This window comes from Gordionus sp. m RMFG-2023, chromosome 2 (assembly GCF_954871325.1).
Source record: "Gordionus sp. m RMFG-2023 chromosome 2, tfGorSpeb1-WG-v2, whole genome shotgun sequence".
Classification (NCBI taxonomy): Eukaryota; Metazoa; Nematomorpha; class Gordioida; order Chordodea; family Parachordodidae; genus Gordionus; species Gordionus sp. m RMFG-2023.
The window spans coordinates 42779013-42839960 of NC_088776.1; the positions used below are offsets into that span (position 1 = coordinate 42779013).

Below are 60948 nucleotides of genomic sequence, written 5' to 3' on the forward strand. Positions count from 1 at the left end.
TTAAATACATTAGGAAGATACGAAAACGATCATGTTTTGATTAAGGAGATTATATATATTAGATAATTAATTATATTTAATTTTGAAATTTATATTTTCAATTTGTATTATAAACCTAAATCATCTGGTGTAAATTATTTAAAATGTCATCGTAAATGGATATCCAAATCGATGTGAGTCAGACAATGATGATATTAATGAAATGCAGTGTCTACATGACAGGATTTTCACTGGATGCAAACCCCCTTCAAAAAACCTTGCCTACCCCCCCCTAAAAATTTCCCACCACCTTCGGCGGCGGTGTTTCCCTATTATTATTTTTACCTTTTTAATTTATTGATACTCTTTTCAGAGAATTTATAAAGGATAACTTAAATTAATCAATCTCTACTACCAACTATCGATATTTTGTGAATATAAAGAATTTATTTTTTAGTTAATAAATTCTTTTAAAACCTCCATTATTTACAATGAATTAATTATTATGGTATTATGAGCTTGCTGAAATATCTAAACCTTTTAAATTACATTTAAACGAATAGCAGAAAGTTTTATTTGGAAAACAATGTGTATGATTGTTTGCAATATATAAATTTGGTCGATGAATTGTATTACTATTACAACAATAATTTTGTCCTATTTCATCTCAAAATTTAGTAGATAACCCCCCAAAAAATTTATCCTACCCCCATTAAAGCAGCCAACCCCCTACCCAACCCCCCCCCCTCCCCCCTCAAAAAAATAGGATGCAAATGTTCCTACCCCTCCCGCTCATGTAGACGCTGATGAAATGGAATGTACCCTGGAAGAAAATGTTCTTGATAACAATAATACACCATTTTCCATTTCCAAGATTTGAAATATTTTCAAATTAATGTTTAAACTACAAATTAATTTGTTTAAACTCAAATAAATATAGTAGTTATAACTTCAAAAAACACCTAAAGGTAATTGTCATTTTTAAATTCTAATAGTATTTATTTTATAAGAATGTGCCAATAGTTTTAAAGAGATAGAAAAACATCTCAATAATTTTAGTATAGGGGAGACTACATTCAAAAAGACCAATTCAATACAAACCAAGCTAAATGATTAATAATATTGCACATGCCAATATTTACTGGCTTATAGGGTCATGGTCGATTTTATAATTGATACAGCTCAGCCCATGTCCTTGGTTGATAATCCATCATTTACCATGTGGATTAAAACTCTATCCTCTGGTACAACACTTTTTTGTCATCAGAAACTAATGATTAAGATAGCAGATAACTTTGAAGTGATCAAAGTTGCTCTAATAGCAGAGTTGTCAGATATATCCTATATATGTACCACGGCAGATATTTGGACATATAACAAAAGGTATTATTAATATTTATAAATCGATCTGATATTAATATTTTTAGAGCTTATTTGGGAATCACAGGCCATTGGCTAGACCCTAAGACCTTAAAAAGAAGATATATTGCATTAGCTCTCAAAAGGATAATAGGATGCCAGACATATGATGTACTTGCAAATAAAATTTATGATTCATCCTAAACTTAACTGGCCATACATCAATTCCGATGATGCTAAAGATCAACATGATAGGCTCATGGAAAAGCTGAATAGTCTCATACCAAACATAGATGCCCTAGCTACAACCACAAAAACGACTTTCACTGATAAATTTTATGAAATAAAGGATAAGCGGTAGCGCGCTACGTTTAAAAGTAGGATTTAACAACTCTTATAAAATGCTACCTATATAATTTCTATTAGATCCACATATTATAGGGAAATGGTTTTATTTTTCTACTATTCAGGGCTAAACATTTAAATCTAATTTTTATTTATTTATAGCGCTTTTGCTATAATTCCACCAGAAAATTAAATTAATATTTTATAAATATTTAAAAATTATTTTTAAAAAATTCTTATCTTTCCCTAAGGCTCCCTCCTATGTTTAAAATCTCTAAGACCCATAGAATTTTTTCCTACTAGGCTTACTAGCCAGTTCAACCTCTGATTGAGGAAGAAATATTTGTGCCTCATCGGCGAAGCTCCCATAAAATCGAAGCCGTTAGAAAAATTTGCCCATAAGGCCTAAACATTGCCAGTTCCACCTTAATTTAAACAAGGTTATCTATGTTTTTATAAATTTTCTATTGAATCGCAAAACAAAACGCAAACGCTCATTTTTGAAGCGTCAATTATAAATCAATTGGGTGTTTTAATTTTTAAAATATTGTTTTGAATTATTTCAAGAATTATGTGTCTTAATTATGGCCGCGATTAGGCATTTTAGTGATTATATATAGTGAAGCAAATTCGCTTAATTTGAGCCGATTTTTAACTGTAACCTTAATATTTTAGCCAGAAAAATATTACTTAAGGCTTGAGATTTTACTAATAGACATCCAAACCTTTGTGCCATTATGAGCAAAATCTTCAGGCTTACGTAATATTTTTCGAGATAAAATACAGTTAGCCGTTTTTAAAAAAGGCTAGGATGAGACGATTTTGTATCACTAACCATACAGACGGTAGGGCTAAACTTTGTCCAAAATTTGCAGTATAACTCAGAAAAACTTTCATTCCGTAAAAAAGATCAAACTTCTTCACTCGAAAATCCTAGATTTTATAAAAAAAATTCTTATTTTTTTTTATTAGAGGTTTAGTTTAATATCAAAATATACCATATTTGATCATTATTTATATTTTATTTTTCTACAGTGAAGAAATTTAATCCGTATCTTTTATTTATTAATTCTTATTTTAAAAAACTTTCCAATCCGATTATGAATATAAGGAAATTAAGTCAATATTTAATACTTATAGCTATGAAACGTGAAAAGAGATTTGTAGAGGTTATATACATGTATAACAAAAAAAATTTATAAGTAGGGGATATATCTGACTTTTTAGCCCTAAGCTTGTCCAAGATGTTTTTTTCAGATATATAATATTTTTATCTCATAAGGGGAAAAATTATAATGAAGTAATAATGACCTAATAGCTGTTCATCATATTTTTTATATATTGTTTAAAAAAAAATAAAATGAAATAATATACTAATTTAATTATTATATGAAATTAATTTAGACGCAAATAATCCAAATATTTATACTTATATACTAAATAATTCAACAAAATTATTTATTTAAAGCTGTATTTTATAACTGGTGCGTTTTAGTGATTGGGCCTCTTCAATGCTAAATTTAAAATTCATCACTTTTCAAGCATTGCAAAGTAGCGTATATTTGAGAAGATAACTATTGAGTGATGAGCATTATAAAGTGAATTTCAAAATCGCTCGTTTTACGAGCGTATGTCTATTAGCTTCAATTTGAGCCTTAAATTCATAGAACCTCAAGATACGACACAATATATTTATAACCTCTTTTTCCACCATTGATTGTTATAGATACATGTTATATATTCATTTATTTTTTCATATATTAAATTTGCATTAATATTCAAGTGGAATGTTATATTTATAGTGATACCAAATTTTATTATAATTTTAACTCTTTTTTATATTTTGTATCGCAGTATATATATCTTTTACAAAACAATATATATATTTAAAATTCATCATATATTTAATTGTCTTTGAGGCTAATTGTTTCTATTACATCTATTCTCCTTTTTTGGGCTCTCGATTTGAAACGGTAATTGTTTTCTTATCCGTTTTGGATAACGGCTGCTTGTACTTTCGTTCTCTACCACCGTTTGCTCATTACTGTCGATTTTCATCTTATCATTTATGATGGTGTCTTTGTTTATTGAGTCTTGTATTGGGTCAATGTCTTTGGTCACCAATTCGTATAGGATCAATGTCTGTAGTCATTGAGTTTTGTATGGGCTCATTTTCATTCATTTGTGGTGTAGTTTGCATCGTTTCTTCTTCTCTTCCCTTCTCTCTATTTTTTAATTCTGAGTTGTCGAACCTATGTTTTAACTGATTAATATGTCTTCTCCATACCCCTAATTTAGTTTCAACTAAAAACGTCATTGGTCCAGTTCTTTTAACGATGATACCTGGTATCCAATTATCTTTTTTAAAATCTTTTGCATATATTTTTTCATTTATATTAAAAAAACCTGGTAACTGAGGTATATATGGATGAGGATAAATTAGTTTTATTAATTGTAAAGGTCCTATGGGTTGAAATTTAAGCATAATTGAACTTGGTGATTGTTTTGTGGTTATTTGTGGCGTATTTCAATAATTAAACAAAAAATCTTGTATTTTATTATAATCATTATGTTTTTTTAAAAAATTTTTAAAAGTTTGTACTAACCGCTCCGCTTCTCCGTTAGGGCACTATGTACATTTTTAATTGATAATTGTTTGCAAAATAAACTAAATTCTCTACTTTGAAATGGGGGGCCATTATCCGTAACAATCGTATTGGGGTAACCGAAAATAGCAAAAAGTCTTAACAACAATTTTCTTACTTCAGTAAAATTATTCGTCGTCATTTTTTGTATTTCAGGCCATTTACTAAAACTATCTATTATTACTAGATATATATCTCCGTTAATTGGTCCGGCAAAATCTAAATGAATTCTTCCCTATGGTTTATTTGCGGAGGGCCATTTCCCTATGATCGTTTTATTGCCAGGATTATTTGTTTGACATAATTCACAATTCTTACCGTGTAATTCGATATCTTCGTTAATATTCGGCCACCAAACGTTCTCTTGTGCCAATAATTTTGTTTTAGTATAACCCTGATGCCCCATATGTAAAAAAGACAAAATATTTACTTGTAATTTTTTTGGAAATATGGTTCTTAAGCCCCATAATATACACCCTGCCTCCATCGTGAGTTCATTTCGGCGCTGGAAAAACGGTTTAAGATTTTCCTCTATCATCTTTGGCCATCCAGTTGTAAGGTAACGTGAAACCTTTGATAATACCGGGTCATTTCTTGTGTGTGCTTTTATATCTAAAGCTGAAATAAATTGTAAAGCATCCGATACTATTAAATTAATATCTAACTCTTCCCAAGCAGATGGTTTACCGTCAATTGGAAACCGGGAAAGCATATCCGCATTACTATTTTTTTTGTCCCTCGAAGTTGCAATTCATAATCATAATTTGCTAGTAGTAATGACCATCTTACTAATCTTGATGACATATCTGTTATTCTTTTATGTGGATTAAGTAACGATATTAGGGGTTTATGGTCAGTAATGATAATGAAATGTCTGCCAATTAAATATTGTTTAAATTTAATTAATACAAATTCGTTCGGCAGCATTTAATGTTCGAGACGCGTATCCAATCGGTTTTTCCTCGTTGTTAATGATATGAGATATAACTGATCCTATTCCATGTTGAGACGCATCAGCAGCTATTATCGGTTTTTCCGGATTATAATGTGTTAAAATTGGTGCTTCTGATATTAATTTTTTAAATTTATTAATTACAATTGTTTCATTATTTGTCCATTTCCATGGCACATCTTTCCTTAAAAGCCTATATAATGGAGCGGCAATAGTCGAAAAATTGTTTATAAATTTTTGATAATAATTTATTATATCGATAAAATTTGTAATTCTTTAACGTTTTTAGGTAACGGTGCGTCTAAAATTGCATTGACATTCTTATTTGTTGTCGTAATTCCCTCTTCGCTAACGGTATGACCTAAGAATTCAATCTTTTCTTTAAAAAAATCACATTTTTTTAGATTTAATTTCATACCGTTTATTTCTAACGTTTTTAATACATTTATCAAATTTTTCTTATGACTCTCAATTGATTACCCCGTAATTATTATATCGTCCAAATATACCGCTACTCCAGGTAATCCCTTTAATAATGAATCCATTGCTTGTTGAAAAATCGCTGGCGCTGAGGCTACCCCAAACGGAAGTCGTGTGAAACGATACAATCCACTAGGCGTGTTGATTACTAACAGCCTTTTTGCCTCCTCACCTAGCTCTATTTGAAAATACGCAACCGTTTGTTTGAAATCACCGCAAATTCGTAAAGATCCATCTTTCTTCAATACGGGCACAATCGGAGAAGCGATATTCGAGTATTTTAGTCTTTCTAAAACTCCCATGGATTCCAGTCGTTGTAATTCCGTTTCGAGTTTTGCCTTCCACGCAAATGGTATCGGTCTACTTTTCATACATTGAAACTGAGGGTTGGATTTTACCGCTAAACTGGCCTTAAACCCTCTTAGTAAACCTAATTTTTTTAGTAAATAATAAGGAAAATTTATGTACAATATTATCCTCCCAAACCTCATTAACTATATTACATTGGTATATTTTTATTAATTTTAATTTGTTTATTAGGTTTCTACCTATCAAATTAATCCCATTGTTTACAATAATAAATTCATGATATATAACTTTATTCATATAATTACGGGTAATATACATTTACCTTTAATATTGATCATTACATTATTATAAGATTTTAAAATAATATCCGTTTTTGTTACTGGTATTTTTAAACGGTAAACGTCTTCTATATTCAAAATGGAGACTGCCGATCCTGTGACAATTAAAAATTTAATATAAATTTTATCTATCAATTTCACCTCAAATTTTTCTAGAGACTCCTCTAAAAATTCCCAATCCTCACTAATTTTCTGGAACATCTTCCCACGATTCCTTCTGCATACTTTTTGTAAATGTCCTTTTATCCCACAATTATGACAGATGGCATTCAAATTAGGGCACTTAGGTTTTATGTGATCTCCTAATCCACAACAATAGCAAATAATTTTTGATACTGGTTTGTACTTGTCATACTGCTCCCTTGTTACTGTTTTTGAGATTTTATTTATTCTCTTCCCTGCAGATAATTTTTCATACGACATCATTTCTGTAGTCTCCATTGCGGTCGCGATTTGTATTGCACTTTCCCATGTCAAGTCCAGCGTGTTAATTAATTTCATTAATATTTTTCCATTATTAATTCCTGACACTAATTTGTCCCGCAATACTGTATTATACATCTCTTTAAATTCACACGTCTTTGCCTTTATCTTTAATTTATTAATATACTCTACGATGGTTTCATCTTTTTCTTGTTCTATTTTAAAAAAATAATATCTTTCTAACATGAAATTCGTCTTCTTCATATAATAATTTTTTAAAAGTATAATTATGTCATAATATGATATTTCCTCTAATGTCTTTGGCAAACACAAATTAAATAATTTAGAATAAACCTCTAATCCATTCGCTAATAAAAATGATTTTTTGTCTTCTATTTTTGCGATTTTAAATATGAATTCCATCTTTGATAAATAAACTTCCATATTGCACTCCTTTATATTATATTTCTCCATTTGAATCGACTGCGTTATAGTGATACCAAATTTTATTATAATTTTAACTCTTTTTTATATTTTGTACCGCAGTATATATATCTTTAACAAAACAAACAATTAATCGTCGTACACAATTAATAATATATATATTTAAAATTCATCATATATTTAATTGCCTTTGAGGCTAATTGTTTCTATTACAATATTTAATTACGATTCTGTTGAATTTATATAAAATTTAGGTGCATTTTATGCGTTATATTGAATCTTTCTTCTAAAATCATTTGCTCTTTCTCACATTAGTCTTCCATAATATAGGAAAAATCTATTCCTCAATGAAAAAAATTTATAATATATTTTTAATAAATTATAAATCAATATACCTTAAATATTTTCCGTAGAATAGGCAAAAACTTTTTAGGACACGTTATTTGTTCTAGCGCGAATGTAATACCGCGAAAGTGTTATCGCGAATGTATTACCGCGATATTATTGCGAATGAACTGCAGCAAAAGCTTTACAGCGAATGCTTTATAGCAAATGAATTATCGTGAATGCATTATCGCATATATTAGCGCGAATGTATTAGGGGAATTTAATCGCGAATGCAATATCTTAAATGATTTACATCAGTTGTCGGGAATGGAGTTTGATGAAAATTACAATTTTATATTAATTGGCCTTTGAGCAGATTTAATTGAACCTGGAAATTAAGTTAAAGTCGGGGTTGGGTCTAAGAACATTTTTTTTTGAAAATAGGGTTAAGGCTTTTGATTTTTTTGACTCAAAATATGCAAAAAAGATTTTATGCAATAAAATAGATTTCTCTAGGATAAGGATAAAGGAATTAATTTTTTATATTAATTGATTGTTTAAATATGCGTTTAGTTATATTTTTCAGTTAAATTTGGGACAGGACATGCCTAAAATTTTAAATAATGGCTAGCTTAAATAAATAAAGATTTTAGATAGAGCTTTGGCTGAAATAAATTAAATTTGCGAGGCGCTAAGAAAAATCTTAAACATTGAGCCAAACAGAAAATAAGTCCTCGAAAATCATTTATATTATTATTTGACAAAACATGCTTTAATTGGTGAGGGATTTACTATTGACTTGATAAGTATATTTTGTTAATAAAGTTCTTATTGCTTAATCAAAAAGACAAGGTCAAAATCACAAGACATGAAACAATATTCAACATCATAGGTAAATTGTCGAATTGATGGCTACACATCTAAGAATTAAATTCATGAAATCTCTGATAATGAAATTGCGACTATTGTTACTCAAGAATTGGGAAAACAATAGAATAATGATTTCCTTAATTGATTCATGTTAGGTTCTTGCTTCCTGAGGAGTCTTTTTCCTTATATGATTAAAGACTTAAAATTATTCCATGAGAAGAAAAATTGGAACGAAGTTTAATTCCTGAATTCTGTAGGAAAAAGTGGAATATTCGTCCAGTTCAACAAGCTTTAATGAGAACTCAAAATACGGGTACCATATACCGAAAAATTATCAATAGACTACATCCTTTTGAATCTTACAAACTTGAAAGAAAAATTGGTAAAATGTGGCCCGCCTTAATTTTGCAAGAAATAATCAAATTGGCGGTTATTGTTAGGTGTTACAAGAAAAAAGTATAGATTAATTACATTAATAATTTTATGGATCTCAAAGTATGCTTTGTGTTTTGCATTATAATTTATAATTACGAAAAAATTTGAAAAAAGGCGAGTGTCTGTAGATCGACATAATGGTAGTGTTGTTAAACGGCTCGTTTTGAGTCCACTTTTAAAAACGGCTAACTCATTATTTCATCCAGAAAAATATTATGCAAGCCTGATGATTTTGGTTATAGAAGGAACAAAGGTCTTGACAAATATCATCGAAATCTCAAGGTTTAGGTAATATTATTCTGGTTACAATATTGAGTTAGCCGTTTTAAAAAATAGGCTCAAAATGAGCCGTTTAATAACACTACATAATGGGAACACATCTAGCCCATTTTTAAATAAATAAAATAAATGAGGGTTTAAGTTATTTTTTGTCAAATATTAGTATTACAAATTTTCGAATATAATAAGTGATATCATAAATAACAAGTGACGTGTCAGTTATAAAAATTTAAAAACGCTACGTTAAAATATAGAAACATCAATTAGGCTGGTTCTCTGATTTTTTGAAAAAGGTGTGAACTTGTTAAATGAGTTACTTATAATCAGAGAGTCTAAAGAATTTCCTAAGAAAAATAGAAATCCGGTGGAAAAATATTATCGGCCAGGAAGTTCCAAAAGGTAACAAATTTATGGTTTCCGATATATTTAAAAAATAAAAACATATTAATGATGACTTATTAGAAAGTAAGTGGATAAGTAGCAAAGAATTTTAATATTTCTATTAATTATATCAACCATTTCAAATATAAATCACTATTGCATACGTGATATTACATTCGTTGTAATGCATTCGCGATAATACATTAGTTGTAATGCATTCGCGATAATACATTCGCGATATTGCATTCATGATAAATGAACGCGTTCGTTTGAAAAAAATGATGAACGGCGTTCCTTTTATTTATGACGAACTTTAAACGTGAACGTGTTCCTTTTTTATGACGAACGCGTTCGAATTTAATGTTCGTTCAATATTAAAAATATTTTTATTTTTATTTATTTGAAAAATTTAATCGAATTTTTTTAAAAAATGTATTATTTATATTTTTAAAACGGTTGTGTATTTCCTTTTCACATTTCAATTTTTTTAACACATAGTTTATTAATTTGAATATTATTGTTTATATTTTAATTTAATAGATTAGCATTCATGGATACTGTTATTTAATCCTCATCATCTGATTCTGAAAATCCAAAATAAGATGAATTATCATTACTATGGCCAAATATGATAAATGTTATACATAACAGCCTATATTGAAGGAACTAATCCAATGCTTACCAAGTGTAAAATGTGGCCAAAAAGTATTATATTGTCAAAATCTTTTGGTTCCAATTTAAAACGACATTTGATTTTAATATTAATTATTTGATTTTATATGATATAACTAAGTTAAATCGTTAAATTTGAAGAAATAATGCATTTGGGATATTTGACCCCAACAATAATGATAGTTATTTTAAAATTAAAAAAATTAGTGACCTCAAATATGGTCAACCATTGATAGACACCGTATTAAATGGGATTAATAAAAGGTATTAAACCTATCACTATCAATTAATTACATATATTTTATTTTTTTAAAGATTTGAACATATATATAAGGATCAATCATCCAGTATTCAAACTTCAATGGCCATGGATAAAACTTCCACAGAACGAACCTATTAAAAATAAACTTAAGTGTTATTGAAAAAAATGCAACCCTAAAAACTATATTATCTTTTAACATGGCTAAAATATATTGTATTAAAAAATATAAGTTATATTTATATTAAATTTAATTTAAAAAAAAATTTATCATAAAATTTTGAACGGTTTTATCGTGAACGTGTTCCTTTTTTTGAACATGAACGTGTTCTATTTTTTTAGAAATGTTTACAGCACTAGTGATTACTAAATAAAAAATATTTTCCAATTGCTTCCCAAGTAGTAAACTTAACGCTTCGTCATTGTCATATTAATGATTAAACTTGTCTATGACTCTTGATAATTATAGCTCTCAATTTAACCAAATTTTGAGTCCCACTTAAATTACTATTAACTAAAATCTTAGTCCTCCTGGGTATATTTAAAAAAAATTAAAATACTCCAGGTCTCTGATTTATATCTCAATATTATAGTAATTTTCAAAAAAATACAATTATTTTGACTTTTCTTAAGGTAAAATAAAAAGTTCATCAATATAAATACCATTAGAAATGTTTTATTTTAAATCGTCAACAAAACGATCAATTTATGAGCACTATTCGATTTTCCAAAATAAATAAGAATCAGTGGAAACTAACAATTCTTAAATTTTTAGCGTTTCAATTTTTATTTCGGGTCAATTAGTCATTTTTTAAAAAAATGTCGTAGCGCACTTTTTAAATAAAAGAAATTTAAAATTCATAAGGGGGTATTTTTAATGATAAAATTAATTTCTATAATTTAAATGAATTGGGGGATCAACCCAAATCCACATTTTTAGGCCTATGCTATAATAAATATCAGATCTACCCTTGACTGGTTAAATAAAAATCCCCCACGTTTTTTAAAATCTCTATAGCATCAAATTGAGTATATATTTCATGCAAGTTTTTCGTTTTTATGATATTACTTATAAGATAAAATTTATGTTTGAAAAATTTTATTGATTTGGTTATTGATCCTTTTTTAATCTTAGGAGCAAAAATGGCGTTAATGCCCAATAATTATCACCTTAGTATGATTTTTTTAGGATTAAAAAATTTAACAACTAGTCTTTCATTGTTATTAAATGTGATGTTTACTAAAAGATCATTAAAATTTTGACATCCTAAGAAAAACTAGAATAAGACTCTTAGGATGTTGTGTGAATTGTGCAAACTTTTAGCTTTAAGTATACAAAAAACTATCCCTTAGGTTAAATTTCCTATTATTTTCTTCAACGTTACCACTCGAGAGTTAATTGATAATTTAATATAACTCATAATTTCCAAACTAATTGTGGTATTATTATATTTTATTCATATATACATCACACATTCTATTAAATCAAAATATAAATTATATATATACATATCATTGTAAGGAATAATAATCTAATCAACAATTATAAATAATTCAATGATTTCCGATTATATTTACATTGCATATTCATTTGTTTTTATACCTAAAACGGAAAAACAAAGCATAGTATGAAATCAATTCCAACGAGAATTTATAAATTCTTTCGATAATTTCTCTTACTTTTAGAACTATGAATATCGATTTCATTATTGATAAAGCTGTCGAATGTTTGTGAGATAGTTTGATTTGAAATAGAAGTTGATGAGGTGGAGGTATTATTTGTTACCATAGATTTATATAGGTAAGCACTTGCTTTGGCTGGGTCGATATACAGTTTCTGATGAAATTGTCTATTGGGCAGTAAAGGGGGAATAGTTGAGGAGGCGAGAAGAGGGTTTATATTAAGATTAGAGTTTAAATGTGGGAGAGGAAGACCCAAAGATTTATATTGGCCGGCTAAGATTTGTGCTTTTAGCTTGTATTCAGCCGAAGTCATAGAACTACCTATAAAAAAAATATTGATTGAATTTAAAGATGCATAAGGATATTATCCATTTTTATTGTGTAAGATAGATAACAATTCCTTTTATAAGTAAAGGTCAGTACTTTTGAATCAGGACCATGATTCAGTATGGTGTTTGAAGTGGAACTATAATTATTAATTAAATTTATATGAATCCTTTTATAAAATTAAAATAACAGAGTATAAGTGTTGATGTCTTCCTGGAATAATGACTTAATCCATAATCATCTTGCGAGAATTTAGAATTTGTTAATTCTAAATAATTTATTCAGGCCGATTTTAAAATTTAATCTGATTACTAAAAAGATTTGCAAGAATATCTATGGAGCAAAATGCACCCAAACAACACGATCAGTGGATTGGGTGAAAATTTTGATTATTTTTTATTTTCTGGTTGGGTATGGTCAGAATTAGGAAATATTCTTTTTTACAATTTTAAATTTAATCAGTGATATCAATAAATTTTGGTTTGATTGTATATACTTTTAAATTTCATTAATTTTAGATCATTTCTCATAACATACTGAAAAATAAATAAATTTTTTATTATATTTTGATTTTCAGGTTGAGAATATGGAATTAATTTCATGTTCAAGTTTGGAAATTTTTAAGATTGGGTTGGGGAAATGTTTTTTCCTACAGATCCGAGTCAAAAAATAATCTTGTGCAAGTCTCTAATACTAAAAAACAAATATAGCAAAATAATATGAAATTTATAGGAAATTGACGCAGCCTATGGGCTGGGGAAAAAGATGACATTTATAACGAATTATATTTTATAGGCTGGGGTAAATCTAATATATATAGGCCATGCCAAAAATCTGATAAAAAATTTCCACAAGCCAGTTCAGGCCGACTTCCAGTAAGAAGTCCTCTTAACATGTTGCAAATTTAAAGCCCTCATGATAATTAAAAATTGAAGAGATTCTTGGTTAGTGTTTATTCCAAAAAGATTTACCACACATATATAAAGTATAATATACAATTTAGTTTCGCATTATTAAAAAAAATGGAGATAAATATTAAACCCAGTTTTGGCATATTTCTTAATAAATAAAATGTTAAAATTAGTTTTATAACTTTAACAAAAATTCTGAATAATCTTTTAAAGTCGGCTTAGTACGTAGGTACTTAGTGACCTCTATTTATCAGAACAAGACTAGATTAGTGTGCAGAAAAATTGGCTACCAATATTCTATTAAATAAACTAGGAAAATTGTTGAACGTATGTATAGAAATTAAAATATAAATAATCAATTTAAACAAGCATACTACCGTTATCTGAATCACAAATTTCCGATTTCATGAGATTATCATATAGTTTGCCACCTGAAGGTGGTTTAGGACTATGCTTGGTTACGGCAACATGGGGTATATTTAAGGTAGATAATTCACTTTTCGCTGGGAAAGTAGGTAACAAAGCTTGGTTAACAGGGAGAGGCGATTCATTGAAAAATGGGTGATTTAAGGCTACGTCAGCTGAGATGCGCATAGTCGGGTCATAAGTTAGGAATCTTAAAAAATGATTTAACAAATTTTATATATTTATTATTTATTTTCAAGATAAAAATAAGAGTAGATTTTGTTTTTATTTCCAGATACTTTTTGAAAAAAATGTGCAAAAATTATAAATGTGATTATAGAGTTTTTGTTATTAATATCAGTTTTATGATGTTTATTATTTAAAAATACAAATTTAGGATACTTTTTAGTAAAGATTAAATTGATATAATTTGGGCATCATAGTATCAAATAAAAAATTAAAATATAATAAGAAACCGAATTCTAAGAATATATAAAAAAACAATAATTAATTAGAAAACAAAGAAATAAATCATTAGTTTTTAAATAAAATGTTGAGTAAATGATGCCAGGTAGATAAATTTGTACTTGTAGTGTTGTTAAAAACCATAATTTAAAAGATTTATTAAAAACCGGTTAATCAATAATCAAGATTGTAACCATAACGAATATTACCTAATCTTCAAGATATCGTCCAAATCTTTCTGCCGTGTTTTGGCTAAATCCAAAGTGTTAAGAAATATTTGTAAAATCCTGATTTTACTGTTTTTTTTTATAAATTACGCAAATCATTGTTTTTAACAACACTTAATACTCACCCAAACCAATAAAAAAAATGATGATTGAGTTTATAAAACTATACGCTTTGTTTGTTACCAGATATTATATGAAATTAAATTTTAATTACTTGTTTAGCAAATCAAAACCAATATCGGATAAAAGGGATGCTTTGTATCGTTTGCGTATGTTGTTGTAGGGATATGTAACGAAATTAATTTTTTTGACCATGGGCAGATTGGTATATCCAGGCCATATCGTTTCGTTAGGCGTTCCTAAATCCTAAACATTTATAAATTAAAAATTAACCAATAACCCATTTTTTGTCCTAAGAGATAAAATTATATATGAAAATGATATTAATTCAGTTTAATTAAAAACATTGGGGCATGCAATCAAACAGAATAGATGTATATATGCACATTTTTAAAAGAATCAGGCATATAAATAATTTTTAAAAACAATGTAATGCAATGGTGAAAACTTTAAATTTAAAAAGTAAGGTTTGACATTACAGCAATAGTTAAAGTATTGAAAGTTTATTTAAATAAATAACAAAAGAAACACAAAAAATTAAATTGTTCTTATTGATTACATCAGAGACTTGCAGGCCCCTCCGTGTTTTAAAAATACCCAGGATTTCGAAATAAAATATTTTAAATCGTCATTATTAGCTATAAAAATTAAAAATAAATATAATACATTATAAAAAAATCTGGGTAGGTTAGAAATTTTCTTAGGGCCAGGCATGAAATATAAAACCAGAGCTAGGCCAAAATAATTTATTTTTTAAATCCGGGTTGGGCTGTAAAAATGGTATCTCTTCAGGTCTCTGGGTTATATATTTATTAGCATTTTTAAAATTGGGAAAAAAAATGGCCAAATGTATATGTTTAGAGAAAATTTTTAAATTAATTTTAAATAACAGAATTTGAATTCCAAATAATTATAAATTTAACGAGGATTCTAATAATATATAATTAAATAATTTTTTATTCAAGTTAGACTTTATGGGGAAATATATAACATAACAAAAATTATATATTGCAATTTTTGTTATTCGTTTTTTATTGTAATCTATAATTTTTGGTTCTATTTAGAAAATAATCAAAATCAACCTTCAGATAAAACTATTATTTTACAAAATGAAATAAAAAAAACTCATACCCAAAAAATGATACAAATCATGTAAATAAATTTTTAAACTAAATCCAAACCTTATAAATCTTGTTAAGTTGATCGACTTCACTTTTACCCCTGAAGGCAGGTTCTAAGGTGAGCAGTTCAGCGAATAGACACCCCACCGACCAAGTATCTATGTGTGTCGAGTATCTACTGGCCCCTAGTAATAATTCGGGTGCTCGATACCATAAAGTTACGACGACTGGAGTGTAAGGCTTTAACGGGGATCCATACTCCCTGGCTAATCCGAAATCGCCAAGTTTCAAAGATCCACCGTGGGAAACTAAAACGTTAGATGCCTTTATATCCCTGTGTAGAATCCAATTATCGTGGAGATGGTGAACACCACGAAGGAGTTGCATGAGTAGGGTCTTCGTTTCGCCTTTATATTTGATGGTAGGAATATTTTTTTAAAATTATATTTTATAACCATAAAAAAATATGAACTGGTTCGCTAATTTGCCAATTTTTTTGCTAAAAAAGTGTTAAATTGGCCCATTTGCAGTTGCGAAATTTTCTTAAAAAAAAGTTTATTATTTATATAATTTTCCATTGTTTTCGAAAAAAGTTCGTAATAAGAATAAATAATATGTCATTTTGTGCAGATTCAATTGGAATATAAGAGATAAAAAAATAATTCCTAAATAATATCAATATCCTCATTTATACACTTTAGAACAAAGTTCACTTTAAAAAAAAAGACTAAAAAACCATCATTTTATAAAAGGAAATTTATTGATATAAAATATTAATTCTAAAATGTAAATCGTTGCATAATTAGTTAAAAGGAACACATTTTTTTTTATAAGTTATGTAATTTAAAATTTAATTAAGAAACAAATAGGTATAAACTATAAAGCCATTAAAAAATAATTCCTTATAATGTATTAAAAACATTTTAAGATATTTTTATTGGTTAAAAAAATATATAATTTTCAAAATGGTTTTAACAAATTAAATGTTTTTTTAATTAAATAAATCATTTATTTCAATTTATATAAATTGCTAATATATCATTCAATAAAAAAAGGAGGTGAGACTACAAGTTCCCAAAAAACATGAATAATTATATTTTAAAATGGTAAGTTGTTATTATGTTTTAAAAAATAAAATTCTTTGGGTTCTGATGCTCTTATTTTGCCGCCTATTTTTTTTTAAATTTTAAGGTTCTATATGACATATGTCCAAGGGAAGAGATAACGATTGGTAAAAAAAAATAAAATTTATTAATTTCGAATATTTAATTGTTTATTAATTTATTATTCATATAATAAACCATAACAATATAAAAAAATAATTTTGCGACTTTAAGTTCGAGATGAATTTTAGCAAAATTTATGTATACAAAAAAACATATTAAGAAATTTATCAATAAGAATTTTTTTGAATAAAGGATTTCATACATTTTTTTAAAAAAATAAACAATTTTTATTTATTTTAAAAAGTATATTAAAAATAACAATATATAAAATCTATATTAAAATAGTATTTAAAAACCATATAAAAAGATTGCAATTGAAATATTAAAACTTAAAAAAATTTCTATAAAAACTACATAAAACCATGGACTGATAAAGTTTGATCTGCAAATTTCTAAGACAATATAGGTGACCTTTAGACCGCCAGATAGCACTGAGAGCTATTGATTTTAAAAATGCAAGGGCCCCATGTCCGTAAATGTGGTAGTGAACGAAATGGACCTGTTTACAAAATGCATATTTCTTCTTTTGTTTTCAGCAAGAGAGGAATTTTCGTGGGTGTTGATTGGGCAAATTAAACAAGAAAAGGGTAAAAATAGAAAATATAAGTAGTATTTTAGCTATCTCCAGAAATTAAGTTAATCATGCCCCAATTCGTGTTGGTAATTCCGAGCAAAATTTTACTAAAAAAGCGCGCAAGAAAATATCCTATAATCTAATATTGTACATTCGAATATATATTCGATCTCGATATTATCAAAGATTTCAAAGAAAAATTGTAGATTTGGGTTTAATAATAAGTTATCTTATTTTATTAATTCGAGAGTTGCCATCGTTTGATTTGTTCTTTAAAAGGAACGGGGTTTATTTTATTTAATATATCAATAAGATCCATATAGAACGAGCTCAAGTTACATAAATGTCCAAATAGAATCAGAATCAGTAAACGCGCTTAAATCTCGAAATTTGAGAATGCATTGCTAGCAATTTCTAAAAAAATATTCCATTTTAAAATCTTAAATGGCGAATTTCAAATATAAAACTATTTCAAATAATTATTTGATAATCTGGCATAACCAACTGTCGATTAATGTATAATTTCATCCTTCGCTTCATTATTAAAACTCTTGTGAGAAAATGCACCCGTTTAATTGGGCGTTCAATAACGTTATGGTTCTCATATATAAGATGTGCATTTAAATAAATATAATAACGGGTCGTGACAGACAAATCTTATATAAAAATTTTCGAGCCGAGAAATTTATACCTATAAAAACTCAGGCAGGACCTGTCAAATTTCCGATTTTTCGTAAAATATGCCAGTCTGAACATTAAAATTGATATTATTTTTTTTAAATTTCGAACTGATATTTTGATTAATACTATTTGAAGATAAATTAAAATTGTATACTTCTTTGTGTTTTAAGAGCCGTCATACTAAATTACTAAATCTATTTATAATTCACAAAATAAGTTATTTATTATAACACCATACACTATCAAAAACAATTGATTTATTAAACGTTTGTTATAGATAGCCATAAATATAAGAGACTTACATAAAGGCGGGCAACTTAGGGAAAAATTTTTAACGGAGCGAGATTTACAAATCCCAATTATATATATTATTAAATCCAGCTTAGTCCAAAAAGAGCAATTTACTGTAATCCCAATATCTAACATAAAAATCCATTTAAGTTACGTCATTTATATTTATAGACATAGGAAAAATAGGATTCCCTTGAGAAGAGTAAATTTTTGTATATTTGTTGGTCTATCTTTCAAATCTAACCAAAAATCATCAATGTTTGATTTCCTGGACATCAACTTTGGCGTTGGTAATTCTTTTGTTCTATGATTACTAAATTAAAAAAAATTTGCCTGTTTCGTCATATCTTTTTAAAAGTGCAAGCAAAATTTTTTTGAACTCGTTTAAGTTTATAAGCTTTTAAAATTGCAATTATGATTTTTTTTCGAGCAAGAAAAACTTTAAAAAAATTAGTTTAAATAAAATTTTAATTCAAAAAAATATATATTCTAATAACTCATAGGCTAAACTATAATTTTTAAAATATTAGCCTCAGAGGCATTCATTTCTCAAGGATATAAGGTAAAATATTTTTATGTTCCATTTTTTAAACATTGATAAATAACGATATCTAATTTAAATTTTTTTAAAATTATTTTTAGATTCTTAATTGCCAGCAAAAAATTCTTTCGTATAAAAACAGCTTAGGAAACATTATTAGTCAGGATGAAGTAAGTTCATATTTTATCTCCAAAAATGTCGAAAAAATGTTTTTAGGAAATTAAACAATATTCATATCTGGCCAGTAATCTCGATATAGATAAATTAGGAGATTCAGAGAAAATTTAAGTCTGAGTGAACAAATGATCCAATATAATGGAACCATAAGGATTTTACTTTTGATATTTATACCGATTATTATAAAAATTAAACAAGTCCTTGTGGTGAAATAGTCCAAGAAAATTGAAAATTAACAGGTGTTATTTCTGGGGTTCAAACATACATTATTCTTAGATAATTTTTTACATTTATGCAGAATGCTAGGACAAAAAGGTTTAACAATTCACATAAATTGAAACTAAAAATATGTCTGTTGATAGTTTCTTATGAAACCTTAAATGCTAAAAAGATTGCTTTGAGTACGATAGTCGTCCAGTGATGAACAAAAATTAAGGAATATATCTTCGAAAAGACGGCAAATGACGGAGTTCTAAGCATAATGTTATATTAATATTGATCAATCAAATATGATTACTTCATAACACATGAGGAATTGAATTATTGAATAAATTTTGGGATGATTATCGTCTTTAGCTGTGCAATAAAGAAAGGCCGTGGTGCCCTTTATTAATTTATGTGTTGTAGTCATTTGGAGTAAATATTTCATTAGAAGGGAATATTAATATGTCTCACCTTCTATTCAGAATGTTTATTGGCGACCTAAGTTTGAAAATACACCTGAAAAACAATACCATTCTGGCCAATCAATATGCCCATATACAATTCGAGAGATAGAGAGCCAATCGTCTAGGTCGTTGTAAATGGAGCAAGAATCCAGGATTCGTAGATATTTTTATCGGTTAAAGAGGGGTTGACAAAAAACAGTTACGGTTTAAAAAACACCAATTTGATCCATCAAATATCAGTCGAAAGCATTTATAATTAATTTTTAAATCTTAATTAATAAACATTACAGCAACGCAAGAAGTATATTTATATTTGATTGAACTAAAATAAAATATATAAAAGAAAGAGGAAGACAATTTGTTGATAAAATATAAATGTATTGTCTATCAAATTTTAACCGCAAGGGATATAAAATTAAATGAGAAACTATATAATTTTAATTATTTTTCATTACAAATAAATACACTCTATAATTCATTTTTAAAAATAATTATCATATATATAAAATTTAATAAATTTTAATTTATTATGTTAAAAAAAATTGATATGAATCAAAACCAAACATTTTTATAAACAGGTTCAATTAGAAAATTAGCAAATAGATTCGAGTTTTAAAAATTTGCCCTATAAGCTCACAATTCTGGGTGAGTTAAAAGCCCTGCCCAAATCACTAAAAATCTTCGAAGTTGGCTGGATGTCTGGAAATATCTATAACAAAAAAATAACATATGGCACTTTTTTAAATCTACTTAAAAAAATTTACCTCTTAATTACTTTCCAAAAAATATCTATTTTAAAAAATCAAAAGAATTAAATTATATTTGGGAAAGTATACAATTTTTTATTCAATTAAAATAAATTTTATAAGTAGATATACTACCTATAATAAAAAAATTAAATTCTTAGTAAAATAATAGTGTTCAAAAAAACGGCGGAATATAGGGGCATTGACAAATTTTTTAGAACTATGCTGTTCGAAATAATTTTTTTTCCTCATAAATTTATAGGAATAATTTACAATATGATAAAAAAATTAAATAAATGAGAGAACTCAAATTATAATGTAAGCAATATGGATGATATGACCTATCAAAAAGTTTATAAGAGATTTTTAAAGAATTGATATTCTAGGAGGATAATATAAAAACAAAACATGGAAGAGTCAATTATACCTTTGTCAGAATCATTCATTATGTTTGTAGTATCATACATATAAGGTCGCCAATCTTCTCTTGGGAATATATATATGCATGTAACACTGAGAGTTCTAATATGCCGGTCAATATATAACAGAAATGGATTAAAATTTAGGTAAAAAAAATATATTTAAAATGTAATTGTGACGAGAGTTAAAACAACTACTATTGCATAGGTTATATTCCATTGTCAATACTCATAAAATACAAATATCTTTTATTTATTACATAGCTTTTTTTAAAGTAGGAAATTTTCACAAAAAGCAAAAAATAAATAAAATACTTTATCTTATCATTTACGAAAAATATATAATTTGTGTATCCTTATTTATAACTTACTTAGAGTAAATATTAATTCAATCTATTATAAAAAGGAATCTTTTTAGGCAAACATAATTACTTAAGTTAATATTAATATATAAATGGATATATATTAATTTCTTAATTAAACTTGATCACATTGACAATTGAACATACGACAATAAAATCATATTTTAATGATTTAAAAAACAAAATGTGAAATTTGTCTCATATACTCCACCCTAGATCCTTTCACATCCATATAGATGTGTTGAAAGGAACAAAATAACCCATTTGTGGCCCTATTGGAGGCGAGCCGGCCATTGATTTATTCTATTTAAAACCATTTAAATAAATCTAAACCCCTCTTTGACCCAAATCACCACTTATTTTTAACAATCCTATCATACACACTTCGATCTTCTCTCATTTTTAAAAATGACGAACCTCTTATAGGACAAGAATTTAAAATTCAAAATCCTCTTGAAACCTATTCTAAATTTAAAAATCATTCATAGCTTTAAGCCGCCCTACCTCCAATTCGGGAGGTATTAGGATTTACTCTTAATTATCATCTTCGTTATCCACTTGATTTTCTCAAGGCGAGCCATTCGAATCAATCTTGTTCACATCACAGATAATTTTCTCGGTGATCTAACTTTGGCTCTTGGGAAGGATATCAATTTTATTTCCCCTATCAGACTTCAAAGTCAAAAACATGTGATGCTCCCTTAGTAGTCCACTCTAAACATGTCAAACCTAACTTCCAAGTTTGGTCATAAATCTCAGTTTGAATTTATTTGCAGAGCAATTCAGAATAACAATAGTCCTGCCTCGGTTGTGATGTTGTAACACATACCACTTGGTTAGGTTACAATCAACCTTAAACCACTAAAGCATACTACCTTTACATTGTAGGTATTACCAGGGACACAATTCTGATCATTTCCCAAACGCCAAAAATCTTTTTGTTTTAAAACCTATTGGGCTCTTTCAAGTGATAATAAACCCCAATAGCATAATCCTTATTGGAAAATTCCCCCCCCCCTTGACATTTTAAGATTTATCAAATTTTTTTACAAAATCCAACATATTCTAGGTGCAGATATTTCAAAAAAAAACAAATACGAATTTATAGTATGTCCTGTTTATTTCAATAGTCTACTCTAATCTAAGGACATTTGAAAATTATACTCTTTCCGGAATTAAAACTCTAGGAGGAAAAACACATAAGCAGGGGCGATTTAAATTAATAGTTTTACATCAGCCAACATATACTCCATCGCTCGAAGTTTTTCAAGTTACGACGTGTTTTGGTATAAACTCTTGGTTTTTAAAAAATATGGTATAATTTTTTATATGTATTTTCTTTTATTTCTTTCGGTTATATATTTTAAATGTAGCAATAAATATTTTAATAAAAAAATAACGTTTTAATATAGATTACAAGGCCAAAATTTTCAAATTTTTAAAAACCGTTATAAAAAACTTTTAGGTTTGTCATGGAAAACAAATATAAGGTGTATGACTATTTGAATAAAAAAAATCTATTTTCCTCCCTTAATCACGTGTCGCATGATCAATTGTCACCAATCATATTCATATTTTTTAAATTGAAATTAAAATTATTTAAAATAAAATATCAAATTAAAATGATTGATTTGTCAGTCATATAACCACGGTTGAGGAATATTTTTGTCCTAATAATGTATGGAGCTAATGGATAATAGAGCATTTGACTTTCTAGGATTGGTAACTAATACAGATAAGAGATAATATCTATATATCGAATTGTAAAGTATATATGGAGTTAAGGTTATATTTAGATTAGAGTCTCAATTATGTAATGAGTCAATACGTGTATTGCCTTAATCAGCATGTGTAAGTGCAATATCTTATAAATATGTCTTAAATTTATACGATAGATTTCGCATATGCTCGAATACGTTTCAGGCAAAATTAGATTATTCCAATTTAAAAAAGGCAAAATAATTTATAAAGTTCGTAAATAGCAAACATTCATTTATTGAAGCACCTTTTTTTATATTGGAAAAATCTGATTTTGCCAAAAATATGTTCCAGCATCTGTAGAATTGTGTGTCCTATAAATTTCAGACAACTTGGTCATAAACTTTATGAGTGATTTTTAATTTATATAATAGATAATAGGGCTCGAATTGGCTAATTAAGCAAATTGACTGTAACATATATATAATGCAATGACAAGTTATAACTTTAGCTTATATTTCTATCGCATCTAATCTTATATAGTAAGTTAAAACTTAAATTGAACTTAGCACTATTCCTAATATTTCGACTAGGAATATAACCTATACTATCATTTAAGTTTTAAATAAGTATTAAAAGATACAACTGAAATTTAAATAAATTATTATAAATTAAATTTAAAAAATTATGGTTAAAAAATTTTAAATATGAAATAACAAAGAGTCTGGGCATAAATACATGGCAGAAAGCGGAAAAATGGAGTTATAACACCAATTCACGCTATATATATCCCAATTATAATTTCTGGCAACCCTATATGTATGTTTTTGTATATAAAAAATAATAGGTTATAATTTAAATATTTCAAGTATAATATATAAGATTTAAATAAATGTGACCTAATCTGACTAATATTATCTATTTCTTTTCTGGTAATATGTAATTAAAATTGGCTCATTCTCTCGATTTAAAAATAATAATTTTCCACGTATAAATTTAGAAACAAAAGAAATAAAAATTCCAAATTACCAATTAAAAAGGGTTGTTTCATAGTTTCCATCAGTGATTTCAAATCGTGCTCTACAAACTCCATCACAATATATATTTTATCCATATTACTTCCAACAACTATTTCCTGAGGGTTATTATATTATAAGATTATAATATTTAATATTTTTAAACTAAAAAAAGGACTAATATATATAAATAATATAATTTAATTAAAAAATCAGTGACTTGCAGAGGTCAAAATATTTGGCCTGGCCAGGGTTTAAAAATCATATTTCATTAATACCTAAATTTTCATTATTTTAAAATAATTTGATTTGCAAATTGTTTCAAAGATTGAAAATATGAGTGGTAAATGAACATTATATGATTTTACAAATATTTAATTAATATAAGCATTTTTTAAATGGGCCCAGACCAAATTGTGTTTTTAATTTAAGACCGGTCCAGCCCTTTAAAAATATTTTTATTTATCAGCCCGTTTTGAGTCTGCAGGTCTCTGAAATAAAAATTATATAGTAACCAAAAGCTAATCCTTCTTTATGGCCCAGTTAAGTCGCACTTTACTATGCTTAACTATTATCAAAATATTGTATCCTGGTGGAGGTTCACAGTAGAGGTCTGCATTTAATGTTTAAAAAAAATTTAACCCGCCTATAGTTTTCAAAAAATATATAACGTCCCGCCCGCCCCGCCCATTAGTCTAGATTTTTTTACCCGCCCGGCCATTATTTATAAAAAAATTTAACCCAAGTCTGCTAATAAAATTTGATTATGGCCATTCTTTCAATTTTTTAAATCTAATAAAAATATTTCAGCATTATAATTTAGGAAATTAATTTAAAGTATCAAAAAAAATATTCAGTTTAAAGACAATTTATTTGATCAAATAGAATATTTATGAAATAAATATAAAATTGATATTGTTTGTAATTATAATGCAAAAATAATAATGAATCGACATTTTCTGGATAGCAATGCTAAATCTTCGTTCAGAAGAAGCACTAGTTGCAGGAATTGCCAATATTTTTCTTGCTAATCTTGATAGCTTTGGCAAATATCTTGTCGTTTCCACCAAAGAAGGATATTTGTTTGAAGTAATATCCTCTTCCTTAAGTGAGATCTGGATGTCCCGTATGCAATATATGTAAAACTCTTTTTTGAAGTGAGTAATAAATGATAAATCTGCCATTCCAAAATAAAATACCGTGATATTTTTGTTATCGTTTTATGCTATTCTGAATAGTAACAGAACAAAATACTTTACAGTTTTATAAACCAGACCTCGAGTTAATATGAGAAACAGATGTATCTAACCAAGGATTTGGAGCTGTATTCACGTAAAAATATGATAATGGTAACGAATTTTCAATAGATTACACCTCAGAACTTTACAAGACGCTGAAAATAATTATTCTACAATAGACAAACGGTGTAGAAAAATCTCATAACTATTTGTAAGGACGAAAATTTAAAATTTGAACAGACCACAAACCTTTAATAAAGATATATGGTAATAACAGAGATTTAAGCTCATTAACAAGCCATAGATTATTACGTTGGGCTTATAAATTATCTGCATATGATTATAATATAATGTACAAGAATGGCGCTAATAATATAATTGCAGATGCTTTATCGCGAAATCCAATAGAGAAAAATGATGATAGAATAACAAGTGAAAATAAAATAGTGAAATATATAAGAAATCTTACTTATAAGATACATTAACTCTTTCAGGAAAAGAACTTAGAGATGAAACCACAAAAGATTTAATTTTAATAAGAGTAAAAATATTAACAAATAGTACAAATATACAAAATCAAGCACCAGAATTACAAGCTTTCAGAATAAGAATAGTTGCAATAGAAAATGATGATGTTATTTTATTTTAAAATGACAGATTAATCATCCTGTACTCACTTCAAAAAAGAGTTTTACATATATTGCATATCTCGGTATTACATCAATGAAATCCATTACGAAACATTATTTATGGTAGGTCGAAAAACTAGTAAACAGCTTGGATGTCAAAAACAATGCAAGATATATCAAGTGTTTCCGTATACCAGCCGAATCAATAAAGCTAGGAGATGATAAAACAGTAGAAACAATGGAACCAAGCCAAGAAGGAATTCAACCCCGATATCCAACGAGGGAACGAAAGCTAACAAAAAGATTAATAAATGGTACAAATAATACAAAATCAAGCACCAGAATTATAAGCTTTTAGAACAAGAATAGATGAAATAGAAAATGATGATGGTGTTACTCACTTCAAAAAAGAGTTTTACGTATATTGCAAAGACATTATATATGGTGGGAACAATTAGATAAAGATGTCGAAAAACTAGTAAAGTGTTCCTTACTTAAAAAAACGATTGGTACAATAAAAAAAAAAGAAATATTGTTATTGAACATTATAATAATTATAATTTTTCTTTAGTTTGTTTTTGAACAAAAATTTTAAATTTCCTTAACCTGCCCGCCCATTGTATAAATTTCTTAACCTGCCCACCCATAGTTTCAAAAAAATTTTAACCCGCCCGCCTGCTATTCTTGAAAAAAATTTTACCCGCCCATCCGCCCGCTTACTTAGGGCGAGCGGGCCGAAACCCCGTCCAATGCAGACCTCTAGTTCACAGTATCACAAAAAAATAATTGCTAATTTATAAACCTATATGTACAAAAGCTAATTTGAAAAAAAGGTACTAGTTTAAGTTTATAAACAATAAATTTAGAAATATCATAATATTTATTATTTTCGAAAAAAATCTATCTAAAACTATACCGATTAATATTTTTTTTAAATGAGAATTAAAACTAATATGTTATCTGTAAAATCAAACCAAGGAACCTAATTAAAATTGTAGTCTTATAAGCATCTTATTTCATTTTGGGTAAGTTCATAGAATAAATAATATGTAATATGTAAAACAAATTAAACTCACCAATATAGACACAACATTGGGATGATGCGCTTTCATAAGGGTATTGATTTCCCTCAGAGATGTGATAGGAAATCCTTCTTTCTCTTTCTCCATTTTCAATCTTTTAAGAGCAACTATTTCATCTTTTTTTAAATATCAAAAATATTGGTTTTTTATGATAACTTTTACCTGAGTCAAGATTAATTTTTATCTGATTTTACTCTATTTATTATTTAAATATTAGAGATACATCAGGTCCAGGACGATAGTGGTATCTGGTTGGTTTTTTCTAATAGCTGGTTCTTTTTTAATATTATGTTAATTAATGCATTTATTTAAAATAAAAATTTATAATTCTAAAAAAAATATTTTTATATATTATTTTGTTTAGAATTTAAATATAAAATTAAAGTAGAAAGTAGTTATACATAAAAAACATCCCTAGATGAATAAAATATTGAATAATATAAAATTTAAATATATTGTTTTTGATTTAAATTATACATTTTATGTATAAGGGAATTGATAAATATTTTTTCCAAGTAAATGAAAATTTTTAGAATCTGTGTTAAAAAATTGGATCCAGTATATCTCTAGTATTATATGTGAAATTTGTAGCATTTAAAATTAATATACACATCACCTTAATTACTAAAGTAGTGGGGGGAAAAATCAAATTCTTGTAAATAAAATTTACTGGTTTTCTTGTTTTTAGCCCTGTAAACGACCCCATAAGTCCCTTCCTCGATTCTATTCAAGCACTGATACTCTTCCACACTCCTGCAACCTTGAAAGGCAGGATAATAATAGGTTACGGAATTTATAGGTTTAATTTTCTTGGGATGAATATTGTAATCCGATTCTGTATATAAATTTTCTTCAAGTCTTTTGGTATCTTTTCTAATTATAAAAATATCAATGGTAGGCTAATTTATTTTTGAAATGAGTTTCTCTGGTAAATATTTAGTTGTAAAAAACGATGCCAATCAGTTATAAAATGACTATATATTAGTTTAATATAATAATAGGATTGTAAATTATGTAATAAAAAAATGTCATACTTTTTTGGTTCTGATATCGTTTTTTGGTCGTTCAAGGAATCATTGATGAGTTTATATGACTCTAATCCTTAAATAATTTAAAACAATTTGTAAAAAAATTCAATAACCTATATCGGCTCCACAGCCTCATCTAAGAAAAATAAATAGAATCGAAACGTATAAAATAATTAGGGAGAAAATTTTAAAAAAATTAATATTATATACTGTTCCTCTCAGGATTTAAATTTGATAAATAAAATTTTGGGACACATGACCATCATTATTAAGAATCTAGGAGAATAATTCCCCGGAAAAAAATCCCTGTTTTTTAAGATATTAAAAAAATCCTATAAATATATACACGAAATAAAAATCCTCAAATAAAATATTTAAAAATTTTGAGAAAATCAATTCCGGGGAATTGGGGATTTTTTTCTGGGGAATTATTTTCCGCTTATCCATTATAAAATGGCGATTTACCGATTAATTTAAGTAATTAATAGTCCTTACCGATTTGATTTAGGAAACACTTAAATTCTTCGTTTCATATGCTATGGATACACCCAGATATCTTTTCCCTCCTCATCTTTGAAGTAGGTACTAGAGACCTCAAATTTTTCGGTCCGAATGGTCAAAAACTTTATGATCTAAACCCAGCCAGATGCGATGATTTTTTTAAAAATGAAGGAATTATAATATATCTCAAAATCAAAATATATTCTATTTCTAATCACTTCTTTATTATAATATAATGTGTATGTGTTTAGAGCCATGCAAGGCTGGTGGTAACATGATAAATAAAATGATTTGGAGTCACTTTATCATGGGACACTTTATCACGACTGTACATTATCATGAGGACACTTTATCACGACGATATTTTATCATCGTACACTTTATACGCGACCACTTAAAAATTAAAAAATATTTTTTTTGTTGTAAATTTATATATTTATAGGGCAACGAAATAATTTTGCAGCATCTCTCTATAATGTAAAATTATGGAACAAACACAATTCAATGTTAGAAGGTGTCGCCCTAACAACAAATTGTGTTGAAAGGTGGCATTATGGAATTTAATCCCTATACCAATGTTCTTACCCAACGCTTTGGAAATTTTTAGATGGGATTCAAAAAGATATGCAAAAACATAAGGCCCTATATCTTCAAGCCATACTGGGAACAACACTGTACCAGATGAAGATATTAAAAAACGATTTCATATGTGTTTCGAATTATGGACTATCTGATTCTTTAAAATTGTTAAAAGCTATTGCCCATATTTTATTCAATTAAATATTTTATAAATAATTCATATTTTTTACTTGTGATATATTGATTTATAGTTACATATTAATAAAAAAATGAAATCATACTTATTGCCCATATCTCTTGTTTCTTTATTTTTAAAGAACATAAAATTTTAATTTTAAAATTTTTTGGTTAAAAACTTTAAAAATTTTGGAAAGAAAAAATAACGGAAATTGGATTTTAAATATAAAATAAATGGAATGGTGCTTTTCTATATAAAATTATAAAATAAATCTTCGTAAATAAAATGTTTTTCATTTTTTTTGTCCAAATAAATTAGTTGAATTTTAAAAATTCAAACTTTTATGAAAAAACGATGCTTAGTGTTGTTAAACGGCTCGATTTGATAATTAAGTTAAAAAAAATTATACTTATGAAAATTAAAATATGAGTTTTTCTCAATAAAAAAATGCAAAAAAATTTTAAATATCGGAATTTAAAAAAAATGAAATATTTTCAAAATTTAAATTTTTAAATATATTATATTAAAAGTTTTAAGTATATCATGATAAAGTGTCGGGGTTCAAATGTCGCATGATAGTGTCGCGTTATTAAATGACTGAGTGATAAGGTGTCGTCGTGATAAGGTGTCGTCGTGATAAAGTGTCGCGTGATAAAATGTCGCTAGGCGGTAATTTATATTTTTTAATTCACACTGAATATTAGATAATTATAAAATTATGAATTTAATAAAAGATAAATAAAAGATATTTCTCACCAATAAGATAAATAAAAGATACTTCTCACTAGTAATCTGCACCGGGCCTAATTTTTCAAACCCGGCCCAAATTTATTTAAATATAGAAATTAATTTTTATAATTACTCAAAATAAAAGACATATGTTATATGTCGTTTAGTTTCAATAAATAAAATAAAATATTTTTATTTTACATAAAAAATTTAATATAAAATGATAAATTTAGATATATTTTAAAAAAATTTCCAGGGTCCGACCCGACCGGGCCCAAATTTTTTATTATAGCCCAGCCCGAATCCGATTATTTAAAATACTTCTCAACAATAAGATAAATAAGATTCTTTCAAACACTAATCTTTCATTAAAAAATTCGGACCGGGTCGGGTGGACCTTGGAACGGGTCAAGCCTTGGAATTTTTTTTTGTACCCGGGCTGCAGGTTTCTGTAATAAATATAAGAATTAGCCCAAAAAAGTGGTCAGTCAATAATTAATATTTTATTAATTTTATGTTGAATTTTTTATGTAAAATAAAAATATTTGATTTTATTTATAGAAACCAGACACCATATATATAACATATCTTTTATTTTGAGTAATTATAAAAATTAATTTCTATATTAAAATAAATTCGGGCCGGGCCTGTAAAACTTTTCAAAAAAAATTTCGGGTTCGAGTCGAGTCGATAAAACTTTTAAAAAAAAAATCGGGCCTGGCCGGGCTTGATAAAATAGGCCCGTTGCAGATCACTAATATAGACGCTTTATGCAAAACACCCAATATAAAATGAATATCGAATATTGCGATATTTTATCTTATATGGCATTTTAATTGTATAAATTAAAATCAATAGCAAAAATCATATCTATTCTATCGCCCACCGACATTTTATCACGCGACACTCTATCACGACGACACTCTATCACGACGACACTTTATCACTCAGTCATTTGATAATGCGATACTTTATCATGCGACAGTTGAACACGCGACATTTTATCATAGGTCACTTTATCATAATATACTTAAAACATAATATAATATATTTGAAAAGTTAAATTTTGATAAAATCTCATTTTTTAAATAATAATTATCACTCTAAGTAGGCTGGTGTTGGTCTCGGGAGGGGGGGGGGGTTTGACTTTTACATTTGAATTCTGATATTTAAAAAATTTTAATTAATTTTTTTTGTATTAACTCATATTTTAATTTTCATAAGTATTATCAAATCGAGCAGTTTAACAACACTAAGTTCCATCATTTTTCTTCTTTTTCATAAAAGTTTGAATTTTTGAATTTCAACTAATATATTTGAACAAAAAAAGAACCTTTTATAATCTATTATTTTACGAAATACAATATAAATATAATTTTTCAAACGAATATTTTTAAGATTTATTTTAGAATTTTATCTAGAAAAGCACCATTTTATTTATTTTATATTTTAAATCCCATTTCCGTTTTATTTTATTTTCAAAATTTGTCAAATTTTTAGCCAAGAATATTTTTAAAATCAAAATTTTATGTCCTTTAAAAAAAAGAAACAGGTGATATAAGAAATAAGAATGATTTCAATTTTTACTTATTATTAATAAGTAACTATAAATCAATATATCACGAGTAAAAAATATAAATTATTTATAAAAACACCACACTTATTTCTTAGGCGTGATAAAGTGTGCATGATAAAGTATCGTTATAAAGTGTCGCAAGATAAAGTGTCGTCGTGATAAAGTATCGTCGTCATAAAGTGTCGTCGCGATAAAGTGTCGCCGTGATAAAATGTCGTCGTGATAAAGTGACGCGTGATAAAGCGACTCCAAATCGTATTCTATATATTATTTCTAACCATTTCGAATATATAATTTTTATTTGACCATTTCAAAAATATTGGTGTTCATCTCTATAAATATACAAAATACCTGTTATAAAATGAGTGCCCTAAAATCGAAGTTTAAAAAAAATCTTCAAAAATTTTTGAAAAGTTAATATAATTTTTTGATTAAAGATCTTTCTTATTCAAAAAAAAATCTACAATATTTTTTTTAAACTCTAAACACTGTAATATTTAAAATTAAAACAATAGATATAATTAAGTTGTTAAATTGATAAGTTACTTCATTAAAATTGATTTAAATGATATCTATAATTATATTTTATATTATTATATGTGAGGTGAGTTAAGACAACAAACTACACAAAATATTGTTATTTCTGTAAAATGTTTTGTTGAGAATATGTTCGTGAAAGAAATAAAATAGGCAAATAATATATATGTCTATGTGCGATTATTTAAGACACTATACCCGATCTATTGATTTTGGCGAAAACTTGTTCTCTAGTTTACATGTGATCAGCGTTGGGATAATTTCTTCAACAGGAAAGAAATCCCGATTTTATAAAAAAAAATTAATTATTAAATATTTTATTTTAGAGATTATTTCACCTAAATTAATTAACCAGTTATTTCAGTAATGATGGTAACATGTCCCCACATTCTATTTAAATAGCGGGATATAGCTATAAAAAAATATTTTAGAAATACTAACAATTAGCCTAACCCTATAATAAAGTAGTCAGAATTATATTTAAAAAAAAAATAATCAAAAAAATACCTTTATTTTCTTCTGAAGCATTCTCATAAATCATATCAACATCTTTATTATCCTCTCCCGTTTCTTGCAACAAATTGCCTAACACAGTTAGCCGTTCATTTTCCTCTTCAGAAGGTATCATTCTAAAATACCCATTCTCCTCAAATTCGTTTTCATTTAATTCTACATCATCTTCTATATCACTGTGACTAGGATGGCGTCGTCTTATATCCACAGACTCCTATAATATAGTTAGGATTTTTTATTAATGAAATAATACATTTTTGTTGTTAATAATCTGACAATTATTAGAATAATCATATTAGTTTGTAAGACTATTATTTATTTAATTTATAATTAGGACAATTATAATATTTCAAAATTTTATATTATATTTATCAAAGATACGCACAGCCCAGGTATGGAAAAAAATAATTACATTTTCAAGCCTGGCCCAAATTTTTTGGTGCAATCTGGATGTTAATTTTTGATATTTTATGACCCAATCCAGATTTTTAAATAAGGGTAGTTATTGGTCAATATGTTGATAAACATTTACTATGACAGAGAGAGGATACCCTTAAATGGGCCAATATAAGGATTTAAATTTGATAGATTTACAGTATATTTAATTTGCAGAGTTGTTAAAAGATACTTTTTAAATGGATCTAGATACAGATACATCGTCTAAAATAATATCTAGATACCGATATTTTAATCAAAAATCTATCTAGATACAGATACCACATTTTTATATCTAGATACTTGTATCTAGATTCTTTAACAACTCTGTTAATTTGTGACAATGGACAATATAGCGTTTTTTCGACTATATGTTTAATAATTCAAAATAGGGATTATACATTACAATAATTACACTATTTTAGAAACTTGCTTATAATTATATATCAATCATTTTTTGTTAAATTACCTGGATAAGTTAATTTTTTTATAAAATTATTATGGGTTGGGCTGGGCTTGGAAAATATTTTTATAAATTATATTGGGCTGGAAAAATTATTATGAGCTTAGACGCTTGAGAATTTTATTTATTATTAACTATGGGTAGATATTGGCCTAAAACAAATTTTTTTGCAGGCCTGGGCTCGGCCTGATCAAAAAAACTAAGCCCATGAAAATCTGATTTTGATTGTATTATAAATTCTTTATGATTATTTAAATATTTTATTTTAATTCTCAACTACCAAAATTATTATTTTCATTTAGCTTGGAAGAATTTTTTGCAATTATTATGGCTTTGTACTTTGCCTGGGAATTTTTAAAAAATTAAATATTAGGTATAAGTGATCAGTAATATTTAACAAATAATATTGGTATTATCAAGTAAAAGTTTTTAATTTATTATTACTCAAACCATAGTATTTATACTTAGTTTTAATGGATTGAATCTGGCCTAAAGTGGGGGGGGGGGGCAAAAAGAATAAAAATTGTATATTATTTTCAAATAACAGGTAACAACTATCATAAAAGTAAGAAGAAAATTCTCATTCCCCGTCATTTTTGACGGGCTATCTACTAGTTAACGGTATAAATCCTTAAATATACGGATATTACTTAATGATGATGAATAGTTTGTGCAAAAAGGCAACTTGTTAATTCTGATAACAATAGTTTGGATGAAGTTATTTTAACAAGATGATTTAGAGAAATTGTTACAAAGAAAGAGAAAATACTTAAAAGAGGGCCAACGATTGCAGAGAAAAGTAGTGGAACGATTATTATTTATTTTGATGATTTTAAAAGTTTGGATAAGAGGGAAAATATTTTGTATTTTTGGGAGTCTGCTAAGCTGCCGCACCCTGATTTATAAATTTTATCCAAAATCTTATTTGCTATTCCTTCAAGCCAAGTTAATTTATCATATATTCATATAAATATATTTAATGAAGGAGCGTTGAAAGATCTTTTTTAAATTTGAAATTAATTCTTTCACTGCATAGATCGAAGATGAGCGAACAATTCTTGGAAGATATTATGCTAATACGTCTAAATAAAATTTTTAAAATTGCTACATGATTATGCTTTGTATTTTTAAATAAAATATATTTATACTAAATTTATGATTTGGAGTCACTTTATTATGACGACATTTTATCATGAGGAAACTTTATCACCACGACACTTTATCACGATGACACTTTATCACGATGACACTTTATCACGCGTCATTTTATCTTGCGACACTTTATCACGCGACCATTAAAAATTAAAAAATATTTTTTTTGTTGTAAATTTATATATTTATAGGGCAACGAAATAATTTTGCAGCATCTCTCTATAATGTAAAATTATGGAACAAACACAATTCAACGTTAGAAGGTGTCGCCCTAACAACAAATTGTGTTGAAAGGTGGCATTATGGAATTTAATCCCTATACCAATGTTCTTACCCAACGCTTTGGAAATTTTTAGATGGGATTCAAAAAGATATGCAAAAACATAAGGCCCTATATCTTCAAGCCATACTGGGAACAACACTTGAAGATATTAAAAAACGATTTCATATGTGTTTCGAATTATGGACTATCTGATTCTTTAAAATTGTTAAAAGCTATTGCCCATATTTTATTCAATTAAATATTTTATAAATAATTTATACTTTTTACTCGTGATATATTGATATATAGTTACATATTAATAAAAAAAAGTATAAATTGAAATCATACTTATTGCCCATATCTCCTGTTCTTTATTTTTAAAGAACATAAAATTTTAATTTTAAAATTTTTTGGCTAAAACTTTAAAAATTTTGGAAAGAAAAAATAACAATTGGATTTTAAATATAAAATAAATGGAATGGTGCTTTTCTATATAAAATTATAAAATAAATCTTCGTAAATAAAAGGTTTTTCATTTTTTTTTGTCCAAATAAATTAGTTGAATTTCAAAAATTCATACTTTTATGAAAAAAAAATGATGCGTGTTGTTAAATGGCTCGATTTGATAATTAAGTTAAAAAAATTATACTTATGAAAATAAAAATATGAGTTTTTCTCAATAAAAAAAATGCAAAAAAATGAATTAAAATTTTTTAATTATCGGAATTTAAACGGAAAAGTCAAAAAATGAGATATTATCAAAATTTAACTTTTTAAATATATTATATTAAAAGTTTTAAGTATATCATGATAAAGTGTCGCGTGTTCATATGTCGCATGATGAAATTTTGCGTTATCAAATGACTGAGTGAAGTGTAGTCGTGATAAAGTGTAGTCGTGATAAAGTGTCGCGTGATAAAATGTCGCTAGGCCAAATTTATGACTAGTTTTTTAATTATGATTTAAATATAGAATTTTTTTATCAATTCAAAAATTCCTAAACCAGGACAACCCCGGGTTCAAAGATATTTCCCTGAACTAGATCCGAACCGACTTAAATATTTTTTACCATGAACTGAACCCGGCTAAAATTTTTGTCGTCACATTCCTGATTAAATCCATAATTTGTGTATTACTAAAAAAAGTATATGGCGGAAGAGATTTTTAGTTAATCAAAAAAAATCAAGGGACCATTCTCAGTTGGGCTAAACCTTGATTTATAATCTTCATTGGGACCAGGTCTGACAAATATTTTTTCCGATTCGGTTGTTTCGTGGCTTTATTTAAAAAAAATATCTGATCGATGACAAATTTTTAAAATCATAGATTCAGAGCTCTTGAGAATAGTTACAATATTATTTCGGGTTTTAAGCATCTATAAAAAAATTCCCATATCTTATTTTAAAAGAATAATTAGAAGTTATAAAAAATTTAAAAACCGTAAAAAAAATTAATCAATACCTTCAATGTATAAAGTTTATTTTCTTCCTTCTGAATCGTTTTTGATGCACGTTTGCTATCTAATGTTTGAAAATGTGCAGGCCTCTTATAAAGCTTATCTTCTCTGCTGAGAAGAGCTTGTCTCATTTCTGTTTCGGTTTTGTGCGAAACTGTTGTTTGTACATCTATTTTATTTTGTGGGATGGTGGCACTCACTTTGTCTTTTCGCCTATCTTTATCCATAGATTCTTGGCCATATTTTTCTCGATTGTGACGATGCTTTTTGTGTTTGCGTTCAGTTTTTTCCAACTTATCGCTTTTATTGTGAGTGTTTGATAATTCTTGGGGAGTTGGTATAGTAAGGTTTTGATTATTTTTTAAGCTGTCTTTGGTATTATCCGATGAAGCCAATTTATAACTACTTCTGTGATATGCTTTATGTGAAGGTGACCGATTGTCGATGATAGCAACACGGTTATTGATGGCTACTGGGGAAGAATGAGTGGACGAGCCTGATGAGTATAAATGGGCAGATGTGGTAGGGGGGTAATGCTTGTAAAACAAATTGTGTCCCCTTTCCTCTTCATTGTTTTTAAAAAAGAATATATTAATAAATTGATTAGCAAATAAATATAACCATTTTTAAGTTGCATAATTAATAAAAAGTATTTATAATTAATCCTATGTAAACGCAAACGAAGTTCGTTTTTTTTGGAAAAATGATGAACGGTTCCTTTTATTTTTGACGAACTTTAAACGTGAACGCGTTCTTTTTTTTGACAAACGCGTTCGAATTTAACGTTCGCTCAATTTTACAAATATTTTTTATTAATTTGAATATTATTGTTTATATATTAATTTAATAGATTATGGATATTTATTTCATCATCATAATCTGATTCTGAAAAATCACAATCAGATGAATTAACATTACCATGGCCCAAATATGGTAAATATTTTACAGTAACATCCTTGAAGGAACTAATTCAATACTTATCAAATGTAAAATGTGCCTTAAAAGTATTATTCAAAATCTTCAAGTTCCAATTTAAAACATTTAATTGTAATATTAATTATTTTATCTAATATAACTAAATAGCCAATTAAATATATTTTAAGTAAAAATTATTAAATTTTATATATTATGTAATTAGATAGAAAATTGTTGATATAATTTAGAATTTATTTTCAATGTCATTTTTTGAAATTATAATCTAATCACTATTATTTTAATCAAGAATTTTATATTTTAAATGTTGAACACAATTTAAAGTATAAATTTTTATATTGTAGAAATAATTAACTTTTATATGATATAAAAGTTTTAATATAAAAATTATTTCTTTGAATCTACTATACCTAGGATTTTATATTTTTATTTACAATATTAAAATGCTATAAATGACTAATTTAATATTTTTATAAAAATATTTAATATAAAACGAGGAAGTAGAGGATTGGGCGAGATGTATCTCAATTTTTTGAAGCAAAAGACAAATCAATAAATGTTTTTAATAAATGCCCCTCGTTAAAAGAGTTGTTTATTAAATATAATACCGCAATCCCCTCATCTGCCCCTGTAGAGAGCGTTTTTAATATAGCTAATTGAAAAACAATTGTAATTATAAAAATATTTATCATTTATATTTAATTTATAATAATATGAACAATTTTTTATGAATAAAAAATATCTTTTTATTCACTATATTATATTATATTTAAATTATAATGTCAAAATAAAACTATATTATTTTTTAACATGGTTAATATATTGTGTTAAAAATTTAAGACATTTATTTATATTAAATTAAATTTTAAAATTTATCATAAAATTTTGAACGAATGTGAACGCGTTCGATTTTTGTCAAACGTTGAACGCGTTCGATTTTTTTAGAAATGTTTACAGCACTAATTAATCCTAAACTAATAAACACCCATTTTGAATCTTTTTTCTTTCTAGATAAATAAAATTTTTTATCAGTAAAGAAAATTAAAAATTACTTTATATTAGAGATGAAAACATCAATCGTGTGCAATTTATTTTAGTTTCTTATAAGCATCGTGTAGATTTTTTTTAAACTAGAATTATATCTAAATCATTGTGATTTCAAATCTCTTCGCAATATCATAAAAATTGTAAAATACATTTACATTAAAATTTTTAATGAGATCTGATGTTATAAGAAACATTTTACTTTATAGTGCATAATTGAATTATTTTTTAATATTGTGTTATTATGAGTATTGAAATATATTTTTTTAAATTGTTCCATAAATGTATTTAAAGCTTTAATCTATATTTAGTGGGATCATTCAACATTCAATTTTAAAAATAGCACAAACAAGGAACGAAAATGCAGATGAATTTTTATGTATGATAGACCACTGTACATTAAGCTTCCCTTTCATATCAGTGACATCAGCACACCCTTGTAGAGACCTGCAAAGCCCGAGCGAAGCGAATATTAAAATATATACGTATTTTATATGAAGAAAAAAAATATGCAGACACGAGCTCTAAGGTAGAATAAGTCATTAACCATGGAAACGAGAAGGAAGCTCTATTATGAAAACAGAATAAACTGATCGATTCGAGTTGAAATGATTTAATCAAATTGATTGGGATTAAAATAAAAAATATTTACTTGTAATTTAAATAATTATTTTTTAACCCTTATAACACAGGTGAAAATAACATGAATGTGGTTCCCTCAGACCAAAATTTAGATACTTCATATCTTAAAATTTAATTTATTTGCAACTTTCATATTTTATACAAATACTAAATAAACTCTAATAAAATGACTTAACCTGTTATTTTAAGATTTTATTGTTATTTTAAAGGGGGTCTGCATAGTCTCATATAAGCTACGAAGGTCAAATAAATTTATTTTTTTATATTTTACAATATTCTGTATATGAGTTTAATTAATTTCTAAATATTATTAAAAATTATGGTATATACTGAGACAATCTTAAGATTAATATTTTAATATAATAAATTATAGTCAAGTAAATATATTGATGAAGCCTCCATTTCCAAGATAAAAATCCCCTTGAAGGTGGAAATTAAACCAAAATTAATATCATATATTATCAAAAATCGCCAAAGATTATCTGGCAATTCCAGCAACCTTGACTAACTCTGATAGGATGTTTTCAGAGGGGTTATGTTATAACTGCTCAACGTTGTTCACTAGGTGAACTTACTATCCAAGCATGCATCTCAAAAATATATATAATTATTTTGAACCTACTATCCAAGCATGTCTGTGACTAAAGAGTTGAATGCGCATAAAGAATCTCAAAAATTTATTAATTATTTTTCTTTGTATATTATTAATTTTTTGCAGTGTTTTTTTTTCTTATATTTTGTGTTGAAATATAATCATACTGTTTATTTTTTTATTTGATTGGCTTAGTATTGATTTGTAAAAGATTAGTGATTAAATCAAAAAAAAATTCAATTTCCTTTTTAGAATTTAGAATTATCTTTTAAAAAGTAATCAGGAAAAATATCTAGGTTCAGTTCTCTAAAACAATATTGCTTTATAGCTTTTTTCCATATATATATTTATTTAAAAATACAATTAAGGATTTTTTTAAATCAATATTCCATATTTATTTAAACAAGGTTTTTGAACCAATATCTATACAATATTTTGTTTATCTTGGATTTTTAATATAGGTTCCCAACTTGACTAATTTTAATGTTAGTAACAAAATTTAGTTATTTTTGTTGCGAGTAACAACATATTACATAAATTATAATTATGTTAAATAATGTCCAAAGGTGATATTTTAATTTCAATTTCATTTTAGGTTAGTTAAATTATTTTATAAAATATATATATTGTAATTAGAATGAAAATGTCAATGTTATTGAAATTTTAAGGACAAGAAAGGTATTTGTTTGAACTTAATAAATGAGTTATACTTTCTAATAAATGGTGGCCAAAATATTTTTATTACAAAAACCTAATATTTTTTGATCAAATTATGATTTTATTTGATGGTATTGATGTTGTCAACTACCTAAGACAATTCAATGCCCTCATAATTCTCCAAATACTCAAGGATTAAGAGATAATAAAAGTCATTTGATAGCATCCATGAACGGGTAGATATTAAGAAAGGAAATCCTTGCCCCACTGGATCCTTATAAACTTTAGCTGAAGGAATTAAAAATCTCTGCTAAAGATATTCACTCTTAAAACTGCCCCTTACAAAAACGATTTACATTTGGAAATATCATTGAAAGATGTATTATTAAATGGCTAGCTCAAAATTTTAGCATAAAATATTAGGAAAGCCTGAAAATTTTACTCCAGAAATATTTGGACATTTATTCAATCTCGAAGTATATGTATTATTATTTTTTAAAATATTAATTTAAAACTAAATTGGGCCATTTGACAACACTAGGAATCTTGTGTATAGAATCCATAGAAGGTTGATAGCAACAGCTATCAATTGTCAATTCGCCATAACCGATTCTGCAAAGGCTAGGGTATAAGATTAGTTTATCCTTGGATACAATAATAAAGACAAACAAGAATTGTACTAAAAAGGAAGATTGCACTGTACTACGCATTCAAGTTAGCAATGTATTTTGAAACGACAGAAAGATAGTTGAAACAAATACAGGCAGCATGTAACAAGTTTTATGTTGTAAATGTGTATGAAGGACTGTGGCTACTCGCCAAATAATGACAAGATTTTTTTATTTTAGCAATAAATATAAAAATAAACAATACATGTTTAAATTTTCAATACAGGTTCAACAAGATCAATGATGCCAGTCAGTCCCTATAGAAGAGGAAATTTCTAAAGGTAACATAAAAACCTTGGAAAAGATTGAAATATGGAGATGGGAGAAAAAGATATGTATGCGATGCGTGGGTTAGGATACAGGTATGACATAGGGTAGTGTTACCTATGAGAATGGCCCATCTTTATTTGATACAAATTTAATAAATGTGTTTTGTGAAATGGTTTGGGATAGAGTGAAATGAGAAGATTTTAAGAGCATATGTGAGTCTAGTTATAGCATAAATTATATATAAGCAAACAAGGATAAAAATAGCAGGGAACACTCTGTAGACACACAGGGAATAAAAAACTCTGACCAGGTTTGAAGTAGAACACATAAATGGGATTATGGGATTGAGGTACAATTAGTGATAATCAAGAAATCTCCTCATGCCCAGAATCATGCTCTGTCAGAACAATAAAAAAATTAAAGCTAGTTCTAATTTTGAAAATTGTCAGCCCTGTATGGCCCAGAAAATTTTTGATAGAAATAATTAGGTCTGCAAATATTATAAATAATAATTAGGTCCAAGTTCATCCAACTATTTTGGTAGGTTGAATTTAGACATTTACAAGTATGATAAATTAGAATATTAATAGTTTAATTATTAATATATTTCCCATACTTTTTTGTTATAGTAAATATTTTTTTAAACCAAGTCATCTGTCTAATATAAATAATTTTGTTAAGTTAAGAGCAAGTCCATCTGGCCTAATTGCATTAAAACCAAGAGTGACGATTAATTCATTAAAAAAAATATACATCCATTGAAAATAACTTTTGAAAAGCATCGAGACAAGTGAAAGGTATTTTAAAAAAACAACTTTTCAAGGCTATTACAGTAAATGTTACTGCCTATCACTGGCTTCAGTGTATGTTCAACTTTAATAGATGAATTGGCAGTCTAGGTTAGTAGTATTGTCATTTTTTATTTTAGAAATTATTTCCAAATCAATATGGCTTAAATTCAAGTCTATCTTGCCTGAATATTTTTTTAAAAAAAGGTACATTAAATATTATTTTTGGTATTGGCATTGAGTATCTAGCTAAATAAGAAGAGTGATAATGCATCAAAAAAAATAAGAAATGGAATATAAATAGTAAATTTTCTAATTCATAAATATGAATAGTAAATTATTTGATTCATTTAAACAATTTGAACAAAAATAATGCACTATAGAGATTGACATGGGCTAGCTTAGCCTGAACTGATCCATGATCAAGTGTTTGGTTTGGCCAAACCCTTGAAAATTGTAAAAGTTATCTAGCCCAGTTTGCAATAATTAGAAAGACATAAATTTGTTCAATTCTAACCTTAACTTTGGGCTCCATCTATAAGCCCATACAACTTCTAATGTTTTAACTTATTTTTGAATAATGATTGGAATTGAATAATTCAGTTAAGCAATGCAATTCTTATCTTAAACTAATAAAGACTTCTCTCTACCAGGAGAAGATTGAGCATGATGATTTTAATGTTAATGCTGCTAAGGTTTATAATAAAATAACCCTGAGTTTTTCTTTACTATTATTTGTGATATACAAATCATATATTTATTAATAATGTACAACATGTTAACCACCAAATATCATATATATATATAACATATCCAAATAATTAATAAAAATATATTTTAACAATAAAAATGTATAATTCCTAAATCAAGCAATTGGTCAAATGACAGGCCCTGTGACTACTTAGTCAATTCTAGACAGGCTATTGAATCTACTTCTGATAGTCTACCCATTGTTGATTAAGCTCCGGTAAATATGTCTTCCATTTCAATAGTTTTTCCAACTCATTTAAGTGATGTATCATCATTTTTCTGTTTCATTTTCTGGATTCCCAATTTTCGCCATATTTTTTGATTGATTTAACAGCATGCTTCCTAATGGCTCCAGACTCTGCCTCATAAGAATAAAATCTATTCTTCATAATAGACCTTTCTTTCTATTCCAGCTTTAACTCATTCCTTATCATAAAACAAGTTGTCCATTTTGTAATTCACAATGTTTTATATTCCTATCATGGTATTTATTCCTCGCTCATTCTTTACTCTCTTCAGTCTACTTTATTGGATTTAATCTTAACCAATTTAAATTGGTTTTTAAATTTCTTTGTAACATTAACCTTGCCAGATAGAACAACTATATGTACACTAAAATGAAAATATTGTTCATCAAAAGAGAAATAATACTAAAAAATCTTGTGATCAAATAAAAAGGAGTGTTCACATTACTACTGGGAGATCTCCAGCAGGTTAATGTTAGGAAAAGATTTAAACCCAAAATTAGATTGATTGAGATCAAATCCAATAAAAGAGATAGAAGAGAGTAATAGAAAAAGCAAGGAATACCAGGATAGGAATACAGAGCAACAAGAATGATATGGGACCAGTTTGGATAGGAATGAGTTAAAACTAGGATGAAGAGAAGGGCCTATTGTAAAGAGGAATAGATTTTATTCTTACAAGGTGGAGCCTGGATCTAGAGTTGTTAGGAAGCATGCTGACCAATTACAATAAAAAAATGATGCAGAAATTGGGAGTCCAGAAAAAAACAGGAGTGATGACATATGACCTGAATGAGATGGAGGAAACTATTGAAGAAGACATATCGTCCTAGATTATTCCACAATAGATGACACATCAGAAGTAGATAGATTTAATGGCCATGGCCAAGTGATCAGAGCATCCACATCATCCAACTAACTGCTTGATTGAGGATATAATTTTAAAAAGGTTTAAAAAATAATTTTTAATTAACATGTTGGCATTATTAATAAATATGCATTTCATATCACAAATATATGTAGAGATATCAATGATTATTTAAGATGTAATTCATAAACTAGAAACAATATTAAGTGAAGTTAAACCAAAAATACCAACCAATATTTTATTTGGAAAGCTATTTTTAGTTAAAAACTTAATAAATATTATGGCATTAAAAGTTCTAAGCATCTTAGAAATTGAAGAAAAATATTGTTTTTACAGCATAAGAGTAAAATTAGTTTTAGGGTGAATATTTATAAATTATTTTCAATTGAATGATTAGATACTTTCATATTTTAATCTATCTGGTGAGTATTGACTTTCATTGAATATTCTTTTGTTTTGTTGCAATCTATATTTATTATCAATATTTCTTTCCCTAATTAAAGAATAATACAAGCTAATATATAATAAAATACCTATGTAATGAGATCTTATAATTATAGGGTATATCCCTTCTTCTTAGATAATCTTTTTCTTAGATGCAAAAAATTAATTAATTAAATATTTTAAATTAAGTAATGGTATTTTATAAATTTGTAATACCTCTATATGTTGGCATTGAATTATATAAATTAGGTGGTTTAATATCTAAATTATCTTCATCACCTGAGCTAAATATTGTAAATTATTTTATAAATATTATATTAAATAATACTTGTGAGCTTCATTAGAAATTTTAACGTGTTTTGTATAATTTTCTTTTAGTGGTATTTCATCTTTGTCATTATGTTTAGATTTTTTCTTCCTTTTCAATTTTTTTAAATTTTTTTTGTCAACGTTAATATCGGGATTATTAAATGATTCGTTTTTTTCGTTAGATTTTTCATTTATTTGTTCCATATAAATATATATATAATTATACAAACTTATATAAACAGATTCTTTGCTAATAATGGATTCCTCGAAACCGTACCTTATAAAAACAATAAAGGATAAAATATTTTAAATGATAATGCTTCATGACAACCAGTTGGTAAATAACAATATATATAACTTTTTAAGCAAGTATCGTAATTTTTTTAATTTGTAACAAGAAACAACAACCCCTTCATTTTAAATTTCTGCCAATTTAATATGAGAAAATCAAAAATTCTTGAAATTTGCTTTGTAAATAAAAATTCAACCTACAAAATTTATTATTAAAAATGAAGCCTTATAAAATAAAAATCAATAGTAATATTATGCTAAATTACTTAAAAAATAACTAAAATAATTTCATTTTATTAATAATAAATATGCCTGTAAATTTATGCATTTTATTATATTTGTTATTAAATATATTCGATCTCGTAGCATTTTTCTTATATACGACAAAATAAACGGTTTTTTATAAATAAAGTTATATTTATACCCTATTCTTGTTATATGCGTTAATTTATTATCAATAAAGTTCTTCTATATTTTATTTTGGTGTATTTTTCCTAAATAAAATTTTAATTTTTTATTGAAACTATTTTTAAGTTTGCCCTATTATGCCCTCCTGGGTTATTTACACTAAAATTTTCTTTTTGCCTTTTTTTAAAAAAAACTGTTGATATTAAAATTTTTATTATATTTTTTCCCTAAAACTTTTCAATATTTATCATATATATAAGATGCATAAAATTTAATAATATGATATACGTGTTATCCATAGCGTAGCTTGAGGTATAGTTTTCGGGTTTAAATTCCTGTGATGGTTAGTACTAAATTCTTATCAATATTTCTATAATTCTATTCATATGATAAGGTTTATATTTTGTTAGCATTTATCAATTGTATTAATTGCAATTTTAATAATATTATTGTTATATTATAATAAATATTATTGTTATATTATAATAAATATTTATTTATTATATTAAAAAATATATTATATTTTGTTAAAAAAATTTCGATATTATTTTTATGTTGTAAATTTGGAAATTAAAAGAAATAAAATATTTAAAAGTGTGAAACAAAATCTATTCTCAAAATTCTATAATTCAGAGCATTTTTCTTTAACAATTATGACTATAACAAATATGGGCAAAATAAGTGTAGGATTTAAATAAAACTTATAAACCGTAATGTTTGCATTATGGATTATAAATATATTTACTGTTAAATTATTGATATCTATTTAATAAGCTAATGCTCAGAGTTGTTAAGGAGCTGCGCTCCTGGAGCGCCGCTACATTTTCTCAAAAACAGCTGGAGCGCCCCTGATTTTTAAAAATGAGGAGCGGGAGCGGGAGTAGCTCCTTTTAAGGTTGGAGCGGAAGAGCGCCGCTCCACCGCTCCTTTAAATTTAATATATAAATTATATTATTTTTTAAATATTAATAATATTTGTTAATTAAAATTTAATGAAAATAAAATTTTATTTTATTTAAATTTATTCATTATTAAATGTTGAGCCGAGTTTTATATTGATTTTTAATCTAATCATTTTAAACATTAAACATCAGTTTTTCCTTTTTATATTGAAAATTTTTTGAAAAATTTTGTAAGTCATATTAATATTCTATTTATAGATATATAATAAAAAATAGTTTTAGATATTATGGATTTAGAGATCATAGAAGAAGAAACCGAATTTACATTTCCACCAAATAAAAAATATTTCAAGCTTATAGATTATACAGATGATAAAGTCAACTTAAAGGCGAAATGCCTATTATGTATTAACAACAAAAGGATATCTTTCTCTAAAATCTCAAGCTTTAATTTAAAAAAACATTTAAAAGTAAAATCAATATTTGTTTATTTTGTAATAATTTTTTTAAAATGGTTTTAATTATTTTTGGGCAATTCATTATATTAGTTGAGCTTGGGTTGTCAGATATGATGCTTTTTTATATTTTAATATTTATTTAAATTTTCTCATTACTTGTTCAACCTCCTTTTTATACATTTTTTTTCTAAATTTAAAGTATTTTTTTAAATTGAATTGTAACATCCAAATTAAAAATATACATTTTATTATGGTAAAATTTATATTTTATTTAATCTTAATTTGATTTTTTCTTATTTTATTTTGATCAATAAACTTGGAAAATAATTATTTATTTTTATTTTATATTAATAAAATAAGTAAAACAAAATAATAAAAAAATTTACAAAAATAAAAAAAAATAAAGTGCCTAAAAAGAAATTTATATTGCTCATTAAATATTTGTCAACTTCTTATTTAAAAAATCTACCTAATTTGATGTTTTAGATTATCAGTTAAAAATAAAGTTGATTTTTATAAAATAAATTTTAATTTAATTTATATTTAGAGAGTACATGTTAATCAATATTCAAAAATTGAAAATCATATCAATAGTTATAATAAAAAAGATATTAGCCAAAATATAAAGTCTTCTGAGAAAAAACAGTCAATATTAAATTTTAGTCAAAAAATATATGAACCTACAAAAACTGAAGGAGATAATGCAATCATTGATTATGTCATTGAGACACTAGTTCCTTTATCAACTGTAGACAATCCTAACTTTGTCAAAATGATAAAAACGTTTTATCCTTTAGCAAAGGTAATGTGCCGCCAAACACTAATAGCAAAGATAGGTTTGCGTTATGATAAAATGATGGATGATATTATAGAAATGCTTTCTGGAGTATCTTATGTGTGTACCACAGCTGATTGCTGGACTGGATTTAGAAGGTAGTGCCTATATTTTTAAATGTACTTGATTAATTTAACTTATAAAGGTCTTTTTTGGGTGTAACAGCTCATTGGATTGACACAAAATCATTGCAAAGAAAATCAGCAGCTTTAGCCCTAAGACGTGTTCAAGGCAAGCATACTTTTGATGTTTTGGCCAAGATGATAATTGATATACATAAAAGCTTTAAAATTCAGAATAAAGTGATAAAAATCTTTACTGATAATGGTAGGAACTTTGTGAAAGCATTCAGGTAATCTTAAATATTTATTTTAAAATTATAACTTTCCTTTTATTTTTTAGAATGTTTGAAGATAAAAGTTCTAAGATGGATGATGAATTCCAATTTGTGGATATTGATGATATCATAAATAATATAACAGAAAGCTTTGATTATCTTCCTCAACATTCACGATGTGCTTGCCACAATCTCAATTTGGTGGCAACAGTTGACGCAGAGAAAGCTTTAGGTGATAGAAGCTTTCAAATAGTATCTCAAAGTTTATTCCAAAAGTGTCAATCTTTGTGGAATAAACAAAATATGTCTACAAATATGGCGGACGATATTAACAGAAAGTTGGGTAGGTATCTAATATGCCCAAATTCCACTAGGTGGAATTCGTATTATGAGTCTATGGTTTTGCTAGATAAAATATTAGATGAAAAACAAAAGGACCTTGATGAGTTGTGTGATAACCATGGGCTTATACATTTTAACTCCCAAGAACGTAAATTTATTAAAGAGTATAGTCAAGTAAATATTAATATAATTGTTATCTAAGTGAAATAAATAAATTTTAGGTTATGGAGCCTATGAAAAAAGCTCTAAAAATCCTTGAAGGGGAGCTTGATATGGACATGGGTAGTGTTGCGTAATCGGCTAATACGCCTAAGCCTAATTAGGCTAAGCCTAAAAATCGGCTAAGCTTAATTAGGCGGCTAAGCCTAATTAGGTAAGCCTAAAAATCGGTAAAACTAAAAATCGGCTAAGCCTAATTAGGTTGAGCCTAAAAATCGGCTAAGCCTATATAAATCTGATAAAATTAAATTAGTCAAAATTCTGCATCGATGCTTAGTATTAATTATTATTTATTTATTTTAGTAAAATAATTTATTTTATTTATATTTAATGTAAATAATTTATTATTATCAACAAATAAACATAATATGATTTAATATTTTTTATTTATATTATTATATTTTGAAATGAAAATAAATTTATTTATTTGATGTTTTTTTAATAAAAAAAATAATATGCTGCTATATTTAAAAAATGTAATATTCTTTATAATATAATTTATTAGTGATTTTCACAATCTTCTTTGAAAATACATCTTTTATTGAGGAATTATATTGTAAATCTTATTAGATAAATAAACAATCTTTTAGGTGAAATCTTTTATCATTTTTTTAAAATTATCTATTTATTATTAAATGAGGTGGATTTTATGAAACTTTTTCGATGTTATTTTATATGATCTTTTTAAGGATAATATTTTAATGTGACAATTGTCATAATCGTTCTTTTATAAGTTTTTTGAATTTTTTTAGACGAAAATTTGTTAAAATAAGTATTAATAACATGTGTAAATATAAATTTAGTAAAGATGTACCATAGAAAAGTGACAATTGTCATAATCGTTATTTTTAAAGTTTTTTGAATTTTTTTGATGACAATATGTTAAAATAAGTATTAATAACATGTTTAAATAAAAATTTAATGAAGATGTACCATAGAAAATTGACAATTGTCATAATCGTTATTTTTAAAGTTTTTTGAATTTTTTTGACGAAAATATTTTAAAATAAGTATATATAACATGTTTAAATAAAAATTTAGTGAAGATGTACCATAGAAAAGTGACAATTATCATAATCGTTATTTTATAAGTTTTTGGAATTTTTTTGAAGAAAATATGTTAAAATAAGTATTAAAAACATGTTTAAATACAAATTTAGTGAAGATGTACCATAGAAAAGTGACAATTGTCATAATCGTTATTTTATAAGTTTTTTGAATTTTTTTGAAGAAAATATGTTAAAATAAGTATTGATAACATGTTTAAATAAAATTTAGTGAAGATGTACCATAGAAAATTGACATTGTCATATTAGTTATTTTTAAAGTTTTTTGAATTTTTTGACGAAAATATGTTAAAATAAGTATTAATAACATATGTAAATATAAATTTAGTGAAGACAATAAAAAGTGACAATTGTCATAATCGTTATTTTTAAAATTTTTGAATTTTTTTGACGAAAATATGTTAAAATAAGTATTAATAACATGTGTAAATATAAATTTAGTGAAGATGTACTAATGAAAAGTGACAATTGTCATAATCGTTATTTTTAAAGTTTTTTGAATTTTTTTGACGAAAATATTTTAAAATAAGTATATATAACATGTTTAAATAAAAATTTAGTGAAGATGTACTCTAGATAAGCGACAATTGTCATAATCATTATTTTTTAAGTTTTTTGATTTTTGTTGACGAAAATATATTAAAATGAGTAATAATAACATGTTTAAATAAAAATTTAGTGAAGATGTACTATAGAAAAGTGACAATTGTCATAACGTTATTTTTAAAATTTCTTTGATGTAAATGGGTAAAAATATAGATTGTAAAATTAAAATTGCCTGAGTATATGCCATAGAAAAACATATGGTAATAATAGATTCTTCCCCAAAAACAGGAGCAAATTGGCATTTTATTACATTATATCATAATATCTAATCCTAAGTTAGAAATTATTATTTTTTTACCAATTTTCACCAGACAATCTTGTTTAAAATTTGGGTAAACTTTTTTTTCTATTTTAAAATCAATATCGATGCAAGTTAACTATTTTCGTCAAAAAAAATCAAAAAACTTTAAAAATAACGATTATGACAATTGTCGCTTATCTAGAGTACATCTTCACTAAATTTTTATTTAAACATGTTATCAATACTTATTTTAAAATATCTTTGTCAGTAAAATTCAAAAAACTTTAAAAATAACGATTATGACAATCGTCACTTTTCATTGGTACATCTTCACTAAATTTATATTTACAAATGTTATTAATACTTATTTTAACATATTTTCGTCGAAAATATTCAAAAAACTAAAAATAACGATTATGACAATTGTCACTTTTCTATGGTACATCTTCACTAAATTTTTATTTTAACATATTTTCTTCAAAAAAATTCAAAAAACTTTAAAAATAACAATTATGACAAATGTCACTTTTCATTGGTACATCTTCACTAAATTTATATTTACACATGTTATTAATACTTATTTTAACATATTTTCTTCAAAAAAATTCAAAAAACTTTAAAATTAACGATTATGACAAATGTCACTTTTCATTGGTACATCTTCACTAAATTTATATTTACACATGTTATTAATACTTATTTTAACATATTTTCGTCAAAAAAATTCAAAAAACTTTAAAAATAGCGATTATGACAATTGTCACTTTTCATTGGTACATCTTCACTAAATTTATATTTACACATGTTATTAATACTTATTTTAACATATTTTCGTCAAAAAAATTCAAAAAACTTTAAAAATAACGATTATGACAATTGTCACTTTTCTATGGTACATCTTCACTAAATTTATATTTACACATGTTATTAATACTTATTTTAACATATTTTCGTCAAAAAAATTCAAAAAACTTTAAAAATAACGATTATGACAATTGTCAATTTTCTATGGTACATCTTCACTAAATTTATATTTACACATGTTATTAATACTTATTTTAACCTATTTTCTTCAAAAAAATTCAAAAAACGTATAAAATAACGATTATGACAATTGTCACTTTTCTATGGTACATCTTCACTAAATTTATATTTACACATGTTATTAATACTTATTTTAACAAATTTTCGTCAAAAAAATTCAAAAAACTTTAAAATTAACCATTATGACAATTGTCACTTTTCATTGGTACATCTTCACTAAATTTATATTTACACATGTTATTAATACTTATTTTAACAAATTTTCGTCAAAAAAATTCAAAAAACTTTAAAATTAACCATTATGACAATTGTCACTTTTCATTGGTACATCTTCACTAAATTTATATTTACACATGTTATTAATACTTATTTTAACAAATTTTCGTCAAAAATATTCAAAAAACTTTAAAATTAACCATTATGACAATTGTTACTTTTCATTGGTACATCTTCACTAAATTTATATTTACACATGTTATTAATACTTATTTTAACATATTTTCGTCAAAAAAATTCAAAAAACTTTAAAAATAACGATTATGACAATTGTCACTTTTCTATGGTACATCTTTACTAAATTTATATTTACACATGTTATTAATACTTATTTTAACAAATTTTCGTCTAAAAAAATTCAAAAAACTTATAAAAGAACGATTATGACAATTGTCACATTAAAATATTATCCTTAAAAAGATCATATAAAATAACATCGAAAAAGTTTCATAAAATCCACCTCATTTAATAATAAATAGATAATTTTAAAAAAATGATAAAAGATTTCACCTAAAAGATTGTTTATTTATCTAATAAGATTTACAATATAATTCCTCAATAAAAGATGTATTTACAAAGAAGATTGTGAAAATCACTAATAAATTATATTATAAAGAATATTACATTTTTTAAATATAGCAGCATATTATTTTTTTTATTAAAAAAACATCAAATAAATAAATTTATTTTCATTTCAAAATATAATAATATAAATAAAAAATATTAAATCATATCATGTTTATTTGTTGATAATAATAAAATATTTACATTAAATATAAATATAAATAAAATAAATTATTTTACTAAAATAAATAAATAATAATTAATGCTAAGCATCGATCAATGACATATAATAATACCTAGACTGACGATTCATTCATTAAAAGTGTACATCAATACAAATCAGCTAGAGACGCCATCTTGGTTACTGTAATAAATATTAAAATTTTAAACGAGAGCCTAATTTTATATTATATCTGATGAAAATTTTATTAAAGAATTGCCTGATCATCGAGATAATAAGAAAGTAAGTTATCAATTTAATATTAGTTTTTAACATGAAAATAATTATTATAAAGGTTACCAAAATGGCGGGTCCAGCTGATTTGCTTTTAACGACGCTTAAAAATGCATTTTAATGAATGAATCGTCAGTCTAGGTATTATTATATGTCATTGGCATCGATGCAGAATTTTGACTAATTTATTTTAGCCAATTTTTAGGCTTAGCCCATTTTTAGGCTTAGCCAATTTTTAGGCTTAGCCGATTTTTAGGCTTAGCCGATTTTTAGGCTTAGCCGATTTTTAGGCTTAGCCTAATTTTTAGGCTTAGCCGATTTTTAGGCTACACCCTAATTAGGCTTAGCCGATTTTTCCACCTAAAATCTCGGCTAAGCCGTTTTTAGTCGGCTAAAATTAGCCGATTACGCAACACTAGACATGGGTTTCCTAAGTCCAACCATTTCTAAACTTATTTCAAAATTAAACGAATTAACAGATTTAGAGTTTTGCCAACCTCTTGTAAAGTATCTTATAAGCGGTATTAATAAAAGGTTTATAATAAAAAATAAATTATATCTATTTAAATAACTTTATTGCAGATTTTAAAATATTTATAATGATGATAATATCATTGCAGCGATTGTCCATCCTGCATTCAAATTGAATTGGGAATGGTTAAAAAATCCCAAAAATATGGAACTAAAAGGCAGATTAATTAATTTTTTAAGGAAACAAATACCCGACGGAAAAATAGCTACTACTAGTTCACGGGAACCTTGCAATGATTTTGAAGATTTCTTTGGATTCCATGAAATTGATCACCATGAAGATAATATATTGGATAGATTTTTTTAAATAATGATAGCAAAATTACTATTTTTGAACAATTCCCTGAATTAAAAAATATTTATATAATATACAATACCCCGCTTCCCTCTAGTACTTCTGTGGAGCGCCTATTTAATATTGCAAAACAGGTCTTAGGGGAGAGGCGTGGGTGTTTGTTAATTCTAATTTAGAAAATTTATTACTTTTAAGAGCTAATAAAAGATTATAAATATTTTGATATATCATATAATATAAATAAAACGTTTTGATAAAAAAATATGATTTTGTTTCGTGTACCTTCTAAAAAATGAAAATCAAAGGAGCGGTTATGGAGCGGCACTCCATTAGTTGGAGCGGGAGCGCTCCTTTTAATATGTAGTAGCGGGAGCGGGAGCTCGCTCCTTTTGAGAAGGTAGGAGCGGGAGCGGGAGCTCGCTACTTTTAAAAAGGAGCGTTAACAACTCTGCCAATGCCTAACATAATTCAATATAGATGAGTGTACAAGGTTGCCAGGTTAAAATTTTCAAATTTCGGGAGAAATTTAGTATTTTGCGGGAGAAATATGAAAATTGCTATAAAAAAAAATTTTGCGGCCTGCTGGCCTTCGCCTCGGATATTGAATTGACTTAATTATCCGCCTATTATTTTTTATAATTAGTTTATATAAATACAATGGCGATAACTATTTTTCAAAATTAACTTCTTGATTTATTAAAATATATTAATATAGAAAAACGAACGATTCTTTTTAAATATAAAAGAATGAAAACAAGATAAAATTTTATAAAAAACAAACGATTTTAATTTTACAATGTAAAAAATATATTTTATGCGAATGTCTCGCAAACCATCCTCAATTGGTAATCTACCTTGTGTGTGTATAACATTATAGGGATAGGCACTTAATTATCAGGTATCACGTTTAAATACATTATAAGGTAATATTGTACTCATTTCAATGATAATTATTTTATTTTATTATTATTGTTCAATCACATTATTATAATCAGTGCAGGAGAGTGTATCTACATCCATTGCAAAACAAAAATATTCTCCAAAAGTAAGAAATAATGCAGATGCAACTACAGTTGCGGCAACTGTAATCACTTATCTTGTAGTACAACATTCACAGAGCTACTAATCATTACAATGTGCCTAGAATCTTTCCCCATAATATTTAACGACTCCAAGATAAATGAAAACTTTACTTGTAGAACAAAAATGAGCAAGGATATCATCAATGTTTTAGAACCTAAATGGAGGTTGACGATTTGAAAGATGGGTATACATATGCAATTCTAACAGATGCATCTTTTAATATTTCCCTTGATCCTCCGCTATTTCAACAAAATTAAGGACGTTTCAAGAAAACTTTTAAATTTTTTCCCCTTAAATAGTGAAAAATCCAAAGACATAATTAACCATATAGTAAATATAGCAGATTCGGTATTATCAATAAACATGTCAGCTTTCTGATCTGATAATGCCTCAGTGAATTTGGAAAAAACCAGAATGTATTTACAGAATTGAGTCAGCACAATGTTTGTTGCGATATGTTCCTATTACCCGTCTGCGATAGAATCTTAATATTTTATAAACCTTTAAAAATATATTTCTTAAATAAAGATTATAAAAGATGTCCTAATATTTTGAAAGTTTTTTTCAATAAGTATATTTAGGATTGATTTCACATGTAGGAAATCTACTACATGCTATTAATGTGAAATTGCAATCAGAAGAATCTTAACAAAGATTCACAAAATTATGCTACAGATGCGTTCATCTTTACAGTTAAAAATTGACAATAAATTTTATGGCGCCATTGATAAAACTATATTAAAATGTTCAAATATTTTAAAAATACCGATAGACATTGATGTTTTGTTTGAGGAGATTGTAATGCTCTCTAGTTTTGATTCACAATGTAAAAATATATTTACTTTATGGGAATGTATAAATAGGATTTTATAAAATATAAAATAAATATGGAAAATTAAATAGTTATAATGTTAATTACATTGTATTTAAAATTTAAATAATGGAACTAAACGTTTACCGTCGTTATTGAGATGTTTATAAAATTCCTGGCATGCAGCGTCTACATGACAGGATTTCCACTGGATGCAAACCCCCTTCAAAAACCTATGCCTACCCCCTAAAAAATTAGCGCCGACTTCGGCGGCGGTATCTCCCTATTATTATTTTCGTATTTTTAATTTATTGATACTCTTTTTAGAGAATTTATAAAGGATAACTTAAATTAATATATCTACTACCAACTATCGATATTTTGTGAATATAAAGAATTTATTTTTTAGATAATAAATTCAAATAAAAGCTACATTATTTACAATGAATTAATTCTTATGGCACTATAAGCTTGCTGACAGAAAGTTTTATTTGGAAAATAATGTGTGTGATTGTTTACAATATTAGATTTGGTCGATGAATTGTATTTTAATAATTCTATAATAAAAGTATTAATTTTCACAGCAATAAATTTTGTCCTATTTCATTTCAAAATTTAATAGATAGCCCCCAAAAAAATTTATCCTACCCCATTAAAGCAGCCTACCCCTACCCCCTCAAAAAATAGGATGCAAACTGTCCCTCCATTTGAGATTTAAATAATAGAATTAAATGTTTACCGACGTTATTGAGATATTTATAAAATTCATGGCATGACATATTATAAATTTGTTTAAACATTAGCTCGGCCTCTAGTGTTGTTAAAGCAATACGATTTCTCTCCTTTTTCCAGGCAGTCCTCATCAGGCTAAAATACGCTCGGATGAGGCATTAGAATGAGGTAAGGAGAAGACATACTCGCATATTATTTCCAAGCATGGGGATTTATTGTTATTTTGAAAAAATTCAACCCATTTCTCCTTTATATTTAGACCATCTAACTTTAAGTATTCTGGCTAATCATAAAAAATAGAGAGAATTACAATCTCCTCAAACAAGACATCAATGTTTTTCATTATTTTTAATATATTTATTAAATTACAAAAACCATCAATTGATGGTTTCTGTTCCAAGGTTAAAATATTAATCCATTTGTAAATAGAGTTATTAAAATCAAACTTTTAAATATTCTAAAATTGTCTTAATAAAAAATATCTGCTTCATTTAAAAATATATTATTTAGAGTATTATTTGAACATTTTAATATAATATTTTTAGCAATAGAGCCATAAATTATATTATCAATTTTTAACTGTAGAGATGAATAGAGCTGTAGCATGATTTTATTAATAAAGAATATTCTGAATACAACTGAATATTAACTGCATGAAGTAGATTTTTTATATGTGACTAATCCCAAATATAGTTCTGCCATTTCTTAATCCATAATATTTTTCAAAATTTAAGACAGCTTTCAAAATCTTGGTTTGTAAAATTTTAAAATTCTATCGATGGCAGGTATTAATGTTAACCACCTGATAGGTACATATCGCAACAACTCACACCATTCCAAGTCAGACCACTCTATCAACTCTTTTAGTTGGTGAACTAAATTCGTTAAAACATTTCATCACAATTATTTCGACATCCACAGATAGTACATTCATTGCCTTCTTGCAAGAATCATGTTGTATATGGCATATACAGCCAAGTGGTATTAATTCATTATTGTGCTGCCTCAATTAGGTAAATACACTTTGATTTTGCCAAAATTTACAGAGGCATTATCAGCGCAGATAGCTGACATGCAATTCATTGATAACCCTGAATCAGCTATATTTACATAAATTTTTCACTATCCGAGGAAAAATTTTTTAACAGTTTTATTGAAATGTTCTTGGGAAATGTTTTAATATTTCCCTTATTAGATGCATCTGTTACAATTGCATATAGATGCCCATCTTTCAAATCGTCTAGAATTGACCTCTAGGATTCAGGTACTAAAACCAAATAAGGTTTGCACTTATATTGGAGTCATTAAATATCATAGGAAAAAGATTCTACCAACATTGTGATGATATAGCTCTATGAATGTTGAACTACATGATAGGTTTATACGATTTCCGTAGGTGTAGTTGAATCTGTATTATTTATTATTTTTGGAGAATATTTTTGTATTGCAATCGATGTTGATATACGATATACTCCCCTGTACTGACTTATATGAATGAAATAATGTTGATTTATTATTGGATAAAAATAAAACAGGATAAAAAGAAATTTACAAATTAGACATGTTTTTCGAAATATTTAAAATTTATTTTAAAAATATAAAAATAATTAATTAATGTCTCTCAAAATTATTATCTATATATTAAAAACGTTAAAATACTTTTTTTTAAAATTGCGGGAGAAATTAAAAAATTGCGGTAGGTTTTTGCGGGAGATTTCCAATTGCGGTAGTTTTGCAGGAGAGAGATATCTGCGTGTAAACTAAAAAATTGCGGGAGTCTCCCGCTTGTCAAAAAAGGAAAATAAAACAGAAATAGAAATGACAAATTAGAAAACTAAATAATTATAACTATCAAAATTGAGCAGACAATCCCAACTGGCAAAGAACTAAATTTAGAAATAACATATTCAAATTACAAAAATCGCAAAGAAACGTATGGGTTTTTTTTATTCACTTTTATTTCTTTAATATTCATAAAAAATTAATAAATTTTCCATAAGTTTTTAATAAAAAATTAATAATTAGTAATTTTCATAAAAAAGAATTAATTATATTTTCATAAAAAATTAATTATATTTTCATAAAAAATTAATTAATATTTTCATCATAAACGATAAAAAAAATTTAATTTGAAATGATAGTCATTTCAAATATATATAAAAAAAAATTATAATTTACGACACCGCTGATGGGGGGAGACATGGCAACCCTGTGTACAACACGTAATTATATCCTGTAGATTAAAATAAATATGTCTTACTAAATAGCAAACTTAATTTTTATCAATCTAAACGATAAAGAGGAATATACAAATTATATAATAACAGATTAACCATTACAATTACAAAACATATTATATAATTATAAGTCAACGTTTAGCATGCAATATATACTTGTGAAATACGTATATTGTTGAAATATCATTTTTATTATTTCAATTAGTGACGTCATGGGAAAGCGCAAAGGGGTTCGAGCTCCCTAAAAAACTTAAATAGCCCCCTGAAGCCAATAATTTTCTTTTAATGGCACCTTAATATCCCTTTTGAACTAAAAATAAATTTTTTTGATTGCTCCCTGGACGATTTCATTTATAATTCTATTAATTTATATATAGATTTAATTTTATTATTTGAAAATTTATAAGACTATCTAATTTATATGAATACTATTTTAATTATTAGATTAGATTAATACATATTAATTATATTTTCACTATGTCAGCTTGTGTTAAAAATAGAATATCAATATAACTCACTAAATATTAATTTAGCATTAACAGTTGAATAATTGACTTTTATTATTTAAATTATTGTATAACCTTAGTTAAATAAGTATAATCATTTATTAATTGAAAATTAACAAATTTAATATTGTAATTAGCCGAATTCAAAATCTCTAATCAACTATATTATTCATTTTTAAATTTAATTATCAGTCTCTTCCTATTTCAAGGTCCAAATAAGTATAAGAGATTTCTTTATAAAAAGTAAGTAGACATATAGTTTATAATCATCTATTATATATAATTGGTTATAAAATATTAGGTAAAATTCCACTTTTACAGATGTATTTGACAAATATTGCAGTTAATATTTTAATAAATTTTACTAATAATAAATGCTCTTGAACAATTTGCATTCAATTCTTTACGCCATCTATTTATTTAAAAATATTATTAAAAACTAAACATCTTATTATTCATTTCATAATGGATGTAATAAATTAGATTCTTATCTTCTACTTTTTTATGTGTTTTTAGGAAAGATATTTTTTTCTTTTTCGAAAAACAGTCTTGAGTTAAATTTTTAATACAAGTATATTTTTGATATTATTACAAACTACTATTATTTTATATATAATATACCAAGGTGGTGCGACAATATATAAAATCTTAATTGTTTCATCATATCATTCTGGTCCTTATTTTATAGTTAGAAAATGTTTCATTTCTAATATTGCATTGCCGTGTAAATAACTCCAGGCTTCAATATATTTGCATAATTATTTCTTCCAAAGATTTTTAGTGTTTTTATTTTATTAATTTATCCAACATAATAAATTCTGATATAAGTTTACATCGTGAGTGTCATGGCTATTACTGCAAATTAACCAGCATCTAATATTTGTGTGGCTATGTAATTTAAGATTGTTATTACAGCTGCTGAGAGCATATGATTTCATATTTTAGATAAGCAATAATGGTCAACTGTGTAGTTGTTTATATATCATTAAATAGAAGATAATCTTTTAGAAATTTAATATCTCACTAATTTTCTTGATTACGTATCTAGCTTTCATCATGTCATCTTGGAGGAAGCTCTACCATATAGTTTAATGATTTGTGGTCGTTTATATTCTCTTCTTCCAGAATTGATTTTGTTAGGCCTTTAAATTTTTCCTTATTAGTCCATTATATAAAACATTGTCTAAAATGATAACAGAGAGTAATATTAGTTGCTAAGGATTATATTATCAATTTTTTTATATCAGCAATCGAAAATATTTTATACTAAAATAAATAGATTTTGTAATAAAACAGAAGAGTTGTTCAGAGTTAGCAACTTTTTAAAAAGTATAATATATTAATATAAAACCCGGCCGAATGCCGAGCAAAAGCAGGCCAAAGGCCTGCAAATTAGGAAATATGGGGGCTTCGCCCCCATATTTTTTTTTTTTAGTTGAGCCCCCTGAGATTATAAAGGCTAGCGAAGCCCCTGATTTCAATCAGAGTCATATATTTACTCAAATAAAAATATCTTCATAAATCTCGATCTTTGAAACCGTAAAATTTGAAGATCTTTAATTTTTTTAAAATTTTGGGCAACGATCTTTAAAGTTCATAAAATATATAGATTTTTTATTTTAAAAAATTTTTAAGTAAAGATCTTGAAAGATCTAGATCTCTGAAGATTTTTTATTTAAAAATATTTTTGATCAACAATCTTCAAAGATTATTATAAGATGTTATAGTAAACTAATATTTTTAGAATTTTTTTTGAAGTAAATAGGTTAGTAATAGTAAGCATGTTGAATTATAATAAAAATTCAATTAAGATTTACCACAAAAAAGTGAAAATTGTCATAGTCGTTATTTTTTAACTTATTTAAATTTTTTGACACAACTGGGTGAAAGTTTATACTAATAAAAAACGTTAAATTGAAGTTTCAATGGAGTAAGTGATAATTGTCATGATCGTTATTTTTAAGCTTTTAACGAAAATGGATTAAA

At 26.1% G+C, this 60948-nt stretch overlaps 1 protein-coding gene across 2 annotated transcripts; it reads right to left on the reverse strand.

The window, feature by feature from the left end:
- Positions 1 to 12062: 12062 nt before the first annotated feature.
- LOC135923365 (cyclin-dependent kinase 11B-like) lies at positions 12063 to 44958 on the reverse strand. 2 transcript variants are annotated; one of them, XM_065458061.1, is made up of 14 exons: positions 44743 to 44958; positions 44631 to 44698; positions 44504 to 44561; positions 44372 to 44463; positions 36519 to 37078; positions 32740 to 32959; positions 28139 to 28205; positions 27775 to 27977; positions 27099 to 27220; positions 24169 to 24274; positions 15817 to 16163; positions 14730 to 14881; positions 13796 to 14034; positions 12063 to 12501 (listed from the first exon to the last, which is right to left on the reverse strand). In XM_065458061.1, the coding sequence occupies exons 1-14, from the start codon at positions 44925 to 44927 to the stop codon at positions 12149 to 12151; spliced, it is 2772 nt and encodes a 923-aa protein (XP_065314133.1). In that variant the 5' UTR covers positions 44928 to 44958; the 3' UTR covers positions 12063 to 12148. The 2 variants fall into 2 exon arrangements, with proteins under 2 accessions (XP_065314133.1, XP_065314134.1); XM_065458062.1 differs by lacking the exons at positions 44372 to 44463; positions 44504 to 44561.
- Between the last annotated feature and the right edge of the window lie 15990 nt (positions 44959 to 60948).

Bases quoted from the DNA above. Each gene is read 5' to 3' on its own strand.
- LOC135923365 (XM_065458061.1), bottom strand. From the start codon at position 44,927: ATGGAACAAATAAATGAAAAATCTAACGAAAAAAACGAATCATTTAAT. The intron at 37,079-44,371 runs GTATCTAATCAT...AAAACAATGAAG, and splicing joins AGATAGATTAAAATATGAAA to AGGAAAGGGGACACAATTTG. The intron at 27,221-27,774 runs GTAAATTTTATT...ATTTAAAAAAAG, and splicing joins GGCTAAAAACAAGAAAACCA to ATGAAATAGTTGCTCTTAAA.